The following is a 51,148-nucleotide window of genomic DNA, read 5'->3' as shown; positions in this document are numbered from 1 at the left end:
TATTGTTAAAGGATTTCAACCCTTTATTGCGATTATTAATCTAGCTACTTAGCGCAAGCGACTGCAACACGTGGCAGCATAACTCTGGTTGCATGGTAGCACAATTTCCAGCACTTATTTCGCGTCGCGGGATAGTGCATCAACGGCGGTTCAGCTCTTGTTTGTTACGGCGATGTTCCCCTGAAGTTTAGAGCTGAGAATCCGTAAGTAAATTGTACTGGATTTATTACATTAGGCTCGTTGAGATGGTATATTCTTGACAACATATCAAAGCTGACGTTTGAATTTATTAGGAATATATAACAGTTTGATATGAGTACGAATCATAAATTTGGGTTAAAGGGTTTATAGATATATCTTTTCCTATATGTTGTTTACATACAGCATTTCTTTGTCTGTAAGGGCAATGACATTGCGTACATTTTGTTTAAGGTATTTTAGGCCGCATTAACACCAATTAAATTACCTCAGCGTAACAAGAACCTCCTTTATATTTCATTATTTTTACAAGTCCTGTAAACTTTAGCTCAACCTTAAATATTTTTGCTCTTTAGTTCATATTTACATACGTAAAGCTACTTCCAACACTATTAAAGTCTTCAATCATTACATTGGCATCAACACTGTTATAGTAGAGCAACGTTATATATCTTTGACGATATAATTTTGAGATATGTATAATGAGCAAAGCGACTGTAGACCGAAGACCAAATATCCCGAAGAGCGAAGTGACCGAAGAGCGTAGCGAATGGCCGCACCAATCTACAAAGTTTTCTCAAAAAATCCAAATATATTCCAATTAATCCAGCTTTGATGATTCATTTGAAAACAAGTAACGTTTCCTGAAAATGTAATCTAATTTGAACCTTAAATCGGAATGCTAAAGTTGAAATTCTAATGGCGCGTATGTGGTCGATAAATCGTACTATGCCTGGAAAAGGGTTAACTAAAACCGCGCGTGCCACTGCCCAAAAAAGGGTCGTATAATTCTAATTGGCACCTGAGCGCGGGCTAGTCCAACGCCAAAACCAGTGTAGATGCGCTCTTCAATAACGCGCCTTTGTTCCGCATAGCGAGGACACATTTTAGACTGGTTCGGTAGCGTTCGTTTCGCCGGCACTCAGTACCACAGGTACCACACAAGAAATCGCAAATTATTTTTCCATATGTTCATTTTGAATCTTATTTCATTTACCATAGGAGTTGTAATTCAATAACCGATTAAAGTGACCGGACACTTTTTTTGCAGGTAAGATTAGCCGCTCGGGGCCAGCTACAAATCTAACGAATATAAACTCCGTCGCACGCGTCCGAATACCTGACGGCCTACCGCGAACCACGTTCGACGTGTTGCCTCCCTGTCACACTTACGTACGAATTTACAAGTGCGACAGAGAGGCAACACGTCGAACGTGGTTCGCGGTAGGCCCTCCGACTCTAAAATTTACAATGCGCCGTCTTTATCCGCTCACCCGCTTCGTTTGTTTTATAAGTTGGAACTATATAAAATAATTACAGGCATAGATATACCTCATGTGTATGTCAAAGTTTCATTACAATCCAACACGTAGTTTTAAAATGAGAACGAAATTCCGTTTGCATGGGTAGGTGAAATTCGGCCATTTGCCGCGGACGTCTTACTTAAGAGGGAATTATACCACGTGATTTTCCATTCTCCATAATTTTAAAGTATGTTATTGACGCAATGAAAAACTAGGTTTATAGGTTTCCCTTTTTTTTTCAAAATTTGCAAGACAAACAATTTTTTTTAAAAGCGAAACCTATAAACCTAGAATATATTATGCTGAAGCGATCGACATCAAATTCAAAGTGATTTGTTAAGATTTCGTTAGTGGAAAACGTTTTCTTCCGCAATGGAATTTCATTGAAAAAATACCGTTATTTCGCTAGGATCGCAAAGTTATTCTTCCCTTTTAATTTTATTTTATTCGGAAAACAGCTTAAGTAAACTAATATTAGGTTAACATAAATAATTATGTATTAGAGAAGCCATATTTATGTTAACAGAATGACAGGGCCGTTCAGCGACTATGACGTACGATGTCACGGCGCGGCAAAGTCGAGCAGCAATTTGCCGCGCGCGTGCCCCCGCGAGGCGCGCGCGTACGCCGCGCTCGCCTCGCGCCAGCTCCACACTTGCTCCACGGCCACACTGAACTGTGTACACAAATATTTTTATCTTTCAATTATTGTCAATTTGTCATTTAACTAAAATAGTGGACGACCGCTTTTCCTATGCAAACTTAATCCCCATTTTCTACCCTGGATATTGAAATTAAGGAAAATATTTTTAAACAATTTATTGCAAAGAGAATTGAGTATAGAGGCGTATTTTCGAAATCATTTTTGTAGTCAACTAAATTTATTGCCATCTTTTAACAAGGAACGGTGTCGCCATCTATTCGAATATAGGCCAAAGGTACATCACCTTTTCTATTCGAGCATATTTTTCTCGATTTTATTAAGTATAGATGAATATACAGTATGACCACGACAGTTGAAGTCACGCACACAACAACAAAATCTTTTTGAAATTAGTATTCTTTTTTCAAACCGATAGCAAGTTCAAACGCCAACTGCAAGATGGATCAAAAGCTACTTCGAGGTTTTTTTTTAGCTTAATATCGGGCGCTTAAGCCACGTTTTTTTGTAATTAGTACTCTGTGTAACTGTGTGTGTAATCATAATCATTCACCTCAATTCTCCTGGCGATACCTATATATGAGTTAAGTAGGACTGAAAAATCAAATACCATATACATTTTAAAACTAACCTAACCTAAACTAACTGCTACAATAAACAAACAAAATATTAATTAGCACCTGTTCCCGTTCGGCTCGGCGACGTAACAGTTCAATGTCGTCGGCGCGCGGTGAGAAGAACGCCCAGCGCACGCGCGGCAGGCACGCCGCTAGAGACGCTTTCTGAGGACAATAGATTATACAACAACTCCATAAAGTAACACATTTTATCCGTGGCAATTTATCGGTCTGAGCGTAAGCGCTTATGCTGCTTACACGTTACTTTAACACCAACTTTACGAGCAGTGAAATTGTTTATCTATGACGTTGGTTGAAAAAAGAATAGTACATTGTAGGAGAGGCCGGAAAACCGCCCAAAGATGGACGAGTGAGTTTGAGGGCCGTCAAGTTAGTGGAGGCCCTCAAATAATACGGGTCCATCTTTAGCGTTTCCGGCCGAGGCATTATGTAGTGCTTTTCTGGACTACTGCGAGGAAATAAGAAAACATTTGCATAACTAACATAAGTACTTTAATAGAAATTAATATTTATATTGGCGCGAGGAAAGCTGTTGAAAGGTAGCGATGTATTTTTTATTTTTGCTGGGAGCATTTATATTTTCTTCACTAGAAGAACTCATGGATGACTCAAGTGGAGATCTCTTACTGGAGTTCTCTGTGACGCATGAATGCCAATTAAAACCAAGGGCACCGTGTACAAACGAGCTGTGAGACCCGCTTTACTTTACGGATCTGAATGTTGGGGAATGAGAAAGTGTGACCAACAGAAAATACATGTCACTGAAATGAAAATGCTGCGCTGGTCTGGAGGTGTTACTCGGTTAGATAAAATTCGGAATGAGTATATCCGAGGTACTTAAAGTTGCAGATATACATCATAAGATGCAGGAAGGCCGATTACGCTGGTATGGTCATGTAATGCGCAGAAACGAACACCACATGACGAGACGAGTGATGGATATAGACGAGGGCAAGAGAGGCAGAGGCCACCCGCCAACCAACTGGACTAGAACCATCTCCAAGGACATGACGGAGCTAGGCTAGGCCTAACGCCAGCAATGACTAAAGATCGCAACAAGTGGCGATCATGTATCAGGAGGGCCGACCCCAAATAGGGAATGCGCCAGGAGAATGATGATGACTAGAAGAACTCATTTTATAGCGTAGATACGTGTGTTTCTTGTACTTTTTATTCAAACACAATTCACACTATACAATTCAGTAAGTATTTTCCGATCCCGCCTTTTTTACTTTTTTACCACGTTTTTCTGTTGTTTGCTTCAAACCGACTTTAAACTTAGAAGCGTTTTTGCTAAAAAACCACAAACAGCTACAAAAGTAAAAACACTTTAAGTGTGAACTGAATGGTTTTACCGTTTCTTTTTTTTTAAACAAGTAATTGGTCCTATAAATAACCTTAATTTATTTCTGAAGGAAAATGTTGCGTCCAATAGACCTTTTACCATCAACAATGACAGATCATATAAATATACATAAATATAAATATTATAGGACATTATTACACAAATTGACTAAGTCCCACAGTAAGCTCAATAAGGCTTGTGTTGAGGGTACTTAGACAACGATATATATAATATATAAATATTTATAAATACTTAAATACATAGAAAACACCCATGACTCAGGAACAAATATCCATGCTCATCACACGAATACATGCCCTTACCAGGATTTGAACCCGCGACCATCAGCTTCGTAGGCAGGGTCACTAGGCCAGACCGGTCGACAAATCGGTCATGATAACAATGGATCACCAATGACAGATGATGATAACAATGAAACATTGTAGCAGTGGTGGTTCAGGTGCTACAGCTATTGCATACTTTCCAGCTTGGTTTTAGACCATCTATTGCCACATTTCAGAACAGGGGCGGGAAAAAGAGTAGAGTATACCTGAGTAGGTTGTCTGACGGCTAAGTTCTGCTGGATCAGGTCCGCGGCCGCCGCCACGGAGCCTGGCAGGAGCCCGGCGGCGTCCGTCCGGCGCAGGAGCGGCGACGTCAGCGTGACGTAGGCGCCGAACGCGCACGCCAGCCGCGCCGCGCCCGCGCCGCCCTGCCCCGCGCAGTCTAACACCACGTCGAACCTGACGGATTTTACTTTATTTTATTTTCTTACTTTATTTTTTTTATGTGGAGGGATGGAACGGGAGAGGAAAACCTAGAAAAAGGTGGATGGATTGTGTGAGAGATGACATGAAACGAACGCGAGTGAACGATGAGATGACGGGTGACAGAAAGATATGGAAGGAAAAGACATGCTGCGCCGACCCCAAATGAATGGGATAAGGGCAAGCGAATGATGATGATGACTTTATTTTTTTTAGGTGTTAAGAGAGATTATTTGGGACAACCGACTGGTCGCCGTCCAGTGGGTCGGCCCAGATGCCGCTGGAGCGACAGTGTACAGGCGGATCTGTGCCAACTCCAAGCCGATAACTGGCAGGAAGTGGCACAGGATCGGGACAGGTGGCGTTCTCTCGTTTTGGAGGCCAAGACCCTCTTTGGATCACTGCGCCACATTAGTTAGTTAGTTAGTTTATTTTCTTTACATTATAAACAATAGTTCATTACGATACAAGTGCGAAAAATAGGAAATTCGAAACGAGTGACGATAAATTAAAACACGACCGAAGGGAGTGTATAATTCGACACGAGTTGCGAATTACCTATTCGCACATGTATCGTACAACGTTTTACAGTACATATGGCCTTTTAAATGTTCGACATAATAACATAATATGCTAATTTTCGCACTAGTGCGGTAAAGTAGCACCATATGATTACAGTACTCCCTTCGGTCGTGTTTTAATTTATCACCAATAGTTGCGAATTTCCTATTTTCTGCACTTGTATCGTAATAGTACATTACGATCGTGCAACGTTTTACAGTACATATGGCTCTTCAAAGTTTCGACATATGCACGGAAAGTGCTCATTCCCGCACGCGTGCGGGAAAGTAGCACCATATGTATGTACTGTAAAATCGATTAGTTTCACGCTAATGGCTTAAACACAAATCACGCGAGGTTCGATAGGGGGGTATCATGGAAAAATCACGAAATATCTCGTTAAGGGAGAGGGGGTATCCGGAGACCTCACGTGTAGATACTCAAAAAGTAACCGAAGAAACCTCGCGTGATTTGTTCACAAGCCCTACGAGTGTCTCCTACGTCCTGAGAGAATTAGTAAGATTTATAACTACTTTCCCGCACTAGTTTGGGAATAAGCACTTTCCGTGCCTATGTCAAAAATGTATAGGGCCATATGTACGACAAGCGTTGCAAATTACCTATTCGCACGTGTATCGTACAACGTTTTACAGTACATATGGCTCTTTAAAGTTTCGACATATGCACGGAAAGTGCTCATTACCGCATGCGTGGAACTGTGGAATGAACTATGGCCTGCGGTATTTCCATCTTAAAGGCCGGCAACGCACTTACAACCCTTATAGTGTTGCGGGTGTCCATGGACGGCGGTAATCGCTTACCATTAGGTTGTTCGCTGATCGTTTGTCTCCTATATCACAGCTCACCACCACCTAAATGTATAAATACTAACGGGCCAGCCTGCTGCAGACGGTCAGCATAATCTTCCTGGCGCCGGTCGAGGGGCTCCGCCCCCAGCGCACGCGCGGCCTCCGCTTGCTCGCCGGCACAGCTCACCACCACCTAAATAAATAAGTTTACTGTCAAAGTAAGAGCTGGTGGCCTAGCGGTAAGAGCGTGCGACTTGCAATCCGGAGAAGTTATTGTCAAAGATTTCATTTTTGATACCTACAAGATATTATCGCTAACTGTACATTTCTTTTAACAATTAATTAATATTAATTGAGACAATAGTAATAAGCCCAAACACAATGAGGTTACGTTGCTTCAAAAATATTTTTTGCCAAAAACTTTTATTGACATCGACTTATATAAGTTACACATGTTCTTGCACTATTTCTTTCTCAAACAAATTGTCTACGAAAACGCGGGGTATGGTCAGGAGTGTTCTTGGACAAGAACACTCGAAAGCTCCAATCAAAGGGTTCAACAGCAAAACTGCTAAGGAGCTTTTAGGGCTCAAAAGACACAAAACCTGTGCGATGACTAATAGAATATAAATATAAATAAATATTATAGGACATTATCACACAAATTGACTAAGTCCCACAGTAAGCTATATAAGGCTTGTGTTGAGGGTACTTAGACAACGATATATATAATATATAAATATTTATAAATACTTAAATACATAGAAAACACCCATGACTCAGGAACAAATATCCATGCTCATCACACGAATAAATGCCCTTACCAGGATTTGAACCCGGGACCATCAGCTTCGTAGGCAGGGTCACTACACACTAGGCCAAACCGGTCGAATATTGACTGTAAGTTGAGCAAACACATGTTTCAAATTGGAAAGAAACAAGATGCGACATGTAAATACTACCTGATAATAATAATAATACCTACGCAAGTAGCTAATGTATTTTAATTAATATGTTGTCATTTTAATTCCTTTCTTTTTATGTTATTTGTACTAGTTATGTAAGTTGACATGTAATCACCTATTACCAATAAAGAATGAGTATAAGTAAATTCTGTCAGGAGTCCGAGGAGACTGCAAATTCTCTGTTCCTGTGGACCACTAATGTCTAAAAGAAATACCTACTTAGGGCGGCATGTATTGCAACCCTGAGGTACAGAACATTACGGCCCAAAGAATCTGGAACTTCCTGGATTCCACGGGCATCAGTAATGAACTTTAAAGGGCCGTCACAATATATCCTTGCTTGGTCGACGTGGCACCCAAAGGCCCGCAACACCCCAATAATAATAATGGTCAGGAGTGCTGCTGTGTAGTGTGTGTGTAGCACGCCTCACCCACACAAAAGCATAGCCTGAACGTTAATACTTACTCACGTGAAGACATCATGCCCTCACTACTTAGCAGCTTCACGGCCGAGTCCAACGCCACCCCGCCCAGCCCAAGCACGAGGACCCGTTTAACCCACTCCTCGCCTGGTGCTAACACTCCCACCCGCAACGCCGCACATGCTGTCAGCACGCCAATACTAATGATAGGGACAGATAAGAGCACAAGCACTAGTGCTATCTCTGTCACGATTAAATATGCGCGTCATTCACCAATACTAATGATAGAGAGAGACAGATGCTCACATGATGCCTGTCCCTAACTAGAAGCTGCACGGCCGCGTGTCCGACGCCGCCCAGCCCGAGCACGAGCACCCGCTTCCCCCCCTCCCCGCCGGGCGCCAACCCCCCCACCCGCAGCGCCGCGCAGGCAGTCAGCGCTCCGTACAGAGCGCCGCCTGCTTGGAGGTCGTCTAGGTTTTCTGGTGCTAGGCTGACCTGGTAACAACAATTTTTATATCATTATTAGGGAGCTCATAGATCACAAATATATACCGTGTTTTTTGATTTCCGTTAATTTCAAGGCTGCATTCCTGAGCATAAATTAAGTAACTTTCTGAAAGACACCGGAATTCCAATTAACTCCATTCTGGAGATATAAGGTCCTTACGAGCGTATACACTTGCCTTAGGGCTTATTTACATATTGATTAGTGTTTAGTTCGAGTGTATACATTTGCTACTAAACGTAGTACTATCTCGGACGATTGATGTTCGAAATGACATTGATATGTCATAGTTTTTAATTGTTTGGTTGAATTAAATGTAATGCCCGTCTTACAACAACGCTATATGCAACATTTAATTACTTTTTATAAAATATATGCTTATATATACTTTTTTTTTTCTTTTTTTGATAATTAACTTGTTTCCTTAAACGTTCTAATCCATACCCCGGAGTTGACAGAATTCAATAAAAACACAGTGTATATGAAAGTGATTTTAGCCTATTTTTGTCACAAATATCATGTCAAAAAATGTACCACTGTTTAACAGGCATAAAGTCCGCCTGATGATCCAACCCATTGCAACCCAAGAAACATCACGTGTACTACCGCGTACCGTACCGCTTCCTACTCACCCAAGAAGTTTTGGCGAGCACGTAGTCCGCGTGCGCCCCTACCCTGTGCGGCGGCAGCACGCCCCACACGCGGGCCCCCGGGGCGAGCGGCGCTCCGGGCGCGGCGCCCGCCACCGTCCCCACGAAGTCTCGCCCCGGCGTTAAAGGGAACTCCAGTCCTTCGCTGCCTTCGAGCGCTCGCCACGCGTTTAGAACGCGCGAGCCGTAACCACCTGCGAAAAGCTTACAGTAAGGGCCCATATTGCGGTCACAAACGTGGCTCGCAACCTCGTTTTCATCATTATTATAAGTTTTATTTTACTCGCAATGTGGTATGTAACTGTTTGTACTTAAATTTGGCTCACTTCCCGGTTTCCGACAAAGCTGAAAATTTACATATAAATGTAAGTCAGGAGACAGATCGACAATAGAATATTATGGTATCATCAAGCTGATCTGACGATGGATTCAGGAGGTGGCCATAGGAACTCTGTGTTTGGGGTTGTTAGAATTGTGTCAATGAGTATTAGCTGTCTTTGGAAAGAAAAGTACAGTGAGCGATAAAAACTTGTATCAAAAATGAATTTTCTGCCAAGAACTTATTAGTAGGTACGCAACCACCAACACACTCAATCACCAACTTACAGTATGGAATAGTGGCGCGTCGCCACTTCTAAACGCATGTTCGTACGAGGCCTAAGGCCTTGGTCTCTGTTTGACCCCGTGCTGCATAACAGCATCACGTTCTAGTGATATATTGCTTCAGTCTTTCTAACAATGCGATGCTGTACGCAGCGTACGGCGCTAAACGAAGACCAAGCTTAAGCAACCCTTCATTGGCCACACAAAAGTGATGTATTTTTTTGCATCGATTTTTATTAGATCGTGGTATATACTTACGGATCATGGCGAGATCAATAGGGTTTATAGAAGACGCATGCACTCGTACGAGCAGTTCATCGGGCGCGCGGCGCACGGGGCGGCGCGCCGCGTCGAGTCGCAGCGCGGCGGCCGCGCCCGCCTCGTCCGCGGCGTAAGAATGCGCGCGCCACGCCGCCATGCGCGCCGCGCCCGCGCGCGCCTCCGCTGCCACTCGTGCGGCGGCCATCGCCTGCTTTTAGTATTTTAGTTAGTTGCTGGGGAAAATCAAAAAACATTTGTGCCTATTCTGCGTAAAATATGGGGTTGTGCTACTCTGACCACTTCAGCTCCTCCTTGAAACCCAGCCCAGAAGTTCTCATCGTCTACAATAGTAAAGTGCCAAAGAGCTAGAGAGACAAGTTGTTGGGAGTCAAAGTACAAGTTAGGACAAGAGCTTGAACCAAAGTGGCAAACATACTAAAGACCTGTTGAGAATACATATTAAATAAATATTCAAAAATTAAAGGAGTTGGAGGAGGATATTTGCAGTAGGCATTAAATTAATAAATATATGTAACATATAACATATGTAGAGATGCCCACAAATATTCAGCAACTATTTGGTATTGTTATGTATTTTTCATGTCACTATATGATGTTACTATAAATGTTGTATTGACTTGTAAAAGAGCCCTTGAGGCCTACTTGCAGAATAAATTTTTGAATTTTGAATTTTGAGCCACATTGCCAATTATTCAGTATTCGGCCAAAAACCACTATTCTCGGAATCTTTAATATGTATAGTATAAAGGGCAAATTATAAATGAATTCACCAATTGATTAATTTTTTGAAATGGTACTGTTAGACAATTCTACTTATTGTTTGCTATTGTAACTATTTCTGTACTGTTTTGAGATGTTCAACAAATAGTTCCCATTTGTTTGTATTCCCAGTATAAAGCAATTATGTTTAATTTTAGTCTGATAAAAGCTACTGATTACCTTTTTTTTTTCGTTGGGTTAATTTGGCCTAACATACAAGTATGTGACTAATTGCCGCAGCGAAAGTGTTAATACTTAATAATATCAGAGGTGTATTTAAATATTAGGCGCCCAGGGCTGCCCCATATGTTAAGCATAAATGCATATTTTTCAGGCGGTTTCTGGAAACGTGGGAACTTCGCAGCCTGTCGCCCAGGGCCATGGCCCCTTTGGTCCTAGGGTAAATACGTCCCTGACTGATATACTGACAAAAAGTAGCCTTTAGAATCAACTCAAATACTTGGAATGGCACTGAACTAGCTGTGGCTGGGAACACAACCTGTTCAGCTACAATACTTCAACGCGCTATTTGTGCTTTAATATTAATATTTACAAATGTACCGTTCTGTGACATAGAAATAAAAAGAGCCTGGAAATAATACAAACTTGCTGCAACTGTTTACTAACATTTTCTGCAATCTAACCTCAAAATATACTTTATTGAAAATATTCCCTTTAAGAAAGGGCAGTTGTTAGATATTACTAAATCTTAGAATATTTACCTATCAAGAAAAATAAAGTGCTTTTACCAAAGGTCACTTGTTTTTCTTAAATCTGCATCGAGTTAAAATATTGAAATTATAATTTTGTTTTGACACTTTTGACAGTTACAGAAAAGGAGCCGGTCGGATATTTCGCGGCGAAATATCCGACCGGCGAAATTTTCGCCACCCTTAATTTAAATTAACCAAAGTGATATACAATTATTTGCTATGACGATATTAAATTAAAAAAACCGACTCCAGTGTTTGATTTTTTATTGTTTAGAGGAAAAAAATTGCTTTCTTTTTTCCTCTCGGATTGCTCGGAACCGATAAAATGAATCCAAGTCTCCGAACACTTTTCTTGGTCGCATTGACAATCAGCTGTTTGCATGGTCCGAATTGAACTTTAATATTTTTGCCGTGTCCATATCGTTTTCTTCGTTTCAAAATGATATCTATTCTAAAGTACGTTTCGGATCGAGTAAGTAGCATGTCAAGTTTTTGAGATTTGATTATTTTGAGTACAAGTGAATTCGGAAATGAAATGATAAATATATAAATAAAACTTGTGTTTGAAAATACAGATACAACTATGGGGCTATTAAAAAGAAGTTTCATGAATTGTAAGCGATGTTTAGACTCCAGAGGGATACACCAGAGTGGCGTTGCGGCAGTTTCCAGCAAGGTTAGTCGAGGGGGCCTAAGGCAATAACATCGAGTGGAACTATACATTATGATCTTTCTAAATAACTCAGTTTTACCCCGTAAGATGAGATAAGAATGTAACAATCCATTACCTTTTTAACACATTATCTAGCATGTTTAATTTGACCGTATCCTAATATTTTTATCATGTATTCCTAAATAGAATTATTTAATACACGCTGAGCTGATGATGATGTCAGAAAAATTCTACTATCCACAATTAGTGGAATTCATGGTAGCTACTAATATACTGGGTCTGGATCGCTGGCAATTTTTTTTGCTTATTTAATTAACTCAAATAGAAATAGACCTCAATAAACATATTACTTTAAGAAACAAACCCCTGAGGAAACAAATTGGTGATGCCAGCCCTATACTTGCTTGCTATAAATTGTTATTTTTGACTGAAACATTTTTATTTTAATATCTCTATGGCCCTAAGCAGTAGACACATAATGAGCTGTACTAACCAGTGGCAAAGTCTGATCCGCATGCCGTAAGGTAGCATGTGCCAGCCAGAACAGTTCATTATATACCTACTGCCTGCCTAGTAGAGCTGATAATATTGATAATAGATAGTCATTTAGAACTTTTTTCTGCATCTTCCTCACTCCCTCATTGCTGAGGATTGGGACCAAATTTGATTTGTCTCCATTTTGTGCTTTAATTAAAATACTCCATTTGTGGCTATAAGCCATTTGGACTACATGGCGCAAATTGCCGCCAGCTGACCTCATAGCGTTCAACCATCTCATAAGTCCCCGACCCGAGCATGTTTGCCATTCATTCAGGCAAATATTATAAATTTCCCAACATCATGCATCGGAGGCACATAAACTATAATATTGTTTTCCATAATCCCACTCTTGACATATTGTAGTGTGTGCTATGCCTCACCCACACACTAGCATAGCCTTAACATATATAAGTGCATGTACGTGTTATTTAAGCCATTATACGTTTTACCTCGAACCTAGTTGTTTGATTCAACGCAAACTGTAAAAAAAAAAAATTTGTCAAATCTAACAAACATTTGATACTCTTCATCATTTGTCCCTATCCATCATTATGACATTTCTGTATGCTAGGATGAGACAAATTTTAACATAGGTTTGTAAGAGGTTGCAAAATTTTATGAATAAGCAATAAAAGTTTGCTTCGAGTTAAGAAAAACACCTAAACATTATTCATAAAAATCAGCTGCCTTCTTTGCCAAGCATATAAGTGGGAGTCTCCTGCAAAGACCTGTATATCTGTACAGATCACAACTTTCCCTTCACAGAGTTCCAAAGATAATGGCGGCCCCTGGGAGCGGCGCGTGGTGTCAGGGCTGCAGCCGACAGGCACACTTCACGTCGGCAACTACTTTGGAGCCCTGCGCCGCTGCGCGCGCCTACAACAGGCTGGCGAAGACCTCACGCTGTTTGTGGCGGACCTACATTCACTTACCACTAGACATGTAACTATACTACATAGAACTCTACTATCTTATGAAACACCTAGTATCTATCTATCTTGCCTGCAACAGGCTAGCAAAGACCTCACGCTGCCTGTGATGTGACAGACATTTGTTCACAGAGCCCTTGGCATGTAACCATGCTATTTTTTTTATCTATTTGTATGTAGCATTTGAACCAGTAAAAGAAAGAGTACTTCATACGCATTTGTCAATAGCGAGTTATACTGCTATGTTATGCAGCCAGAGTGCAGCACTAACACTTAACTTTTACATACTGTGCCTTAAACTGTTTAACAAGTTTTCACAGATAGTAAAATATGACATTGATGTATCAAGGCGGTTTGTTTACAAAGGGCCTGCCGGGAAACGCGAAAATCGAAATTGAGTTATCTGCCTATTCATCGCTCGAATATGCAAGAGTGATAGAGAGGTTACATAACGAAATTTCGGTTTTCTTGTTTCGCGGTAAACCCTCAGATTTAATGGATTGTGATAGTGGCGCCGCCTACGAAGTGTTTCGCGTAACACTCGCTATTAGACATGCGCGCCTTAGACGCAATCGGCGGCGGCGTTTCTCAAAGTTTTCCAGTGACGGAGTGAAATCGGCGGGATTATAATAAAATCATTATGATATGGCCTTAAGCATGAGTTTTATATTGGCAGGCCGAAGCAAAGGTCTCTGGTACACCTTTTATTCTGTTTTTATTTGCTCTATATGTTTTCAGGACGCGAATGCACTGCGTGAGGACACCCTGGAGTTAGCAGCGTTGGCCTTGGCTTCCGGCGTGTGTCCTGAGCGCGGCGTGCTGTTCGTACAATCCGCCGTGCCGCGGCACACCGAGCTTTGCTGGCTTCTCGCCTGTCTCGCCACCATGGTAAGCATACACGGTATTTTTCTTTTAATTGCGTTAACTTCGGGGTATTGCTTTTAAGGTCTAAACGGCATAATTAAAATAAAAAAAATATTTATTTTTTATTTTTCTTTTTACGATTTGCATTTAATATAGCGTTGTTGTAACATTCGCATGCTATTTAACTTAACTAACCAATTGAAAGCTTTGACATATTAATATCATTTCAAACATCTATCGTCCGAGATAGTACTTCAGTAGCCAATGCATAAACGCATATTAAACACTAATCCCTACAAGCCCTCAGGCAAGATAAAAATATTTTTTTGATTATCTCTGATATGGAGTTAATTAGAATACCGGCATCTTTGAGAGAGTAACTTAATTTAAGTTCAGGAATGCACCCTTAAAAGTAAAGGAGTTAAAAAAAAACACCGTGTATACATATGCATATGTAGGTACATGTCGAATAACAAAAAATGTAACTCCAAACTTCCAATTTGAAGTCTTGAAACTGTTTGGCCCGAGGGCCAACCTGCTCTAAATCCTGTAGTTAGAGCTTTGGCGCTGGCGTTCGTGCATTCCACCGTGCCTCGACATACGGAGCTGTGTGTAAGTTTACTTATACCTACACTTTCATGTACCAAAAGCAACCTGGTGGACCTTATAAACTTGCAATACATCGTCGACGATGGTACATGTCGAAAAAAAAAACGGACGTGGTAAACCTTTTTAATAATTTTAATGAACTCGATGTCTTTCCTACAACTTGAAACGAATCTAATGATGCCTCATACCTACGTTAAACGGGGATTATATGTTGAATATTCAATATTTATCGCTACAGGCGCGGTTACAAGCGCTACCACAATTCCGCGAGAAGTCAGCCAAGCTCCGCGACGTGCCGCTGGGCCTGCTCCTGTACCCAGTGCTGCAGGCGGCCGACGTGCTGGTGTACCGCGCCACGCACGTGCCCGTGGGCGCCGACCAGCTGCAGCACCTGCAGGTGGCGTCTGCGCTGGCGCGCCAGTTCGCGCACCGCTACGGGCGCGCGTTTCCTACACCCGCTCCTTTATTGCCAGGTGGACTCAATTATCTTCATCAATCATAGCAACGCTCGGTTACTACCTTTTATTTATTTTTATTTTTTATTAATGCTTATTTGTTTATTTCGGTTCAATAATGAACAGGCGTAACAAAGTAGAGCAAACTCACTTAATACCGACCGAAAGACAACTAAAAATTGAAATTGACAGTAGCATAGGTATGCTGCCAAAGTCAAATTAATTTTTATAGTAAATTCAATTAGGTAATTGAAAACACACATAATTGAAATTTTCCTGCCTATTAAGAAAATAAGAATTGATATAACAAATGATGTATGTCAGATGACGGCAGCGACCGCATCCGCAACCTTCGCGATCCGGCCAAGAAAATGTCCAAATCGGACCCCGAGGGCAAATCACGAATATTGCTGACCGACGATGACGCCGCCATTGCGCTCAAGCTGAGGAAAGCCGTTACTGATTTCACCCCGGAGGTAAGTAGCCTAGAGATAACAATAATACATACGTCAATGCAAATTAGCTCCTTCCCTTCAAACTACTATCTAGACTAGAGATAAGCAGACTTTCAGACAACAGAGGTCGCTATAGAGTGTAATTACTGGAAATATTCAAAAAGATGACATTTACTGTTCGAACCATAATCAATCAAAATACGAAATAAATTCTTAGTTTCTGGAAATTCTAAAACCTCTGGGATTTTTTTTTGCGTTTTTATCGATAGTTAGGTAATGAAAGTTTTTGATGATTTTAAAAACTATTAGAACGTTGTTGAAGTAACCAAAGGTAACTCTCACAGGTGACGTTTGATCCGGAAAACCGACTAGGCGTGTCGAATCTTGTGCAACTGCACTGCTTGTCAACGGGCATGACAACTGACGAAGCGGTAGAGGCGGCAAAAGGACTCACGACGGCGCAATACAAGGTACTTATTTAAATTGATCATGAAGATCTCTAGGCTTGAAGTAAACATCAATTGTTAAAAAAGGATGATACTAGCGACGCATAGGAAAAAGCTTGGTTAAAAGACATATGTATTTATTAAAAATATATATTGCCTCGTCCTCTAAAGCCATTATTACTAGTTTTTATATACCAGTATTAAATGGCAGTTTGATTTGCCAATTTGCAACCCAAATCATCCTGATTTGGTACTTTGTACTAAAATGACAAATCGGTTGGACGAATTTGGGCAATCAAAGTGTGTAGGTAGGGTGAAAAATAAAGCTTAATTTATTACGGCATTAAAAAATGACGTTTTCTCACTTACTAGGGCGTGGTAGCTGACGCGCTAGCTAAGGAACTCCGGCCCGTGCGCGCACGCTATTTAGAACTGCGAGCGCGACCACGTGTAGTCCGCGACATCCTCGGCCGCGGCGCCGAGCGGGCGCGGCGGCGCGCCGACGAGACCTACGCCGACGTGGCCGCGCGCGTGGGTTTGGCCGCGCCGCCGTTGCCGCCTCACAGCTTGCTTGACGCCGCCGCCGCCGCCGAATAAACTTAGCTCAACACTATTCTGCCCTGCTAAGCCAATTAGAGATCTCATATCAAAATTTAATGCAAACACGTTAAATTCTGTATATTTATTAAAAACTCAATTTTTAAAATCATTTGTTTCTGAGACACCGCTATTGGGCTTAGGATGGTAGTATTGTTAATTTAATTAAGTAGATAATTTTGTTACGATAATTGATTGTAAATAAAGATTATTAGGTTTATACGTTTCTAGTTATATTATTTGTAGTTATATTATGTGTAGTAGTGTTGTTTTGTTTAAATGGTTTTTAGGGATAGGTAAATAATAGTTATTTGTTTTACAAAGGGGCAAAGTTGTTGTTTAACTGCTCGTGCTAATATTGATACCCGAGCAAGCGAAAGATTCCAAAATTGAACCACGAGCGTAGCGAGTGGTTCGAGAAGTGGATTCTTGAGCGTTGCGAGAGTTTCAAGGCACGAAGGTTAAACAAACTTTGCCTCCGATTGAAAAACGAAAATTTTCACCACACCAACGCGAGGAAAGTACTAACTATGAAATACCAAAAAAATCAAAATAAATCAAATCCAAATGCATGTCATAAAAAATTTATGAATCAAAATCATAATTTAAAAGCCAATTCTACCAGCTAACATAAGAAAACAACTCAAAATTTGCATCTGATAATTTTACCCCACATGTGGGTAAAATACAATTTTATCATTAGTTTTTGAACAATCAAGAGGGCCTATATCAGTTGGTGTGGTGAAAAATAAATATTTTAGGGACAAGCTTACACAGATCAAACTAAGCGCATAATCTTATATTATGAGATTTATGAGTACTAGTTGACGATATCGATTTACATACATATTTATATGGATAGATAAATAAATACATTCATCAAATCAAATAACTCATAACCAGTAACCCAGTATTATTTGAATAAGTTAGTAAATTTTTAATAGCATTCAAATCGATTAAAATGCAACAAATGCTTTGTTGAGTTTAATAAGAGAAATCATCAACAAAATCATTTAAGTCAGTCGTCACCAACTCACCACATCAAAACTATGCTAGTTTTCGTTTCAACAAAAAAATATTTAAAAAATAAAATAGGTTAAGTGCCCCAACCCAACTTCAATACCCACTACTTAGGGCACCGACTGTATTTACTACGAGTATTTTGAAAAATGAGTATTTATACGGAAAAAAATAGGTAGATAGATATTGAAAAACAACTTTTTTGAAGTCGGTTGACGACCTGACCTCGCTAGCGCCTCCTAGTGACTTTGTTGGCGAAATAATATGATGGCCGTTACCATGGTTACGGATTATTATGGATGACACAAATAAAGTCAATTCACTATTGTTCGTTGTGACGTGTCGAAATTAGATCAAAGTTTATTTGAGTGTTTTCCTAATTAAACTACCTTTTAAAGTAGTTCACACACGCATAATGGTCCATTTTGTGTTGTTAGAAATCACTATAAATTAAATGTAAACAGAACTTAAAGGGAAAACGTAAGATCGAAGTTATTAGATACATATTTCAGTGAAGTTTAAGTTCTTCTATCAGTTTGTCTTATTTTTAATAGTTTTTATACCTACAATTAAAACTATGTCAAAAAGATAATAGGAAGAAGTTTAGAGGGGCAGGAATGCACAGTGGTTGAGGTGAGTAAAACTATTTTTAATAGCCCTTGAGGCCAGCTTGCCTAATAATTTAGGAGTCCTTCACTGGGCTGAATATCTTTATAAACGACTGACCGATTATGCCATACGAATAAATAAATAAACAGCTGATAAATGTTGCATTGAATCTAAGGAAATGTTACTGTCGGACGTTGAATGTTTCCGACTTTTTAAATAATATAATACCGAAATCTCGATATTATTGTGTAGAAGTATATATTTGTATGTTTAATCCTTCCAAGCTCAAGTATAGTTATTAAAGTTTTCCTTAGCTAATTGTTACAATTCACAAAGTTGTACATAATATATACTTATATATGGTAAACTAATATGTTTTTTTTTATACTACGTCGGTGGCAAACAAGCATACGCCTGATGGTAAGCAGTCTCCGTAGCCTATGTACGCCTGCAACTCCAAAGGAGTTACATGCGCGTTGCCGACCCTAAACCCCCCCCCCCCCCCCCCCCCCCTTCGTTGATAAGTACTCAATGCTTGGCCCCCTAGGGTTTAATGGGCCACTGGTTTAGGGCGAGAGTATTAGTTTACCCTACTTTGTTACGTATTCGCCCAGCGTATTCATTATGATGGGTAATAAAACTAATAAAGTCTACACAGATAGGTAATTAGGTCAAATTCTCTCTTCGTAAATCATCAAAGAAAAGTTTTTAGAGGGTAGACTATACACCCCCTCCTCGTTGATATGTACGCAATGCTTGGCCCCCTAGGGTTTAATGGGCCACTGGTTTAGGGCGAGAGTATTAGTTTAACCTACTTTGTTACGTATTCGCCCAGCGTATTCATTATGATGGGTAATAAAACTAATAAAGTCTACACGGATCGGTAATTAGGTCAAATTCTCTCTTCGTAAATGTTGTCATCAAAGAAAAGTTTTTAGAGGGTAGACTAAATAACTTTGCTATTTTTAATTATTTGTAGGTTGGTAAAGAATGAACCGGTACGTAGTGCTCCAGCAGCTGGGAGACGGCACGTACGGGAACGTCGCGCTCGCTCGACGTCGAGACTCGGGCGAATATGTCGCTATCAAGCGTATGAAGCGCAAGTACTACTCGTGGGAGGAGGCCATGGCGTTGCGGGAGGTCAAGGTATTATTCTTTTTATTTGTAGGTTGGTAAAGAATTAATAGATACGTGGTGCTCGAGCAGCTGGGAGACGGCACGAACGAGAACTTCACGTTCGCACGACGTCGAGATTCAGGGGAATATGTGACTATTAAGCGTATGAAGCGCAAGTACTACTCGTGGGAGGAGGCCATGGCGTTGCGGGAGGTCAAGGTATTATTCTTTTTATTTGTAGGTTGGTAAATAATTAATAGATACGTGGTGCTCGAGCAGCTGGGAGACGGCACGAACGAGAACTTCACGCTCGCACGACGTCGAGATTCAGGGGAATATGTGACTATCAAGCGTATGAAGCGCAAGTACTACTCGTGGGAGGAGGCCATGGCGTTGCGGGAGGTCAAGGTATTATTCTTTTTATTTGTAGGTTGGTAAGGAATTAATAGATACGTGGTGCTCGAGCAGCTGGGAGACGGCACGAACGAGAACTTCACGCTCGCACGACGTCGAGATTCAGGGGAATATGTGACTATCAAGCGTATGAAGCGCAAGTACTACTCGTGGGAGGAGGCCATGGCGTTGCGGGAGGTCAAGGTATTATTCTTTTTATTTGTAGGTTGGTAAAGAATTAATAGATACGTGGTGCTCGAGCAGCTGGGACACGGCACGAACGAGAACTTCACGCTCGCACGGCGTCGAGATTCAGGGGAATATGTGACTATCAAGCGTATGAAGCGCAAGTACTACTCATGGGAGGAGGCCATGGCGTTGCGGGAGGTCAAGGTAATGTTCTTTTAATTTGTAGGTTGGTAAGGAATTAATAGATACGTGGTGCTCGAGCAGCTGGGAGACGGCACGAACGAGAACTTCACGCTCGCTCGACGTCGAGACTCGGGCGAATATGTCGCTATCAAGCGTATGAAGCGCAAGTACTACTCGTGGGAGGAGGCCATGGCGTTGCGGGAGGTCAAGGTATTATTCTTTTTATTTGTAGGTTGGTAAGGAATTAATAGATACGTGGTGCTCCAGCAGCTGGGAGACGGCACGAACGAGAACTTCACGCTCGCACGACGTCGAGATGCAGGGGAATATGTGACTATTAAGCGTATGAAGCGCAAGTACTACTCGTGGGAGGAGGCCATGGCGTTGCGGGAGGTCAAGGTATTATTCTTTTTATTTGTAGGTTGGTAAAGAATTAATAGATACGTGGTGCTCCAGCAGCTGGGAGACGGCACGAACGAGAACTTCACGCTCGCACGACGTCGAGATGCAGGGGAATATGTGACTATCAAGCGTATGAAGCGCAAGTACTACTCGTGGGAGGAGGCCATGGCGTTGCGGGAGGTCAAGGTATTATTCTTTTTATTTGTAGGTTGGTCAAGAATTAATAGATACGTGGTGCTCGAGCAGCTGGGAGACGGCACGAACGAGAACTTCACGCTCGCACGGCTTCGAGATTCAGGGGAATATGTGACTATTAAGCGTATGAAGCGCAAGTACTACTCGTGGGAGGAGGCCATGGCGTTGCGGGAGGTCAAGGTATTATTCTTTTTATTTGTAGGTTGGTAAAGAATTAATAGATACGTGGTGCTCCAGCAGCTGGGAGACGGCACGAACGAGAACTTCACGCTCGCACGACGTCGAGATTCAGGGGAATATGTGACTATTAAGCGTATGAAGCGCAAGTACTACTCGTGGGAGGAGGCCATGGCGTTGCGCGAGGTCAAGGTATTGTGTTCAACCCTCTAACGCTTTGGCTTTATATAGCTATTTATAGGTATACTTTTGGGGCCACCTCGCACTAGCGTGTTTTTAGCGTCGGCTGACTAGACAGTCAACCATATGAAAAATGGCGTCGCTACGCAGTTGCGTCGAGTAGCAGCCATATAGAGTTGACTAGACGCCGACGCTCGTGAGACGCTAGTGTGGGGTGGCTCGTGGCTCTTACTGTAAAGCGGAACTCCCAGTAGAAAGGGCTGTTTTCCAACCGCCGAACGCTCCGATGACGCTCGCCACTCAGTTCAAAGTTCAGTTCAAATATACTTTATTCATGTAGGCCTAGCAACATCATCACAGGCCTTTGCGTCTATTGCAGACGATTCGTTATTCGTTATTCGTATTCGCGGGCTGGGTTTCCGCAACTCGACGTCGCAATTCGCGCCTATTTTGCGTGATGGTGGGTTGACGGCACTACTCCTGCCAACCCAACTCTACCAGGAAGCCTAGCAGACCCTTGATGTTGCCGACGACTTCTGGGAGAGACCCCGGGGAACCGAGCTATTGTGCCCGGTATTCTGCCACCCCTGGGCATTCAAGAATGACGTGGGCGGCTGTCTCCTCCTCCTCCATGCACGCTCTGCAGAGGGGGCTATCTGTAACACGTAGGGTTAATAGGTGTTTGTTTAGTGGGGCGTGGCCGGTTATGGCCCCAGTCAAAAGCCGGAGCTGTGGCCTCTTCAGCTGTCTCAGCCTCCTCGACAAACCGGGGTCGATTGTCGGGAGGGCCTCCTTCGCCTGCCTGCACGTGCCTAGGTTAGACCAGTACTGTTGGTGTTTTACCTTGGTGTTGCCTCTCAGCATGTTCCGGAGCCAGGCATAAGGCAGAGGTATGATTGGCTCCGGTATTGCAGACGATTTAAGCATTGCTGTTTAGACAACGGGTTTGGTGACTGTGGAGGCCGATGCGTGAGCGGCACGACCTCCCACATTTTTGGCAGAGAAAGCTCATGCCACCTGAGGTTCCAGTCCCGATTTGCTTTCTGCGACACCTTCTGCTATCTAACGTAGTAAACCAGGCTTGGTCGCATAGCTTTCTCCCCTCCACAACACGCTTGCGCCATCCATCACGGTCCTCAGCTAAAGTTTCCCAGGCATGGTGGTCGATTTCAAATGCTGACATGTCTCGCTTAACACAGTCTTTAAAGCACAGCATCGGTCTTCCAACGTTCCTTTGAGCATACGCAACTGCACTAAGCAAGACACGTCGAGGTATTCTAGAGGATTCCATCCGGTGCACATGCCCCAGCCACCGCAAGCGTCTCTGTTTGAGAAGAGCGGCAAGACTGGGCAGCTGCGCTTTTTCAAGAACCCTCTGATTTGTCACTTTCAACAACCACTTAGCCAGGCCTAGCAACAAGCACTTATGAATAGTAAGACAGTATTACATATAATTATCTTAAGCTAATTATCAGAGCAATTTATTGATGTAAACATTATTCCATATATAATACTAATGAATATATTTCATAGATCGCACACTGAAGAACGGGTTGAGTATCATGATTCGTGTCATTCACGACGACGCGAGCCCTGAGGGCCTACCGCGAACCACGTTCGACGTGTTGCCTCCCTATCACACTTACGCACGAATTTACAAGTGCGATAGAGAGGTAACTCGTAATGTCATGTTATTAAAAGTTAGATTTGACAAATCTGTGCGCCATCGTGGATGACACGAACTATATATTGGTACCAGGCCAGATAAATGGTTATTGCTACTCTCTATTTAAGGTACCTTAGCGTCTTAAACAAAAAAGGCGTAATACTTAAAGTTTTACGCTTTGTAAAAATACTGTTTCTCAACGTGTTTATTTTTTAAATCTTTGTAAATAAGCTGCTAGGTTTTATTATTTAATAAATAATGCAATTATACTAATTATAATTATTATCTGACGACCCGTCTGGCCCAGTGGGTAATGGCCATGCCTATGAAGCTGATGGTCCCGGGTTCAAATCCTGGTAAGGGCTTTGATTCGTGTGATGAGCATGGATATTTGTTCCCGAGTCATGGGTGTTTTCTATGTATTTAAGTATTTATAAATATTTATATATTAAATATATCGTTGTCTAAGTACCCTCAACACAAGCCTTATTGAGCTTACTGTGGGACTTAGTCAATTTGTGTAATAATGTCCTATAATATTTAATATTATTATATTATTTATTATTATTTATATTTAAGGCGCTCAAGAAGCTGTCACACGCCAACATAGTGAAGCTTCGTGAAGTGATTCGTGAAGACGACACGCTGTACTTCGTGTTTGAGCATCTACGAGGGAATTTGTATCAGTTGCTTCGCGAGCAACCGCCTCGCGAGCCCGCCCTACGAAATGTCCTTTTACAGGTTAGCATTAACCTGTTTTGTCAAATTGAAAATTTTTATTCGCGCTCGTAATTCATATGCTTAGGGAATATATAAGGCACATGACAACCTTAGTAGGTATTCGTACCGAGACTGATCTGGATGATTGTAAAATGGGTGTGCGGCAAACGCATTGCGTTTAACGCTGCGTTTATCGCAATAAAACCACCGCGCGCTTAAACGTTTAACTCTATTGCTTTCCATTTGGACAGCAATCCATGTATGAAAACAAACAATCCCTTCCTTTAGTTGGGAAATATTAATAAACTTTCTACTCCACGGTACAGTCGCCATCAGATGAATCGGAGCGGCCAAGGTGCTCAAAAATATCTGAACACGCACGCTAACAGAGAGGTGTGTTCAGATATCTGTGAACACCTTTGCCGCTCCGACATATCTGATGCATGGCGACTGTACAATAATTTGTTTTAATTATTATTTCGTAACTTACGTTGCATGTTCAGGTACTCCGTGGTCTAGCACACATGCACCGCCACGGCTTCTTCCACCGCGACCTGAAGCCGGAGAACTTGCTCTGCAGCGGCCCCGAACTGGTGAAGATCGCAGACCTAGGGCTGGCGCGGGAGGTGCGCTCCCGTCCGCCGTATACGCAGTACGTTTCCACGAGATGGTACCGCGCGCCTGAGGTGAGATATAAATATATCAACTTTTTTCTGGTTCTTAACGTACATGTGTACGGCTAGAGTTTCTTCCACCGCGACCTGATACCGGAGAACTTGCTCTGCAGCGGTCCGGATCTGGTGAAGATTGCAGACCTAGGCCTGGCGCACGAAATGAAAAATAGACGAGGAAAGATAGATTACCCGTTTCGAAATCCGGCAGGGTCGTCATGTAAGGTTAAGAGTTCATGTGTAAATATTAATATTAGAATTGCGCAGCTACTTACGTAATAAAAAAATATCTTTAAAAAGTAAATATGTATATTTAAGGTGCTACTGCGAGATCCGGCGTACGGCGCCCCCGTGGATCTCTGGGCCGTGGGTTGTATAGCAGCGGAGCTGCATACAGCACGTCCACTTTTTCCTGGAGCGTCGGAGATCGACCAGGTACGACTTAAGAAAATTCATAATATATTTTATGAATGACCCAGGAGATCATAATTATGGCAACGGATGACAAGAAAAAGTTGATTTACCCATGAGTTGTTTCCAGTTGTACAAAATCGCGGGCGTCCTAGGCGCGCCGACGCGCGCGTCGTGGCCGGAAGGGCTGGCGCTGGCGGAGGCGCTCCGCTTCCGCTTCCCGCAGACCGCTCCCGTGCCGCTGTCGCGGGTCGTGCCCGGCGCCGCGCCGCCCGCGCTCGCGCTGCTGGCTGCGTTGCTCCGCTACCCGCCCCGCGAGCGGCCAACGGCGCAACAGGCGTTACGGTATGTCTCGCAACAAGCACCCCGGTGTTTGACGTGATGCCAACGGTCACTTTCTGCCACCGTGCAGGAAAACGATAGGGTTCAGGGTTTCATCTACGCACGCTGGTATGGCATTTTAGGTACCTAATAACTTATGAAATGTGCAAATTAAAATTGTAACGCTAATATTTTCATTAAGTATTCACCGCTGTAATATTTGAAAAATAAACATGCATTTGTTGTGTATCTACACCAAATAATGCGTAATGTTTTTCAGGTTTCCTTATTTCGCGGTAGGAACTGAACTTGGCGTACCGCCGCCACTGTCTCGCGCAAGAAGGTGCGTACCTAATTTTACATTTATTTAATAAATACAATGGCTGATGAGGTAATTTTTTCCTTATTATTTGTTATTATTTTTTCCTGCACCAACATACACAAATGTCTCTGTTTGACCCAATGGTTGACTGGTAGAGAATGCCTTTTGGCATTAAGTTCGCCATTTGTACATTTTTCTTTATGTGTGCAATAAAGTTTAAATAAATAAATAATATATTTAATTAATTTTCTAGTAGTAGCTGCGTCTAGCATACTTTTACAGTTGGTTTTGGCTATTTTACAGAGATATGAAAAATGGCCAAGAGATTTCATAATACGTCTTGAAGCGCACACGCTATTATAGTAATTTTTGAGAGTAGGTACTATAAAAATACTGGATCGGTTTGCATTTGCAGGAGTAGTGTGCGCGTGGAGATGGAGCCGTCGCCCGCGCCCGCTGCCGCGCCCGCTCCCGCCCTTGCGCCCGCGCCTGCGCTACCCGCTCTGCCGCCGCTGCGGGACCATTTTGCCGATATTTTAGGGTACGGTCACATAATTACACAGATTATAGATCTTTATACTCATATTACCCCGCCTGTTGTCTGCCTCTATCACTGATCAATTGTTTTTCTTTAAGCTGTATCTTTTACTGAGGTGTGCCGATAAAGAGTATTCTATCTATCTATTATAGGTACGAGAAGAACACAATACATGAGCACGAAAAAAAGACTCAGTAAATGGGGAGAATATTCCGTTATCATAGACATTCGCGTATTTCCGTGCCTAATTCAGCCCTTGCTCTGCTGGACCTTAACACCTTCGCTGCAGCAACTAGTGTAACTAACAGTGAACTTGTTTAAGAGGGAAGAATAGCCTTGCGATTCTAGCAAAATAACGGTACTTTTTCTATGAAATTCCATTTCGAGAGAAAACATTTTCCACTAACTAAATCTAAACAAATCTCTTTGATTTTGATGTCGATTGGTTCAGCATAATATATGCTATTCAGGTTTATGGATTGCGCTTTTTTATATTTTTTGTATTGCGAATTTTGAAAAAATAAAGTAAATCCTATAAACTTACTTTTTTATTGTGTCAATAACATACTAAAATATCATGGCGAATGAACAATATTTAGAAGAAGAAAAATGATTTCTCTTTTCGTATGAACGGTCACGTACTTCCCTCTTAGTGTAAGGCCCGAGTGGACGCTCGAAGCGGAGCGTTCGGCGGGGCGTGCAGCGTGGCGTCGGGCTCACAAGTGATGTGAGCAGCGTGCACTAAGGCCGCTCCTATACGTTCGCATTTGTTTAACATGCACGCCGCACGCCCAACTCCAGCGTCCACTCAGGCACACTTAAGCGTCAATAGGGTGTTTTTTTTAACATAAATTGCAGAGGCGAAGTGGTACACGAGACACGCCCAGAAGAGTCGCTCCGGCGCGGCGACACGGGTACGCGCGGGCGCAGCGTGCTGGCGCCGCCGCTGGCGCCCGGGCGCAGCGTCCTGGCGCCGCCGCTGGCGCCCGCGCCGGCGCCGCGCGCGCTGGGCGCCGCGGCCGCGTACCTCGGCGCCGCGCGGTACGTGGCCGGCGCCAGGATTGACACGTCGCTGTTCCATCCGCTCGCTATGCGTTCACACCACGGTAACTGTACTATCTGCAAACCTAACTTATACTAACTTATTATATCATATTCTCATATTAATGTTGCGCTAAACTAAATTTTTGTCTACAGAGATACTTACCTATTTTCATTAATTTATTTAGGTTAAATACTAAAAAAAAGTATTGTATACAATAGTGATATAATCAAGCTTTTCAATCTCGTACCTCACTTAGGCAACTCAGCAAGCTTCGTTGGCTAAACACGGTATTCGACTGAAAAGCTCTCTATTATATCACGATTGTATAAAATAGTATATATATTTACGTTTATATAATTGCAGAAACAGCGACAGTGGGTAGCGGCGCGCCGCGCGTGGACTGGGCCGCCAAGTACCTGCGCTGACCCCCGCCTCGACCCCCAACACCGACGTATACTATTTAACCCTTTGACTGCCATTGGCGTCCACAGACGAAGAACCCGCCCGTTGTAACGGGCGGCGAAAACAAACCGCCATAAATCCCCCAAAAGGATGGCAAGGCCACTCACTAGGAGTTGTGAAAGAAGATACACGAGTGACGTCCACAGACGCGCACGGCTACCTACAGATATTAACAATTTGGACGCCACGTCTATCTTGTACGGGGCGCGTCATCGTTAGGGTTGCCATAATTATTTGGAACACGGGACAAAGAGGGTTGTTTCCAATTTTTTGAAATGCTTGAAATACGTTCTATATTAACCAAACGTTGCCCTAAAATTCAACTTTTACCCTAAAACGGCTTTAAATATGTTAAATTAACAAAATATATTTTGACACATGCTTTCGCGCCTAAAACGAACGTGACTTCACAGTTTACGGTTTGACACATAACTATTAGTTCTCAGTACAAAATTTGATACTCAAGCCGTAGCCATTTAGGTGGTGGGCAAGCTGTGTATGTGTGAGTTTTAAACCAACTAATAAAATATTATATCATGAGTATTCATTATCCATTAGCATTTCTATGATGTTAATTTTTAGTGAAGATATCGAAGCTTCAATTAATTGCCCACCACCAAAATAGCTAAATATTTACAAAAATATGCTCATTAGAGGTCCACTAAAGGTAGTTTAACATATTCTTATAATCCATAAGAATTTTGGGATACAATTCTGCCCTAAGATTTGTAGATGGAAACAACCCTATTAGGGTAGTAATGGCGTTAACTGTTATAGTGCCTTTCATTACTTACATAGGTAAACAAACTGGTTACACAGAGATGATTGTGACCATTTCTCTAGGCATTCTACAGCGGTATCGATTTACGGGACAGGTACAAATACGGGACGCGATCCTTCAATACGGTGACAGTCCCGTATATACGGGATGTATGGCAGGCAACCCTAGTCATCGTGAACCTTGTCGGGACGCCCGAAGGTTTATTTTGTGCTTTGGCCGCTCGTCAGTTGACGTCTTTCGCGGAGACATGGTTAGGTATCTTCGTGCATTCCGATATGGTTCATTACGATGGCGCGTTGTAAATATATAATAGGCACGGCGATCAAAGGGTTAAGTGCTGGCGACCGACCGACAGTTAAACTTCTACCTTACAGAAAAACCACAGCCAAATAACACTAGACTCTACTCATAGTGTTGTGTTCCTGCCGGTGAGTAAGGTTGCCAGAGCTCAACGAGGGGAGGGAGGGTTGTTAGGGTCGGCAACGCGCGTGTAACTCCTCTGGACTTACGCCTGCACATAGGCTACGAAGACTGCTTACAATCAGGCCACCGTATGCTTGTTTGCCACCGACGTAGTATTAAAAAAAAACTTACCTTGACCTTGAGAGACTATACAATTTGGTTGCCAACCACCTCTACGGTCGGAACCTACCAAGGTCGTAGTGGTTGGAAGCCTCGTTGTCGTTGGTTGTGTGGTTGGTTGGTTGGTACTGTGGCTACAAAAATTTCTTTAACAATACACCTCTATTTCAAATTCTCTTTGCTACAACTATGTAATATGAGACTCTTTGGGGTAAGAAAGGTCCCCAGAGCGCCAGAGAGAGATTATTAATATACATGGTACAGTCAGCGTCAAATACTTTGTAGCAACCAAAGTAGCCAAATAGTTCGGTACACCATATATTTAGTATGGTGTACCGAACTATTTGGCCACTTTGACTGCTACCAAGTATTTGACGTTGACTGTACAGACGACCTACATTAGTCCCTGTCCTAGTACGAGTAAGTAATAACTTTGCTGGAAAGAGAATACTCGAGGATAATTTTTGTGAGCGTTAGGATGGCGGGTGGATTTTAGAAAAAGTATGTAGACAAAATCGAGTGAGTAGGTAGGTAGAAGTGTTACGGTATTAGAACCACTTTTAACCCTTAAATGTATGGTGTAGCTACTCTGATCCTAGATATTTTTTTGTAAATGGAAGGTAACCGTATCTTTTAAGTTTTTTTTGAGAAGGATGTCTTTAGTGCACTGATTTGGTTATATATACAAAAAAAAACCAAGTGAGACTTTACGGCTTATAATAGGAGGTATTACTGCAATGTTCTGCCGCCAGAGCGCAGCACTGGCACATATTGTAAACCATAGGCTAACTAATACATACTTTGCCTTAAACAGTTTTTTGAGAAGTCTTCACTATGACATTGAGGCGTCAAGGCGGTTTGTTTATGTTTACAGAGGGCCTCCGCGAAACACGAAAATCAAAATTTCTTTATCTGCCTCTATCTCTCGAATATGCAAGAGTGATAGAGAAGCAGGTAACAGAATTTCGATTTCGTATTTCGCGGTAGGCCGTGTATGTGCTAGTAACGCCCTCTATGCAGTTTTGCGTAATATTCACTATTGTCATGCATTGTAACTATTAAAAGGATTAAAAAAATAATCACAGAATTGGTGTGTAGTTCTATAGGCTGACTGACATCACTGTTAAGGATAAATTTAATAAAATATTTGTTGAAAATCTTTTTTTTTTACTAAATCTTCCTTTTGCCTTTATACAGAATGTTTATTTAGTTATCTGCAATAATTTACGGGGTGAATGTATAGGTCATATTGAGCAACTTTTACTGTAGGACCAACCCTGAAATCGCAAAAAAATGGCTGTTTAATTTTGGCTGTCTGACCTTGACATTTTATGGGAGATTTTTTTTTCGCGATTTTGGGGTTGGACCCATAGTAAAAGAGTTGCTCAGTATGACCTGTATATTCAGCCCGTAAACTATTGCAGGTGACTAAATAAACAGCCTGAACGACCCTAACCAAAGTAATATTTTGATGATGTTTACAATACAAATCCTCTTTATTGCACAACCTCAGAACAAATGTACATGGAAACACATATATTACATGAAGATAGAGGTAAACAACAGGCAGGCAGGTATTAAAACATTTGCTGTGCCCTAAGTTGAGCAATTAATACTTCATACTCACATTACTAGACTTGTATTTTTTCCCCCTCTCTACCGAGGAGAAAAATAAATTAGCCATATCCAAACAGTTCTGAAGTTTATCTCACGTATGAAATTTCATTAGAATCAGTTGAGTACACCTTTTGTATGTTCTTATAAAACAGACAAAAGGTACTTTTGCTATTATTTACAATATTAGAATAGGAACCGGGGCATTGAGGTATGGAAGGATATTATATCTGGTTGTGTGGATGATGGTTTGACTGTTAGGTATTTTCCAAAATGATTTAATTTAACCTTGTATGTGTAGGGTGGTCAAAAATCGTGATATCAAACCTCGGTAATTGGTTCACGACGGGAATAACTTGATAACTCGAGAAATTTTAACTTAAAATATAATCACATAAGGTTCAAATTTCTTCAATATTATCTCATGATGTTCGTTATCAACTTCTTCCCGTCGTGTACAGGGTTGTGCTGCATTGTGGTTGGTAGTGCTCAGTTGTGTAGCAGAATTGTTCCCGAAAAAAATGCAAACAAGATTACTAACTCATTATTGGTTTCCCAAAGACAGTGGTGGATTTGTAGTCTTGGTCGGCCCAGGCCCTGTAGTAAGTAGTAGCCGCCCCTTTCTCAGCATCCATCATTCTGCCGCTCTAAGCTCGGGCCTACTGGGCCTTAGGGCAAATCCACCACCGTCCAAAAAATATGTAAGTATTAAAACAAAAAAAGTAGCTCTCTAGCAAACACCTTAATTAGGGTACCTAATGATTCTCGTTCGTTGTCTGCGAATCGTTAATCTGCGAATTAATTGTCGGAGAATCATTAGGTACCCCCACTGACACACATGTCTTAATTTTTTTAGTTTCAACTATGACAAGTTACACAAAATAGTATGGAGGACAAGAGGCAGTGTTGGCCAAACGTTAAATTAAAAAATATTGAAAATGAGTTGAACCATAAAGTGTAACCGTCCATTACGGTTTATGGTTCATTTTCAATTCTAATTAACATTCGACCAACACTGATAAGAGGTTTCAAACTTTAATAAAACAAGTGAGGGCAACTTCATACTATTTATATTATATTATTTACACATTTCTTTCATATAAAATCTGACAGCAATCAACGAAGAGCATGTCCTTGGACACAAAGTATATACAGTGGTCACTCATATTTGAGGTAGGGCTTGGAGTCAAGCGGGGGAGCTTGTGTGGGTGGCGGAGGCCATGCCTCGCCCACCCAATTGTAAACCCGCGGCTCCGGCAGCACATTCCAGCCTAGTAGGGCGCCTCGCCCGCGCTCGCGCTTTGGTGAAGCTGTACTGATATTAACCGACACACCTTTGATAATGTGGTCCTGTCCGCACAGTGACTGCGCCACCTCTGGGTCCAGGAAAGTTACAAAGCTGAATGCACGGAACGGTTTGGGTACAAAAACATCTGTCACCTGTCCGAAGGCAGCAAAGTACTCGCGCAGGTCATCAGCAGATAGTGCCTCTGTGCATCGGCCCACAAACACTTTGCGGGGTGCGCCGCCACCACCCTCTTTACTGTTAGGTACGCGCACGTCACACCAGCGTCCGTCGATCAAGTGCCGCCGGCCTAGCGCACGCAGTTGCGCGCCGTAATCCGCAAACTTGATAAAGCCAAAGCCCTTACTGAGCCCCGTGGCAGCGTCGCGCTTCACTTGCACCATCAGCAACTCTCCGAACGCAGTGAAGTATTCACGCACCGCATCCTCGCCCGTCTTCCACGGCAACCCCAGCACGATGAGGTCGGAGCAGCGCGGCCTCGGGTCCTCGGGTTCGGAGCGCGGCTCGGGGCTGGCGCGGCGCGGGAAGGCGCAGAAGTAGCGGTGTGCGGCCCAGCCGCCCGGCGGTGGCGACAGTCGCTGGTCCACGAGCCGTAGACCGCGCAGGCGGCCGGCGGCACGGTCGCGATACTTGAGCCCGCTGGCGCCCGCGAACTGCGCCGCTACGGTGCTGAGCAGGAGCGAGCCGTCCTCCTCGGTCGGTAACTCGATGGGCTCGTCCTGCTCGCCCTCGCTGACCAGCACGTACTCGATCGACATGACGTCGCTGGACCGCTCCGCCCCGAGCCTCGTTATCTGGCCTCGCTCACACGCCACGCTCGCTCTCGGTCCGGATCCAGCCACAGCTGATCCACATGTTTACATGCCGTTCCGGTCCTGCCGGTGCTTGAGAAGCTCGGGCTTCTTGAAAAGGCAATTTCGCGACTTTGACTACGCGTATAATTCTTATTTCGTGACGTATGACGTGACGTTTCATGTCAAAAATATTTGTCTGCTGCGTTCGGAAATTGGAATTTCACCCAAATGTTTGCATTCAGAAATCTTTAAAAACGTTCGTTATGTAACGTGATGTAAAAAAGATGTTTGAAGATTCTAAAGAATGGGCAACAAGGCGATATAATATGGCTATATATATGGCTTGTCAGAGTGTATTAACAACTGTAATAAGACTGTAATTTAAAGATGTAAATCTCATGTAAATGCTACTTTATGTGTTATGGCCTCTACAAATGTCGCCGATAGTAGCATGCGATTCGTTAAACATTGCGGTATTTGATCGATCGATTGAATTATTTTGCTCTTTCTTAGCCACCAATTATATATAATCGCATGCCATTTCTTGCAAGGTTTGTAGAAGCCTTTTTGATGATTTTGCTTGTCTAACAACTCTCCAATTCACCATTCACCATCCATTCACTAATCCCTGGGGGCCTACCGCAAAAACCGAAAATCGCAAATTGCGGGGATCTTTCTCTTTTACTCTCACTAAGACGTAATAAGAGTGACAGAGAAAAATGCCCGCAATTGACGAACTTCGATTTTCGCGGTTATAGCCGATGTGCATTCATTTGGCGCAACATTTTTCAACCAATGCGTCAAAGAGTAGTATAATGTATAGGACACAATGCGTGCACACTAAGGATGTTGTTTTGTCAAAAAGAAATCCAAATTATAGATTATACTAAAGAAATAACGCTTTCGTTACTGTGAATGATTATGCACCAGCAGCATAGAGTAATAACCTCAATTCGGACCTTTCTATATTTTGACATATGTTTTGCGTCGTGTCGTTCGTTTCGATTCATAAGATTCATTCATTCGTACGCGATTAGTGGCGTCCTATTTCTATTATCTTTGTAAATTTATATATCTATTATTAATTTATCTATATTCATGATATATTTATAGAATTCCAAGAATTAACTAGATTAAGTTTTACCTAGATAGTTTGAAGAGCAGCGTGACTGTTTGAAAACATGGATAGGAATAATATGAGGTAAGATTTCATTGTCCTTTCGCTTGTTTGTTGCATTACTTTCACATATCGTGGCATGTGTTGTAAAACTTGTAAACAATAGCACGTCTCTGAAACAAGTTCTTGCAATCGGTTTTAAAATGATTGTGATACAGAATTTTTGCGGGCTCGCTGTAAGTTTCTAAATCTAGATATCGAGCGAGTATTCGCGATGTACTTGTGTGCGGTGCACTTAAGATTTACACAGTTATGGTGCTTGTTGGTTAATGTCAGTTTGTAAGATACTTTCGTGCGCGTCTACTTATCGTTTTACTAAAGTTTTGTGTTATAATTATAACAAGTTAACAACAATCGTCAACGCAAGCGTGGCCACATGTTAAAATTGACATTACATATTATAGATTTTCTTTCTTTGTGTTTCAATGTAAACAAAATAGTGGTTTGTTTATAGTAAAATAATTAAGTGTTGAATTTGCACTAACATAGATCTAAAATGATTTGAAAATAATTTAGTAACAGGTATTTGTTTCATTGTATAACTGGGAGACCAAAAAGCTCAAATAACATACTAAAACTCGAAAATCTGCGTTTTCTCAATGATAAAACCTAGCTAGATCGAATTTTCGTCCCTGAAAACCCCCATTTGGCAAATTTCATCAAAATTGCTAGAGCCATTCCCTAGATCCCCGAAATATATAAATATATATACGAGAATTGTTTGTTTAAAGGCCTAAAATATATAAGATATGTCTCAAAAGTACCTAAGTAGTGATTTGCTAAAACAACTTGGTGGTGTTTTAATACAAATCGGCTCTTATACAAAAGTTATACTTTGTATTAGGCTTTGTTTTTATACTGAAAGCGTAGTTATTTGTGCAATAGCTTTTATCCAAAAAAAATATTAAGTTTACACAAATCTTCCTTAGGATCTAAGTCAGAGGGCCTACCTACTACCAACATCGAAATATGTTATTTCAAAATATATTCAAGCAAACAGAAAGCTCTTGCTTGAATTAAGAGAGAGAGATTTAAGAGAGGTAGAGAGGCAGATAATGATTTTCTTTTTTTATGTTGGTGGTAGGCCCTCAGGCTCTTAACACGTTCAGTGCCAGTGACCCGACAGCAGTGGGGTGACACTCCTCCTTTTGGTCATTCTCGGCTCTATTTGGCTCAGCATTGCTCCGAGCAATTATTAGAGTTGTCACAACATTACATCCTTTTGCATGCACAACCACAGATAAGATAATGGCTTGAATTTTGATAACCATAAATAGCCAAAAGGGATAGTGCCATACATAGAAAGGCACAGCATGATTCGTCCCTGAATCACTGTCAAACTTCGGTTATGTAGGAAGTGTCATTTCTGTATGGTAGTACTATTATTTATTTTGTGCTGACAGTCAGGTTCTCTGCTAGTAGCATGTAGCATGCGCTGCATTGCATGCATTAAGCTTCTGTATTACCTTTCCTAATCTATTGTGATCACCACCTACTACAGTTCTCTGTCAAGCCCTGCTTTGAACAACTGCAAGAACCTATTTATTTCAAGAAAATAGTTACTCTCTGCTGGGTGTGATACAATATATGTATATGTAGGTCTAAACAGTTTTCGTCTATAAAACCTAATAGAGCTGCCCGGGGTATCGTCCCCCGGATTCTTGTTGAATTTTCCTGTTGGATTGCCAGACTTAGCCGCTGAGCAAAATATTCACCCGTACAAAGATCGCCGGACACCCAGACAAGTTTATGAGAAATTTCTTTCTGACTTTTTGATTTATTGATAAAACATTTTTAAAGCATTTTTGCTCAAGCTGAAGCAGAGGCCTTTGTTAATGCTCGATCAATTAAGGTTTTTATGTTGCATGTTCCAGGGCCCCGTACGTGAACAGCGGCCCGCGCAGCCTCCCGCACCTCGGCAAGCGGCACTCCAACGGGCACTCGCACTCGCACTCCGCCAGACTTAGCCCGCCGGCGCCCCCACACAACAACAACACACAGCAGGACGACATCATCAACTATATATATGACTCGTGGAACAAGGTATACACTGACACAACGTACACAGTGAGCTAGCCTGCCAGCGCCCTCATACAACAATATACAAGACGACGACGTCATCAACTATATATAGGTACGACTGGAGCCCTTTGTTTGACATAATTATTGAAAGTCATTGTAGTGATTATCATTACTTAAATTCTGAAACCGTTAATTTTTCAGGATTTTCGTAAGGTTATCATATATGTAGATAGGTTAGGTTAGGTTTGTTTTATGGCAATCCTGAAAAGTTACGCGTTTCTGAGAAATTATGACTTAAAACTTTATGGGAAATAATAGACACCCAGGTACGACTCATGGAACAAGGTACACACTGACACGACACGGCATACACAGTGAGCCAGGCCGTCGGCGTCCTCACACAATTACACACAGAAGGTCGACATCATCAACTATATATGACTCGTGGTACAAGGTACACACTGACATGGCGTACACAGTGAGCCAGACAGAAACTTACAGAATTTTATTCATTTGGAACTTTAACTACCGACAATACAAAATGGTGGCACGATTGTTTCGCTTTCGCTCGACAAATGACGGTTCTAAAAAAACCAATTATGCTACGTTACTGACATTATGAGCGCAAAAAATATCTCCAAGTTAATTTCACTACCTAGGAGTAGGAATGAATCTGAGGCCCGACATCGATAAATAGAAAATCGTTATCTTATTTTCTATCGTTCGAATGTGCAAGAGCGAAGGACGGCAGATAACGATTTTCGATCTCATGATTCATCTTTGTCACACTCGTCGTTAAGAACATAAGCTGGTCACTTTCTCTTTTGGTCGGCGGGAGCTCGTGGGTATCTCTCGACAGAACTAATCCGCTCCATATCTCGTCACCCCCGTGTTCCCGCTGCAGGTGACGCGGGAGCTGGAGCGCGGCGGCGAGGAGGCGCGCTACTACAGCGAGGCGCCGCCGCGGCAGCTCGCCAACTTCCGCCCCTTCAACCTCGACGAGTGGTGGGGCCGCCGCCTGCTGCAGGCCATCAACCGCTCCAAGCACCGCTCCTAGTTGCCGCCGCCCATCGTGGCTCTGAGCGCAGATAACCGACATTTTATTTAAGGCGTCTTTAGTTAAACCGCTCAAATTGAAAGGCGGTGCACGTTTTTCGGTCTATCATTGTAACCGTACAATATTTAACGACGTCCCATCGATCTCGACGAGTGCTGCAGGCCACCAACCTCTCAAAACACCGCTCCTAGCTCCCACTTGGGCACAATGGCCGTTCTGAATGAACACAACCGATATTTTATAACAGCTCTTCGGCGTAACTCGTCTTTAATTAGACCGCTAAATTTGAAACGCGGTGCACGTTATCCGGTTTAAAATATCTTTTTAACCGTACCAAAATATTTAATCTTGACGAATTTCGAGCCTGCTACAGGCCATCAATCGCTCCAAACACCGCTCCTAGTTCCAACCGGGGCATAATGGCTGTTCTGAGCGGAGGCAACCGAGATTTTATGACATCCATTAGGCGTAAATCGGATTTAGTTAAACCGCTGAAATTTCTCGGTCTCAGATATCTTTGTTGACGTACCAATGATGTTTAACGACGTCCCTTCAATCTTGACAAGTGCAACTCTGTTCTGAAATTCAACCATCATGGCGCAATCTAATATCAGTATTGCAACAATTTTGGACCTAAAGCGTCTGAAGGATTTTTACATACTAATGAGTCAGTAGTAATGACGTAAATCATAATTGCCCGTCAAGTCTTAACAAGCGTTTGATATTCGTTTGTCCGTCATTTTGACATTTGCGTTTGTTAAAGAGAGATACAATTTATCAGCGGTTTTTATGAATAAATGTGCAAAAGTGCGGTATTTCATCTGGGTAGCGAAATGTGCATTTTGTCTTAATTTGTATGTGGTAGCAGACTTGTAATATCGCATTTGTCTACTGAGGCAACACATGGTTTTACTTAGTTTAAGTAGTCGCGCAGTTAACGGAGTTACCAATAGACTTGCAATGTCGAAATTTCGTGGTAGTCAACTTATAACTGAACTGGATGGCGCTGCACAATACAATTTCGTGTGAACTATGTAATCTAAATTAACCGGTTTATTAGACGAGCGACGAGACGACCGGCCGGCCCGGTGGTGTGCCGCGTAAACAAACCGGCTTTTATTGTTCTAAATCAGTTAATCTGACAAGAACTTTATGGAAATGTTCTCCTTAAAACCGGTTTAAAAATAACGGTTTCGAACGAAACCGAAATAAAAAGTTTTACGCCAAGTAAAGGATAACGGTTTGGAAAAGTAACCGGTTTCCGAGCCTTGGTTACAACGGTGGAGTCAGTACAATTTATAAACATAAAAATTAAAATTGTACTCTGCTTCCTTCTTCCGCCAGGCTACACAATGTATTGCGTTGTGCAACGCCATTTATTTGTGACATCAACTTGGCCGTTCCGATATATCTGACGGCGACTGTACGAGTTAAGTCAACTAATTTAACTTGTCAAACTAACATTTGATCTCATTTTACTCGTACTATATCTGCGACAAGGTACAGAATGGCTCAGGAATCAAATTGGTTCACCATTTCTATGATAACTCCGTCATCTGTGGTCGTTGTTACGTGGGTCGGTGACGAATAAAGTCTTGTTGCCGTTTGTTATATTGTCAAAGACATGTTCTTATTTTAAATTCAAAATATTTTAATCAGTTTGATGTCTAACAATCCAAATTTGGATTTGATGGTGTGAAAATCTATATATAAGAAGATTAAGATTGTTTTCATATCTAAATATTCAGATTTTAATTAGATTTGATTTGGTGAAGATCCAGCTGATTTGAATCGTTGAATCTCAAGACTGCATAAGTAACCTGGCTGCAAATACATAAATAAATATTATAGGACATTATTACACAAATTAAGTCCCACAGTAAGTTTAATAAGGCTTGTGTTGTGGGTCAGGACAAAACAAATATCCGTGCTCATCACACCAGCATTTGAACACGGGATCATTGTTTATAAAGGTAGGGTCACTACCCACTATAGCCTGCCAGACCGGTGGTCAAAACATCCCTTTATGTACACTTTATTTGAACATGTTATTTCTGCTCAGAAGCATCACGAGTTCTTTAGGTACTAATAGGAAAAAAAAATCCCAAGGTTTTATTTTAATTCAGTTACCATTTTTTAATTGCTTTGTATAGCGGTAACAAAATGGAAATATCGAAAAAAAATATCGAAATTTTGAGGTATTTTTTTTCTCCTATTAGTTAGTTGTTTGACATTAGAAAGAAGGTAAGCGATCTAGACGTGTGTGTGACTTTATAAAACAAACGCGTCAGTTTGTGTGCTGTATGTTCGCGATAAACTCCAAAACTACTGAACGGATTTTCATACGGGTTTCATATCAGTTATCCTCGCCTGAGCGCGCCGCCACGGCCGAGGCACGCCTACACTAGTCGGTTTGTGCGCGAGGAAATTGCCTCGCGCGAATGCTCGTTCTGTGTGGACCCGCCCAATAGTGATTCTTGAGGAAGGTTTAGGTGTATAATTTGTTAATCCGTGCGAAGTCGGGGCGGGGCGGGTTGTCTAGTTTTTATTAAAGAACTGTTGTAACATAAGTCCCAGCATATATGTAACAATTATAAATCATATACCAACGATTATTTACGTTCTTTCGCTTTCATAAGTAATATTATTGATAAACGCTTTTTTACTCTTTGACCGCCAAAGACGTCATATGACGTGCGCGGCTACAGCCCAATATCAACCTTCATGCGTACCGACAAGGTTCACGATTACGCACCGCGTACGATAGGCGTGGCGTTCAAAAGGTTAAAAAGCGTTTATCAATAATTTTTAATAAAAAGACACGTCAAGTTTGTTTACCTTTTTGCTGCTACTAAAAAAAGGAAGTATATGATCAAAAAAGCTCGTTATTCTGAGTAGGAATATCCTAAAAACTGATCACCCAAATTTGAAAAAAAAAGTAGTGTACAATCATTTAATTTGTGACCCATTTGGTACTATGGAAGGTAGAGGCAAGGAACAGAAACTCCTTAGGCAGAATTGTTGCAAAAGTGTCCAGCTGTCAGCTATAAATAATAGTTCCAAATCTCTCCAGTAGCGCTAGAGTAGCTAAGAACCTAGGCGTTATTGACGGAGTGAAGTGCGCTGTCTATGATTTGTTTTTTTTCTCAAGTATTCTAGGTATTGTAGCGCCACCTATTTAAGGTTTTTTGATGACACTTTTTGGTACATGGAGATTTATTTCCTTTATCCACCTTCCGTAGTATGAGGTCTCTAGCGACTTTCATGTTGTTTGTCACTGTGACAAGGTACGAAATGGGCCACTAATTAACCCCCTTATTCATAAACGTCTACTAAAGTTGACTAGCCGCTAATAATCGTTTGTCCCTTTCTATAATACCAATACGTCGGAAAGGGACAAACGATTATTAGCGGCTTGTCAACTTTAGTAAGCGTTTATGCATAAGGGGGTAAATCTTTTGACTGTACATCTTTGAATAAAATGATTCATATTTTGAAGAAGTTCGTATAATTGACTATCATTTTCTAATTTAGACGCAACAAGATTTTATTTCTTACCAACCATTGTTTGATATACGCCTACCTTTTAGTTCCCTTGCTTGGTTAACGCTATCCTTAGTTTAAAATGCATTTAAATGAAATTAATATTATGATACTATTACATCTGAAATTTATGAAGTTCAATGTCAAAATATATAATGAAACATATACAATAAAAGCAATAATATTAGTTTATCACAAGTAGGGAACCTGTATTTTTAAGGTTATGTAAATATTTTAGCATGAATTTCAATTTTATTTATATTTAAGTGAATAGTGTGACCGATAGAACCAGCTAGTGTTTTTTAATTTTGACTCTGCTTGTAGTGAAAACTAGGATTACATGTGCATCTACCATCAAATTACAGCCCTATTTGACTTGACATAGTGACAGGTGACATTGCTAATCTGGTAAAGAAAGGACGCTTAACAAGAGGAAATTCGTACATTGACCCACCTGTCCTGTCTCTTTCGCACGCGTATAGTTAATTATATTGCTGTCCCAGTCGAACAGTCATTGACCGCCGGCATCATGGGCGGGACAACAATTAGGCGGTCAATGTGATAGTGTTCTTTCTTTACTGTATATAGGGCATTTTCACAAAAAAGTGTACCCTGTCCTTTTTTAATCTAACATTTTTTTTTTCAGAACATTAGATTTCATAAAACATTGTTAGTAAACGAGGTAGTTCATTATTGCTTCCTTTTTGTATATTCAAATGTTTTCAAAAAATAAATATAAATAATTTACAATAATATTATTAACCATGAAATCAAAATTTATAATTAAATTATAATTAATTTTAAATAATGAACACATTATAATAAATAAATATGTCAAATTCAAAATAAGATAGACTAGATTAGAATGTCACAATTGAGTAGGTATACTATCTGTATAGGGACCGTGCGTATTGGAGGGTCTGCCATCTTGTGGCCTGAATCGGAACAATACACATGTACATTTACACGTCACGTGTTTTCTTGTGCATAGTAGGTTCTGCCATCTTCTGGGCTACATCGGAACAATAAACATCACATTTACGCCTCGCGCCAAAAATCTGACGGCTCCTGTGCTGCCTCCTACAGTTCATGCACGCTCCCTATAGCAGTTGTAGGAGCGTTACAAAACTGACTAATAAATTTTGTATAGAAAACTAAGCATAATTAAGGCAAAACGGGTACATTTTTTTCTGAAAACCCCCATATGACAAACAGAATAACTTGCATCTTAAATTGCACATCAGTAGCAATAAATCTAGAGTCCAGCGATGCCAACTCTGCAGCGATTTTGATAGCACAGACTGTGCAAGTGTTTAAACGTCAAACTTTAATGAAATTATGACGCTCAAAATAACACTTGCGCAATCTGTGCGCATAAAAATCGCTGCAGAGTTAGCTTGGTCTGACTATCTGTCCGTATGAAAAGGTACCGTATCCAGTTGGCATAAGATGCCTTTTTATGTGGAAAACCACGTATAGGCATACACTACCACAATATGTTCTTCGTCACTTTCACGAGTTGAATACGGCTAATATTTGTGCCCAAAAACCTCATAACTCGACATAATTTTCGATATTCTTGTTATTTAAAAACAGACAACATAATTAGAAAATTTAACTAAAAAAAATAGGCAGATGTTAGAATCATATTGTTTTTTAATCATTATATTTAACAGTATGTAATGAATTGCGCACCTTCCTTAACCCATTCAGCGCTAATCACGACGTTGTCGTTTTGCCTCCACGAAGCATTTCCGCTACATACCGGGAAAACCATGTTATCGGCTACGACCGTAGCTCAGCAGTGAATGTGTTAAGGTCGCGTCCCAATGTTTGTCAAGAAAAACTTGATTCACGACCTTAGATTCCCTAGAACATTATTGACCTACCCATTGCAAGTGTTTTTACTATACGCAGATTAATGAATAATGAATTTCTGAATTATTATTATGATATACAATAACGTTGACATTCCATTCATGCCTGTACTTAGACTTCGAAATCTTCGAATGTTGTAAATAGGTTTAAGTCACACAGTGCTGCCAGATTATGGATTTGAATAAAATGTTTTTACTACGTTTCCAGCTTTTCATTTTGAAATTAATCCTTTCTGAACGCCAAGAGGCATTTAGGCGTACTACTTAACCTCGTAACCCTACACTGAGCATGGCCCGACATGCTCTTGGCTGTTTTTGTCGGCGATCCCGAACTTACTGACGGCTTAGAACCTCTTAGTCTTCGGAGAGACGTTGGCTCTCTTTGCATGTTCTACCGTCTGTACAATGGGGAATTTCGAATTGCTGCCATCGTCACGTTTTTATCATCGCACCAAAGAGCATATAATCACTACGTTCTACGTTCGCATCGCACCTCCCGCCAAAGGAGCAAAGCTCATCCTCACTTCTTAGATACATGGCACGCACACCAAGAATAAGCGAGCATCTCGCTCGTTTCTTCCTAGAACGTGCGGAATGTGGAATGACTCGCCTCCTGAGGTATTTCCTTTGCGCTACGACATGGGATTCTTCAAGAAGCGGGTATTTAGGGTTCTCAAGGGTCGGCAACGCTTAAGTGGCTCCTATGGTGTCGCTTATGTCCATGGGCGACGATGACCGCTTCCCATCAGGCGGGTCGTCTGCTGCTCGTTTGCTGACTAATATATATATATATTTCCCCAGTAAAATTAGATCAAATTTTGACCAAACTTGTACATTTAAAATTAATAAGCGGGACTTTTTGGAATATGTACGGACACCTTCCAGGATGACGCTCGCGAAAGTCCCAGGCTTTCCCTAGTGGGATAGCCGGGATATCCTGGAAAAACTGGAATTTCAAGAAAATTTCAGGAGCGGGCTTAAAATCGTTCCCTCTCGAACAGGTTCTCGTCTTGTCGTGGCGGGGGGGCTCAGTAACCGTGGATTGATGATTGGTGAAGCCAAGAGAAACCTACTGAGGGGTCGCGGAGGAAGAGGCGTGTGGGTATGAACAAGTGCAGAAAGTACCTCGCTCAACGGCCACGGACTTTGACTTCGAGCTCCATTGCTTGTTCTGCGATCGATTTATAGATGTTCAACACCCAAACCGTATGCCTTTCTGCCAGGTGGAGACTTTAGAAATAATATGGAGCATTCGTGAGTATGCTGTCAAAAGAAATGACCAGTGGGGTGAGCAGGTCACCACAAAGTAAGGCACGGTTTCAGACTTAGTGGCAGCTGCGGGTAGATACCATAGGGAGTGCTACAATTATTTCAAGCGTGTTAGATCTTCCTTCCCAGGCGCATCTAGTGTAAAGGGCAAAAAAAGATGCAGATGAAAAGTGCAGCTTTCGATAAATTACAGCAAGGGCTTGAAGAGAATTATGATGACTGCCAGTATACTCTTGCAGAGCTAATATTAAAAATGAAGGAGTATGATCCTACCCACGATACTTATAGTAAAAATCATCTTAGGAGAAAACTAAAAGAGAAGTTCGGGTAGGGAGTTGTGTTCACTTAAGGACAGGGACAAATTTATGTTGTATGTTTCACGGGCGTTGTTGATAAGATTTTAAGTGAGAACTGGTACAGTAACAGAAATGCGGACACTCAAAGTGAGAGGCTGAGAGTCATCCAGACAGCAGCTCGCCTTCTTCGTCAGGACATACTCTCTAAACCATATGACACTTATTGTTATCTATCTGCTTCAGACATGTCAAGAAGGGGAGGGGACTTAGTCCCCGACTCTCTTCAATTATTTCTAGAGGAGCTCATGCAAACTAAAAGCAACAAAGTGCATGCAGGTAAATAGACAAAGGCAGTAGCCATTGGCCAAGTGATAGTTTCTGCTCTTCGGCCGCGCTCTTTTCTTTCTCAGCTCTTATTTGGACTTGGCGTAACTTTGCACAGACTATTTGGTTTTAAACTACTCATTGACATGCTTCACAATTTAGGTTTTTGTTCTTCGTACAATGAAGCAGAGACGTATGAGAATTCAGTAGCTAAAAGCGCTCCCGCAACTATCAACCAAAGTGCATATGTCCAAAGCTGTCTTTGATAATGCAGACCATAATGTAAGAACCCTTGATGGCCACGGCACTTGGCATGGGTGGTATCTTGTGCGCAACGCCGAAGTCTGCTTTACATGCAGACTAACCTGTAACGCGACCGTCTTCTGGCAGCCGAGTTACTTCTGCAGAAAATGAACCAAACCATCTTCCTTATACAACATTACATCACCCCAGATCACGACGGATATTCTAAGCTACTTGCTGTGGATATGACAAATGTAGATATAGACTGCAACACGCAAGAGTTGGCACGTTCCCTTGACTTCCTGTGGGCGTCTTGACTGTGGAGTGGCGCTTCGCCTCATCCAGGTTGGAGTGGATACATGGTGATCGCTCACCAATCTCAGCCCTATCAAGTGTCAGCTGTGATTCCGATGTCCTTCATTAACCTCAACCCCTCCAACCAACCCACCGCCCATATTCACCGCTCTCTCTTATGCAGCTAACGTATGTGTGAAGCAAAATCAGACCTTCATTATGGTGTGTATATTCACTTCTTCATTCTCCATGAGAGTAACAATGTTTTGTAATAAATACTTCTACTCTTTTGTCGTAGGTTACGTTTGATCAGCAACTCTACTGTAAGGCGGTTGCAATGGTCTTAGCAGAACCTTCCGACAGTCCTCTCAACCGTGTCATTGTTAGACTTGGCGGTTTTTAATATGAAAAGTTAATGAACATGACAAACAAGGATTTCCAGGATTCCTATACTGCAATAAGTATGGGCCTGAATCTGAGTAGTATAGAGGCAATGGTTGCGTAGAGCGCAAAAAAATCATAAGAATTAATCAAAGTAGCTTATTTTTTAACTATTTTACGCTCGCTCCAAGGAAAATTCCAGGTGCCCTGGAATCCTGGAACTTAAAATATTTAACATCAACATCATTAAGAAAAATAGAAAGTCGTTTAATATTAAAAAATCGGAGTCCTGCCATTGCTTAAATCAATCCTAGATTTTTCCTCCCAGTTTCAGAAAAATTCTAGGTTTTCCAGGTTTTTTGACACTGGAATGTACTGGATAATAAATATAGAATTTCAGATGTCGTGTATGTAAAAAATGTGACCAAATGAAAAAATAAAATGCGCTATTTATAACGATTTTAGGCACGCTCCAGGAATTATCTTCAAATTCTAGTTTTTCCAGGATTTCCCGGCTATCCCACTAGGGAGGGCCTGGGACTTTCTTGAGCCTTATCCCAGAAGGTGTCCTAACATATTTCAAAAGGTCCCGTTTAGTAATTTTAAATGTACAAGTTAAAACCTAATTTGACTGTACTATATATATTTGGTCAGCAGGTGCCAACGCTTACTTATTCTAAACTAAAAAGTTGAGTTATGATGAAAAATTACGAACGTCTATTTTTTGTCTCTTTGATTGTAGAGTGAACATAAAATAACCAAATTTGTAGGAAATTTGATGGTAAAACTTTTGTCCGCAGTAATTATATTGATATTTGTAAAGACAGCAAAAATCTGATAAAAGGTGTACCTTAACTGAATTGTTTCAGTTACGTGTAAAATGTTTTAAATTTACTGATCACTGTAATTTCAAACACACAAACTTCAACTTGGAAAATCAGCTTCAGACTAAGTTTCTATTTAGTATGCGAATTGAACGTTAGATGTCACTGTTCGATGTAGTGAAAATCTGGAATCGCGCTATTGATTTTTTTCTAAAAACATTGACCACGGGCGGCCGGGTGCATGAAAATTTTTGTTTAGTTTACAAATCCCACGCTAGATGTCGCTGTTCCATGTCGTAAAAATCTTGAATCGCGCTATCAAGATTTTTCCTGGGACAATCATGCTATTGTTTAGTTTAGTTTATTTATTAACCATAATGTAACATGATCATTACATGGTAAGTCAGTATTTCACAATATTCTAAGTCTATTCTCTCTATCTATTGTCATATATTCTAAGAGAATGGAGTCACATGTATATTCTATTCCGTATTGTATAGATCCCATTTTAGATGGCGCCGTGAGAAGCAGCAAGATTAGTGAGAATTCTGATATCCTGAATAAGAGTTGTAGAGTTGTGCCCGCTCGGTTTTTAAAAAGAGCGCTCCGATCTCGGTCAAGGGACTAGTTCGCTCTTTTAGTTCAGGAGTAAATTTCGAGATCTGAGGGCCTACCGCGAACCACGTTCGACGTGTTTGCCTCCCTGTCTCACTTACGGACGAATTTACAAGTGCGACAGAGAGGCAACATGTCGAACGCGGTTCACGGTAGGCCTTCTGAAGTAGGTCTTGCTCTCTCACTTCCAAAAATTAACAGTAATGTCTTCTTCTTCCTCGCGTTATCCGGCATTTTGCCACGGTTCATGGGAGCCTGGGGTCCGCTTGACAACTAATCCCAAGAATATGTATGGTTATATATATTATATTATTATAAGTTTGGTTAAGTTGGTTATTTATATCTAGATGGCGCAGTTCCGTGTTTCCGTGTCTTGAGATATTCACTGCTAACGTTTTCGTACCGCTGCGCTCGTAGCCGTTCCCAGCGCCTTTCGTGTGCGGCGCGCATACGATGGGCGCTGGGATATAGAGATGAAATGGGGGGAGATGACCGAACGAGATGCTCTTACGGAACTTTCAGTAGGAGTAGCAGAGAAAGCGTTATTATTGTTTGTCCTTGGCATAGTCTCACTTATCCTTTCTGCTTACTTCTAAAAAGTCCCAAGTGATGTAGACAGACGTTTTATCTTGCCCACCGTTTTTATGAACCTGACCAAATTACGTAGGCTATTTTTGGTATGTTGTCAGGAATGTTAAAACGTGTTTTTAATTTTGTCGCATTGCTTATGTTCTGTCTCTCACGGGCGCAAGCGGTATACATAGTAGGTACATCTTTTACGATCCTACCAACTATGGCGGCGCGGCAACATGAACCTTGTCGGAATGCACGAAGGTTCGTATTTGGCTGTAGCGCGTCGGTGGACGTCTTTGGCGGTCAAGGGTTTAAGGTTAGTCACTTTTCTTTCGAGTCAAATTTTATTATTGTCCCTTTCCCTTAAGTTTATGTCAGCCTTTTTTATTCTTTATACTTAACATATTTTGTTAATCAAGATGCATCATAGCCAGTTATGGGCGAACTTCTAGTCGAGGTAGTTCATGAAATTAACCGCAGTCCGCAACTCTTTAAATGACAATTCAAAATATACCTTATTGCATTACCACAAAGTTTACAGTTGCTTCTAATTTGCCCCGGCTTAGCGGTGACGGTTAAACATAATTAATCTAGTTTGACAGAGCTTTATTTACACCAAACTCAGAGTACTCTCGAAATTCATATCGCCATATATGTGAAATATCTCTCTTCAAAGCAATCTTGTTCCATTACGAAGCGCGCTTGTACGCCACAAACCAGGATTACCGGGACTTTGGAACTTCTGAGTAATAAACAATATTACTATACAATTACAAGGAAAATGATATAAAGACAAACAGCAGTAGAAATCAGGGATCGGAACCGGTTTTTTGGAAAAACTTTGAAATAAACATATATTTCGGTTTATTTTATACTCCAAGTATAGGACTCGGTTGTGTTTTTAGATAACGACTTCGTATTATTAGATTTCCCAATTAGAAATGAAATAATTAACAAAGAACGAAAAAATACCGTTTTCGTTCCCATAGAAAAAATACCGGTTTCCGATCCCTGGTAGAAATACGTACTTACCTAGGCGGGTGAAATATAGGTCAATATAGTTCGTGTCATCCACGATGACGCGCAGATTTGTCAAATCTAACCTTTAACAACATGACAATACAAGTCAAGGCACGCGTCTTCGTGAATGATACGGTCTATAGCTTTGTTTAGAACAGGGATCGGAAACCGGTATTTTTTGTATGGGAACGAAAACGGTATTTTTTCGTTCTTTGTTAATGATTCCCTTTCTAATTGGCCAATCTAATAATACGATGTCGTTATCTAAAAACAAAACCGAGTCCTATATTTCGAGTATAAAAAAAACCGAAATATATGTTTATTTCAAAGTTTTTCCAAAAAACCGGTTCCGATCCCGCATCCGCGCATATCGTAAACCGAAATTTTGATAGTCACGACAAGCTAATTTGGCGGCGATTTTGTTAGCCCAGCTGGTGCAAGTGTTAAATAAACGTCATAATTTCATAGAAGTTTGACATTTAAAATAACACTTGCACTTTTTGGGCTCTCAAAATCGCTGCTAACTTATCTTGGCCTTTCTACGATCTAGCGAAAGCGGACTGAACGCGCGCTGCACTTCCTTCGTAAACGAAATGACAAAAAAATCTGACGGCCCAATTCGAAGAAGTATCTCACGATAAAGATAAGTTCTGCGGCGGCATCATGGTTCCACTTTTATCACTTGTCACTATGTCCGTCACTTTCGCGCTTACATACTTGTTAGAACGTGAAAGGCATGGTGACAAATGATAAAGAGCCAACCATCTTAGCCCAGCTGCGGCGGCATCATGGTTCCACTTTTATCACTTGTCACTATGTCCGTCACTTTCGCGCTTACATACTTGTTAGAACGTGACAGGCATGGTGACAAATGATAAAAATCCGATCATCTTAGCCCTACTGTAGCGCTAAGATGGTCGGCTCTTTATCATTTATCACCATATCTGTCACGTTCTAACAAGTATGTAAGCGCGAAAGTGACGGGCACAGTGACAAGTGATAAAAATGGAACCATAATACCGTCGCTGGTTGAGATAAGTTCTCATTTAGATATCGTTTGTATGTCTTATAATTGACATTAAATGTAACGAAGCACATTAAAACTACATGTAAAATTAAAGGTCTTATTGTTTTAAAAAAATATTATTTTCAGACTCGTCCGGGGAAAAAATGCGATTTACGCCAAATGTTCGGGTTTTTTTGAATCGTTGTCCGGGTTTGGCGAAATTCGAGATGGCAGCCCTATCTACGGCTAAATTCGGAAGTCCTTTTATACTGGTTTCCATAGTCTAAGAGTTCGTCAAGAGACAGTAACACAGCTGTACTTATTTATGTTAGCGACCACTTGGCGTTACAAGTTACAGCGCCTAATGAGTTCGGAGAACATCTCAAAGGAGATTATGAAGAAACTTTTGTTTTTTTGGCGTTTTTGATATATTACTCATAATATGTGTGTTTTACCAGACTTTCCCAAAAAGAGGGTAATGTTCTGTATCCGCGAAATAGATGTAACAAAAGCCCACTTAATTATTTCAAGCTTCAAGGTAAGAACTTGTAGGTATTTAAATTCATTAAAACAATCTAAGTAAGGAATTCTGAGAAATTCAAATGCTGGGAATGTATTATCAAATCCTAAGTCCCGGCAACATTTTAAAAGTATTTAGTGATAGGCAATGTCATGAGCTGTCAAAAGCAATGATGAATTGCGCCCGCGTATCAATAGAGGACTATTAAGGTCAGTCCAGACGGGACAATTTTTCTTCAATCTGATTAAATTGTTTGATGAAATCAGAGTTGTGTAGACGCAAAATATATTGATGCCAATTTCTTTTCCAATCAAATTAATCATCCCGTCTGCATATAGTAGTAACTATATATAAATAGCGATGGTAGCCGAGTGGATCTGACGGCCGATTTTCAATCCGGAGGTCGCGGGTTCAAATCCTGGCTCGTACCAATAAGTTTTTCGGAATTTATGTACGGAATATCATTTGATATTTACCACTAGCGTTTCATTGAAGGAAAAGATCGTAAGGAAACCTGCCGCGAAGAAATTTAAAGGTGTATATGAAGTCCCCAACCCGCCTTGGGCCAGCGTGGGGACTATAGCCCAAACCCACTCGTGCTTGAGAGGCCTGTGCCCAGCTGTAGGACGCCTATAGGCTGAATTATTATTATTTTATATAAATACACACAGAAAACATCGCGAAAACACGCCGAAAGCGCTGGTGGCCTAGCGGTAAGAACGCGCGACTTGCAATCCGGAGGTCGCGGGTTCAAAGTTCAAATCCCGGTTCGTACCAATGAGTTTTTAGGAACTTATGTACGAAATATCATTTGATATTTACCAGTCGCTTTTCGGTGAAGGAAAATATCGTGAGGAAACCGGACTAACCCCAATAAGGCCTAGTTTACCCTCTGGGTTGGAAGGTGAAAGGTAGATGGCAGTCGCTTTCGTAAAAACTAGTGCCTACGCCAAATCTTGGGATTAGTTGTCAAGCTAACCCCAGGCTCCCATGCGCCGTGGTAAAATGCGGGATAACGCGAGGAAGAAGAAGGAGACACACAGAAAACATCCATAACTCGGGAATAAACATTTTTGATAAACACAAATAAATGTCCTTATTAAGATTCGAACCCGGGACCTCCTGGTGTCACTACGTGGTCACTACCGGCTAAGCTATACTGCTGGGTTACCTACTTTACCTAGTACAAATACCCAAACAAGTTTCGCAGCTCGTAAAATTGATTTCAGACATTTATTTAATCTTGTACAACTTACTGGCCCAGAGCACGTCCAATCGAGCTGTTCGCGATGTCGTCACCTAATTAAATTTCGGCTAAAGAATGAGCCTGCAAGATTTACATTAATTGATTTCGACGGGCCTAGTCGATTAGCTGGTGGTTATATATGGGACACTCGGTTATTTGGATCGAAAACTTAGTTTGACTTAAGGTTATGCGACTTTCCTGTGGATGGGAGTTGTCAGAAAAAAGTGTACCGTTTACCTTATTCCGTAAAAGTAACAACTTTTGGACTATTGATTGAAACAAAGAAAAAAACTGTCCGCAGTTTTTCATACAAATTTTGGGGGAGTTTATTGACGGTCCATACAAAATGTATCTGAAAATGCGTCACAAAACTGTAATTTTTTTGGAAAACTTTTTTTTTTCTTTTTAAAT

At 41.4% G+C, this 51,148-nt stretch overlaps 5 protein-coding genes across 9 annotated transcripts; 3 read left to right on the top strand and 2 right to left on the bottom strand.

The window, feature by feature from the left end:
* Positions 1-1,549: 1,549 nt before the first annotated feature.
* LOC133523794 (reticulon-4-interacting protein 1, mitochondrial) lies at positions 1,550-11,324 on the bottom strand. Of its 4 annotated transcripts, none has more exons than XM_061859526.1 (8): positions 11,195-11,324; positions 9,690-9,925; positions 8,811-9,022; positions 7,977-8,168; positions 6,367-6,476; positions 4,697-4,889; positions 2,844-2,945; positions 1,550-2,178 (listed from the first exon to the last, which is right to left on the bottom strand). In XM_061859526.1, exons 2-8 carry the CDS (start codon positions 9,895-9,897, stop codon positions 2,065-2,067), a joined length of 1,131 nt encoding a protein of 376 aa, XP_061715510.1. In that variant the 5' UTR covers positions 9,898-9,925; positions 11,195-11,324; the 3' UTR covers positions 1,550-2,064. The 4 variants fall into 4 exon arrangements, with proteins under 4 accessions (XP_061715510.1, XP_061715508.1, XP_061715507.1 ...); XM_061859524.1 differs by having other exon boundaries at positions 9,690-9,903; XM_061859523.1 differs by having other exon boundaries at positions 9,690-9,900.
* Positions 11,325-11,632: 308 nt separating this feature from the next.
* On the top strand, positions 11,633-16,973 carry LOC133523797 (tryptophan--tRNA ligase, mitochondrial). Its single transcript, XM_061859532.1, has 7 exons — positions 11,633-11,861; positions 13,164-13,340; positions 14,066-14,215; positions 15,039-15,273; positions 15,580-15,731; positions 16,055-16,180; positions 16,529-16,973. The coding sequence occupies exons 1-7, from the start codon at positions 11,769-11,771 to the stop codon at positions 16,751-16,753; spliced, it is 1,158 nt and encodes a 385-aa protein (XP_061715516.1). The 5' UTR covers positions 11,633-11,768; the 3' UTR covers positions 16,754-16,973.
* A 103-nt stretch (positions 16,974-17,076) lies between these two features.
* LOC133523796 (serine/threonine-protein kinase ICK) lies at positions 17,077-29,893 on the top strand. Of its 2 annotated transcripts, XM_061859531.1 has the most exons (10): positions 17,077-18,406; positions 19,362-19,528; positions 23,463-23,624; positions 24,107-24,289; positions 24,593-24,709; positions 24,816-25,030; positions 25,287-25,349; positions 25,744-25,869; positions 26,725-26,972; positions 27,275-29,893. In XM_061859531.1, exons 2-10 carry the CDS (start codon positions 19,373-19,375, stop codon positions 27,334-27,336), a joined length of 1,332 nt encoding a protein of 443 aa, XP_061715515.1. In that variant the 5' UTR covers positions 17,077-18,406; positions 19,362-19,372; the 3' UTR covers positions 27,337-29,893. The 2 variants fall into 2 exon arrangements, with proteins under 2 accessions (XP_061715515.1, XP_061715514.1); XM_061859530.1 differs by lacking the exons at positions 17,077-18,406; positions 19,362-19,528 and adding an exon at positions 20,282-21,040.
* A 1,510-nt stretch (positions 29,894-31,403) lies between these two features.
* On the bottom strand, positions 31,404-32,645 carry LOC133523800 (TAR DNA-binding protein 43-like). Its single transcript, XM_061859533.1, has one exon. It carries the CDS (start codon positions 32,412-32,414, stop codon positions 31,509-31,511), a length of 906 nt encoding a protein of 301 aa, XP_061715517.1. The 5' UTR covers positions 32,415-32,645; the 3' UTR covers positions 31,404-31,508.
* An 822-nt stretch (positions 32,646-33,467) lies between these two features.
* Positions 33,468-42,327, top strand: LOC133523801 (MAPK regulated corepressor interacting protein 2). The gene is made up of 3 exons (XM_061859534.1): positions 33,468-33,651; positions 35,502-35,670; positions 36,554-42,327. Exons 1-3 carry the CDS (start codon positions 33,632-33,634, stop codon positions 36,704-36,706), a joined length of 342 nt encoding a protein of 113 aa, XP_061715518.1. The 5' UTR covers positions 33,468-33,631; the 3' UTR covers positions 36,707-42,327.
* Positions 42,328-51,148: the final 8,821 nt, after the last annotated feature.

The sequence above is a fragment of the Cydia pomonella genome, chromosome 12, assembly GCF_033807575.1.
Source record: "Cydia pomonella isolate Wapato2018A chromosome 12, ilCydPomo1, whole genome shotgun sequence".
Lineage (NCBI taxonomy): Eukaryota > Metazoa > Arthropoda > Insecta > Lepidoptera > Tortricidae > Cydia > Cydia pomonella.
Note: the sequence above shows the minus strand (reverse complement) of the source record. Positions and strands in the feature narration are given on the sequence as shown.

Excerpts from the sequence above, each read along its gene's own strand:
- LOC133523800 (XM_061859533.1), bottom strand. The coding sequence starts at position 32,414 with ATGTCGATCGAGTACGTGCTGGTCAGCGAGGGCGAGCAGGACGAGCCC.
- LOC133523794 (XM_061859526.1), bottom strand. The coding sequence starts at position 9,897 with ATGGCCGCCGCACGAGTGGCAGCGGAGGCGCGCGCGGGCGCGGCGCGC. Across the intron at positions 4,890-6,366 it reads CGTCTGCAGCAGGCTGGCCC|GTTCGACGTGGTGTTAGACT; the intron begins GTTAGTATTTAT and ends AAAATCCGTCAG. Across the intron at positions 2,946-4,696 it reads CCGTCAGACAACCTACTCAG|AAAGCGTCTCTAGCGGCGTG; the intron begins GTATACTCTACT and ends TATTGTCCTCAG.
- LOC133523796 (XM_061859530.1), top strand. The coding sequence starts at position 20,798 with ATGAAGCGCAAGTACTACTCGTGGGAGGAGGCCATGGCGTTGCGGGAG. Across the intron at positions 21,041-23,462 it reads TGGCGTTGCGGGAGGTCAAG|GCGCTCAAGAAGCTGTCACA; the intron begins GTATTATTCTTT and ends TTTATATTTAAG. Across the intron at positions 25,031-25,286 it reads ACGGCGCAACAGGCGTTACG|GTTTCCTTATTTCGCGGTAG; the intron begins GTATGTCTCGCA and ends AATGTTTTTCAG.
- LOC133523801 (XM_061859534.1), top strand. The coding sequence starts at position 33,632 with ATGGATAGGAATAATATGAG. Across the intron at positions 33,652-35,501 it reads ATGGATAGGAATAATATGAG|GGCCCCGTACGTGAACAGCG; the intron begins GTAAGATTTCAT and ends TGCATGTTCCAG. Across the intron at positions 35,671-36,553 it reads TATATGACTCGTGGAACAAG|GTGACGCGGGAGCTGGAGCG; the intron begins GTATACACTGAC and ends TTCCCGCTGCAG.
- LOC133523797 (XM_061859532.1), top strand. The coding sequence starts at position 11,769 with ATGGGGCTATTAAAAAGAAGTTTCATGAATTGTAAGCGATGTTTAGAC. Across the intron at positions 14,216-15,038 it reads TCGCCTGTCTCGCCACCATG|GCGCGGTTACAAGCGCTACC; the intron begins GTAAGCATACAC and ends TTATCGCTACAG. Across the intron at positions 16,181-16,528 it reads TCACGACGGCGCAATACAAG|GGCGTGGTAGCTGACGCGCT; the intron begins GTACTTATTTAA and ends CTCACTTACTAG.